Genomic DNA, 72,089 nt, shown 5'->3' with positions numbered 1-72,089 from the left:
GGATGATGTGCGCATGTGTAGTTTGTGCGACAAAGTGTGTGTGTGTGTGTGTGTGTGTGTGTGTGTGTGTGTACCTTGCAATTTGTTGGTATTTTTTTCCTGAAGTATCATCAGTACATTAAAATCAGTAAGTAAAACAACATATTCCTGCTGCCTTGGAATCCTGAAAAGGATAAAGTATTGACTAGAAAAATAAATGAAGGAATATTTCCAATCTGTGGATAAGAACTGCACTTAAAGGAAACACACACACACACACACACACATAATATACATATTATTGACTGATGGAGATGTTTTTTTTCTTTTTTCCTTTGGGAAGAATGTTCTTTTCTAAACTGTCTTGGTGGCTGAATAAGATACTTTTCTTCCCATACTGTGTCTCAGAATCATCTGCCAATCTGTAAGCTGGCATGCAATGTCATATTGTTTCTGCTCTTGAGATTAAGCCAGAAGCTGAGTAAATATACTGTACTGAAATTACAGAACAACAGTGGTCACACCTTTGTATACTTCACTTCCGGCAATAAACAAGAAAAGCATTGCTATTAAGAGACAAAGTTTATGCCAAAACGATTGAAAAATGAGTAACTTGTGGTTCTAAAAGACAGTTTCAATAACACTTGACCCTACTCAGTTTGGATTTGCCAAAGGTAGATCATGCCTGTTAAACCTGGTGGACGTCTTCAAGGCAGTCACCAATTCCCTGGATGAGGGGAAATCTGTGCATGCAGCCTACCTAGATTTAGCCATGGCATTTAACACTATCCTCCACTCAGATATCATTGACAAACTTACCCAGCTAGGTATCAACCCTTATATCATTAGAGGAAGTCATTAACTGGCTCTCTGATAGAACCCATATAATCAAAATAGGGGAGTCCACCTCCAGCAGCAGACCTGTAGCCAGTGGTGTTCCACAGATATCAGTCCCGGGACTTCTACTATTTAGAATCTATTTCTCCAAAGTACAAGCAAAAACTGAAGTCTGTGGCTGGCAAAGTTTGCTGATGACTGCAAACTGGGAGTGGTCATAGAATCTCCAAATTATGTCAACATCCTACAAGACGGTCTTACACAAACAAATGATTGGTGCCAAAGTCATGGCATTAAACTCAATGCAAAAAAAAAAATGTAACATTATCCCTTTCGGTAAGGGTGAAGTTACTGCTAACTACCAGATCAATAGCAACACCTTAAGTACACATTCAGTGGTGAGAGACCTGGGCACTCAGGTTGACAGTAACCTCACCTTTGACCACCATGTCTCCACAGTGGTAAAAAGGGCATTCTATATTGCTCATCTCATAAGAAGTTAGAACTTCCCTGTACTCTTCCCTCAAGAGGCCAATAATTGAGTACAATGTCCCTTTTGGTATACACTGTTCCAAGCTTGTGCAGCAACTGGAGAAAACACAAAGGTTCCTCACAAAGAAAATTCTAGGTCTTCAGCATCCAGCCTATGTGGATCACTTGAAATCACTGTCACTTTATTCTGTTTCATACAAGCAATCACTGCCTTGCATAAAAGGCAATCTCTGACCCTGCTTTATTGGAAATGCTGCATCTCTGTAAGTCAAATGGTACATGGGTTACTCACTCTAAAGACCTTAACCTGGTATGTGACATTAGTAAAACCTGCTTCAGGGACATATTTGTCTGCTAGAAGTTACCATATCATTGAAATAGACAATTCATGTCAAACAAAGCACCTCATTAGCCCTCTTCAAACACAATCTGGATGACTGGATGGGTAACCGTAAATTCACCCCGGGGGTTCCACCTGTGTCCCTCTTGGACAGGGACAATAGGTGCTGATGATGGAAATAAGGGTTGAACTTGGCTAGGCTTGTATGGACCCTAGAGCCAGTAGTCTAGTAACTTCCTATTATCCTATGAACAGAGTCTGAACATTTACATTGACAGAAGTCACTGCAGAGAAAGTGAACATTTTCCTGAAATACCACAGACATCAAACATGATTATTTTAGTAAGGGGGGGGGGTGGAACACCTCACAGGGGGTGGGTGGAGTTCTTTGGGTTACAAAGAACATTGTTGACAATGTAGTGCAAACATTTGGTATTTACATGTAAACTGTAAAATACCCAGGTGAGAATTTTATAACATGAACTAATGATCTAAAACTTGTGTAGGAGGCAGTTTTGTATACATCAATTACTTGGGACTAATTCTCACCTTCAGCCCATAATTAAAAACATATTACATGCATCACACTAAAGGCAAATTATGTTGACCAGTTCTAGGCTGTAAGCTACAATGTACACCAAGATCCAATGGACACAAACAGACCAAATCCCAAGCCAACCACAGAGAGACATACGTATATGAAGAGCAGAAGGAATAAAAAATATGCCCTTCCAACTAAAAGGAAGGGAAATATGCCCACCTCTACACATACATTTTTTGGGTAGAGATACCCTCCATTGTGAGTTACATTGTGACATCATTTAAGTTGCAGGGGTTGAGGTGTGTAACATATGCTTGATAACTGACAATGGGATATTAGTTTACTGAAATCTTATTGTGCCAAATTAACTGTTTGCGATGTTGTAACTCTAAATATTTTATGCTATATCATATTCCATTATTTGTCAACTCAATGCATCATATTACAATGAAAAAAATATATTTTTATTGAGTTTTAAGATAAATTATTCTTACAGGCCATCTGTAGAACAAGAATGAAGAATGGACATTAAGTATTAGGAGTACAGCATAAAAAGATGGTCCTTAAAGATATCATGGATATTATGTATAAAAAATGAATATGCAAATAATGGTTAGACAGCCAGCTACTGGGCTAGAATGTAGTCATAAATGGTCAATGCATGCAGTGGACAAACTTCACATATACTTCAGTTCACATATATGAACAAATCTTTATTTTTTCATATTTTTATACAACTAAATTTAATTATATCTAACTATGTTGGTTTGCTGTGATTTTTTTTTCTAGTGTTTATATCTCTAAAACAAGAGAAGACCTCCTAAGCATCATTCCAAAGGTTCTTCTTGCACAGACAGCCTGAAGCAGGGAACATCTGTCCAAGTTTAATTTGAACACACACATCCATCTGTCATCTAATAGCTAAGCTGTACAGAATCCTGCCAGTGGAGGTATACTGAAATGGAATGTATGGTCAATGCGTTTACCATTTTACTTACATTGAATGCAAAACAGATTTTATTAAACTGACACAGACAAATATGTTTGTCAGATCTAGCTACCATTATGTTCTGTGGTGTATCCTAAACCATTTTAAAGCAAGAGTTATTTTTAAATATTTCTGTGCCTAGTTATGACAGCAGTGAATTGAAATAAACTACTGAATACAGAGAAAATAATTTGGAGACTCCCAGTTTCATACATGCTATGGTCAGAAAATACACAATAGGCCAGATTCATGAATACCTACACTATGTGTACACAACTGTTCACAATCTGTATTCAATAACATCGCTCTACCACATCTTTTGTGCTATTTATTCATTCTTAAAAGTTATACTAAGTGTACATGTAGTCTACACTTTGTAGTAACCCTTATGAATTCCTCTTGATATTTAAGGCTGCAAGAAAATCAGTTGGAAAACTAAAAGTAGGAGTAAGAATGTGGGAGTCATGCTTGTGTTGCCTATTCACTCAGAATACACCTAGGCATTCATGAATTCAGCCCAATAATTTCATCCTTTAAAAATATTATAGACATTCCTAACATGCGTCATATGTTTATCTTAAATGCATTGTATTTCCTTAATTATTGTCTGCACACATGCTGTGTGAGATTTGTTTGTCTATAAGTGCAGGCTTCATAAGTAAGGGCCTTACTATAACAAGCTTGTTATAGCAAGGTTTTTACTTATAAATCTTTCTGTGTTTATTTTTATCATGATTTTGGAACATAGTCAGTGTGTTACATAATATTTGTCTACCTATTAGCTAGATACATACATACATACATACATACATACATACATAGGCAGATATACAAAGACAAATACATACATTATACCAGACTTTTCTTTGTTCTCTTTTTACTATTTCTGATACTAAGAATGTTGGCAAAAACATAATACCCTTATCCATGATTCATATTAGACACTCATCTATGCTATTCTTAAAAAAATTAGATCTCTCTCTAGTAATATTTAATCAAGTTAAATGGTGCCAAAATTATCAGTGCAGTTTTCACATGAACAATATAGCTGAATAATGTACCTTAATAAGCATCATTAATGTTCATCAGCTCACATGAATTGCCTCAGTCACACAGAAGCTTTGCCATGTATTCTCTTACTTTTAATCCTTATGGAGTGCACTAAACCTATTAGTAAACTGCATACAGTTAATTTGTGTATTCTAATAGAAACAGTCATGCAAATATACCCCAACTCTCCACATTAGTTAACAGCAAATCACAGTGCTACACTATTTCTGTCATATCCAACATCATTAAACATTATACATACAGATTATCAAATATATGAAATAAACTAATTTAACTACTTGCTTTGATTATTTTTAAAATGCCTGATATTCTTGTCCTTAATGAGTTAAAAGTAAAATGAAGTAAAAGCCCACTTTAAGCAAAGAATAGTGTCCAAGAAGGTTGGGCATCACAGGGAATTACTAGACTCCCACCCTCACCCTCGGAGTGCTATGATGCCTGTTACTGCAGACAGTGTCCCTATCCATAGAACATCTACAATCTCCCTGCAATACCTACTCTGGAGATCATTATTACAATCAGAAAATGAGCTAGCTGTTTAATCGTTTCACTTTTGTTGTATTGTTAGTGTATGCCTGTATTTTTTATATTTTTGATGTAGAATACTTCCTCTGCCAAATGTTTTAGTGTTGGTGTTAGCTACGCAATTGCTTTTGGAGGAAGTATTTTATATGCAAAAGATAAGTAATGTAAATATTTAATAAAGCCTGCACAAACACACGCATATATCAACACACAAACAAAGATATAGAAACAGAAGCAGAAGCAAATACAGGAACACAGTTATTCATCAAAGGGCTTGTGTAAGCCTGTAGCTCATCTTAAAAAGGTTGTGTTCCAGTGATATAGTATTTTGCATTTCAGAGACATGTTAGAAGCAATGAGGAAAGACCTCATTATTGGCTAAGTTGCATGTCGCTGGATCACAGTTAAATATTTTGTTGTGCAAAGCAGAGCTGATCTGCATGCCACAGTAGTTAACTGTTATAGCAGCATTGTGTAGGCATAGACATTCCTTATCCCTCTCAGTAATTATCCCACATGTAAGTACACATTCAAACACACACCACTGTCTCTGAGTTATATGTCATTTGCCTATATCCATACATCTCAACCTCTTAGAGCAAGACATCTGGACTGAGCCTAAAATAATGGTGGGACAAAGGCCCAAAAATAGGGACAGATTATAAATATTGCTCTTACAAGCTTAGAAAGTTGCTAGAATAATAGGAGTTGTGTTAACATGCATTTTCTGAAAGATAAGAAGTCTGCAACTCAAATGTATGGCGTTATTTAATGAATTCAGTCCTCAGGAATTTGTCAGAAAACCCCAAATTTTATGAGAAACAGATGAAAAACATGAATCAAAAATTTAGACATCCTGATAAAATCTGGACAGTTGAGAGTTATGCCTATATTTCTTTCATGACCCTAGGCTATCAAGGAAATATGCATTTCCATGTTGCAAGCCATATCCCTGGTGTCTAGTGACCCACAATCTATGTACTAGTTTTGCTGCTGTTGTGGCACGAATAGTGCAGACTATCATCATTATTGCAGAGGTGTGTCGAAGTATGACAGTCACCCCAACCACATTCATGCTTACACACACGTTCACCACACACACACAAACACACATGCACACACACATACATATAAACACACACACACACACACACACACACACACACACACACACACACACACACACACACACACACACACACACACACACACACACACACACACACACACACACAGCCCTCTACCCACCTGGTTGCACTCACACTCTTATCCATTCATCCATTCACATAGACAAAGCTACCTCATCCCCTCAGCAACTCTTCTACAGCCACCTTCCAGGGGGGTCTACATTAGAACATTGACTTTTTAAAACATGGAATGTTGTAATATCGACCCCTATTCAGCGAAAAAATTTGCTGTTCCGACACACATACACACAACACAAGCACACCAAACAAACAGCAATCCACACACACATACACCAAAAATCCTACATCTAACCCTACAGTAAACTGCGCATACACCACTAGCTATCCACTTCTCTTAACCTAAACCCTAACCCTAAGGTCCTTGATTATCACACACTCACCTCACCTGCACCCTAACCCTAACTCACCTACCCCGCCCTAACCCTCACGTCCATACAATCGCACACTTACCTGACTAGCACCCTAAACCTAACTCACCTACCCCGCGCCCTAACCCTCACATCCACACAATCACACACTTATCTGATCCCGACCCGTAACTTTCCATCACAGTGCTGAAAATAGCAAAGCCACAGGAATGCTAAGCTGCAGAACACTGAATTTCTTCCTAGGGAAGGAATTCTGTGTTCTGCAGCTTCACTATTTTCAGCTGAATAGGGGTAGATATTAGGACATTTGAAGTTGTGAAACTTCAATGTTCTAATATAGACCCCCTCCCAGGCACTCTCATGCCCCTCATAAACACTCAGACACCTCCTGACCATAACTTACCACTAAACTCCCTGTAGTTACCTCTTTGATGATGGATGAACATGGCCATTTGGCTGTGTTTACTACTACAACATGGTAGGGTCAACCATGGTGAACAACATGGCCAGACAATGTCATGAATCACTCAGTAGTTAGATGGCATATTGGGGGCAGTCCCAGAAGAGAGACAGCTCAAGATTAATTACCATTCACTTATCCCTGGACATCCTCATTAGCATACAGAATGGCTAAATTCAACAATTCTCCCCATAGTCTTTTACATATATACAGAAACTCTGATGCACAGCCACACCCACACAAATACACATACAATAACACTCATATGTACACACACACACACACACACACACACACACACACACACACACACACACACACACACACACACACACACACACAGAGCAATTTAGGCAGTTTATTAAATGCATGTTAGGACGGGTCTATATTACAACGTCGAACTCACAGGAGTTCGAACGTTGTAATATCGAACCATGAAGTTCGAAAACCAGTAATTACAAAAACACAGAACAGTTTCAACCCCCACACCCCCCAATGTGGGGGGCTATGCCCCCCACACTCCCTACTTAAATGTACCAACCCTGAAATTGCACCACAGTGGAGGAAATAGCAAAGCCCCGAAAACGGCCCACCGATTTTTTTCCCCTGTGAAAAAAATCGGTGTGCTGTGGCTTCACTATTTTTGTATTTCGGACATTTGGGTTCAATATTACAATGTTTGGACTCCTGTGAGTTCAAAGTTGTAATATAGACCAGTTAGGACATTACTATATACTGGTAAGGGGAAGATAAACATTTCTCTTATTGTTAACAAACTGCCAGAAACACTTAATTAAGCAATGCATGATAAAACACCTTTACTTTCCTACAGTTGTGTATGCATTCTTCAGCATTTCTAGATATTAACAAAAACATTCTAGCACATTCTTCCCTGTTAAAGCCAATTTGACTTCATCTGCTGCTACATCTTTAGCTACTGGATGGGATGATATCTGAACATGTTTACTAATTTAAATATTTGAAAAATACTCTTGATAAAGGATTTAAACTGGATAGACATACCCACACTATCTCAGACATCATAAATATCTCTCCATAAATCTTACACAAACAAATAAACAGTCTTTCTGTAACTAACTTCCTGAATTCACTTTCCTTATTTCTTAACTGTCCAGATATTCACAGACTGATATAATTTTGGCCCAATATTTGGAATCTGTTCCACATAAAATTTGTGTTGTTTTTTGGTAAACCACTGAGGACTGAAGTCTCTTAATGACAGACATTTCAGTTTCACACTTCACATATTTTGAAAAATGCCTGCCAATCCAAAACTTGTCATTCTATCAACTTTCTAAGCTTGTAAAAACAATATTTATATGTAGTCCCTATATTTTGGGCCTTTGTCCCTCCATTATTTTAGGCTTTGCCCAGAATTCTTGCATTAAGAGGTTGGGAGGAATATTTCTTTCCTATATTTTTATTTGGTTATTCAATATGAACTAACTTTATATTCCAAGCATCTTACATTAAAGTAAAACTCTCCCAGCTTATCATAGGACATAAGACATCTAGGAAAAAGCTGCTTTCTTTGCTCGGTACATCTGCCAAGCACTATTCAGTTACAAATACAAAAATCCAGTAACAGATTTGGAGATACACTTTTGTCCATTCCATGCTTCTTCGATTTCTTATACACTTCCTCCCAAAAGACGCAACTGCCAATCAGAAGCAAAACCAGAGTTGGGAATGGGTGCAGCCACTATGGGTACAACGTGTCATGGGGCGGGAGCAGTAGAAACCAGTTGGCGGTAATGCAATACTGGCATTCTATTGCATTTACAGTCAGGACTGAAAAAATATTCTTTGTGCTTGTGAGTATTTCAGATTTAATCTCATATTTTTTTTACTTTGCCTGTGAGTTTAATCCCTTTTCTTTAAATTTCAATTGTATGAAATACTAACCCTGACAAACTTTGCATATATATTTTTTTCTATAACTATTTTTTTTTTGTGGGGTTTAAGAATTGTAACTATGTCATCTTGTTTCTTCTGTGGAGCTTTTCTCTCCGGGCCTCCACTGAAAAAGGGCACTAGCCCAGTTGGACTTTTCTGGTCAGCAAATGTCAAATAAATAAATCGATCAATCAGTCATTAAATAAATAAATATTGGTTCAGAGTTCCTTGTGTGATATTCTGGATGAATGTAGAAAACCACTTGTTACTTTTGTTAACAGTTAGCTACTAATATTTTGAAAGAAGAGCTTTTTTAAGTCTCCTCAACTTTATGTCTGGCAATTGACTGAAAGGATTAAGTAGTTGTTATTGAGCTGTTTCTTGTGTACAGAGGTAAAAAGTTTGATTCTGTCAGGCTGCATTGCCTAAATGTTTGATTCTGAGTAACTTATTTAGCCAGACACAAATTCTGGGCTGAGTGGGTCTATGGAAATCACTGCTCTCACCTAGAAAATCATCAGGTAGCTACAATGGACACCCCGACAGTTAGCTACAGCTCTGTTGCCTTTCATAGCCTCGGTTTAGAGCACAGCACAATCTTATCTTTCAAAACAAATAGTGTGCTCCTATGGCATCACCTAATTATTCCAATTTTACTAGCTGTTTACGCCACTTTTTTATTAATTGTGTTTCCTATAACTTATAAACTATTACACTTTTTCTACCTTAGTGTCCCATTACCATTCATGATCATCAAACAAGCTCTTCTTCATCACCTTGCTCATATTGTCTTCTTTAATTCACTGTCCTTTTTCTGTTCCAGATTCTTATTCCACTTCACCATGTTATCAGCCCTGCTACTTGCTGACCTTTGTCCAGCATTTGCTGCTACCTTACCTTGATACACTATCATCCATAAGCACTGCAATCCTAGAAAATTGTGGGGTACATTGTTAAGTTCTATATTCACTAAAATCTCTGCCATAATATCTGTAATAATCCAACTATCTTAGTGGTGTTTTGAAGTAGGTGCTATACTTTGTGTAAATACTATCTTTTATATGCACAGGCTATTTCTTTATTGAGGTTAACATTTTTCTTATTTTATATGTTATTATACTATGCATCATCATTTGTGATATATTAACTGTTGTAGCTTTCGCCACAAGACTACATCACAAATGAACATTTGCATAACTGTACTAACTTGGTAAAAAGAATAAATGAATGAATGAATGAATGAATATATAAAAAAAACATCATCAATAAATATGTGGATAAATAAGCTACAATATGCAGCAAAAGGAAGTATTATGCACTGAAAAATGTGACTTATCTTGCAATATACAGTAGAAGACATCTGACTAGCAAAAAGTTAACATATAATTTCACCAGTGTAGTGGGGTTGGGGAGTGCAGTGGACTAATGTGCATTTTTGTTACTTTTTATGTCTGTACACATTCCTGAAAAAGCAGCTGCATAACAGTAGTCAGTCATCATTTGCTTTATCTTGTTCAGTCTGTCTCACTCTCATTCACACACAAACGAGTACACACACACACACACACACACACACACACACACACACACACACACACACACACACTTATGCAAATGCAATCACACAGACACACTCTGTATCATGACAGCTATAATTAACACTAAAATCCAAATAAATCAGAGTTGGTTCTATATTGAGCATAAGAGAGTAAAAGCAGCATAAATAAACAGTACATTCATATATATATATATATATATATATATATATATATATATATACTATTTGTTCTGACCAAGCATGTGCGTGAGTGTGAGTGTGTGTGTGTGTGTGTGTGTGTGTGTGTGTGTGTGTGTGTGTGTGTGTGTGTGTGTGTGTGTGTGTGTGTGTGTGTGTGTGTGTGCATGCTTGGGGACTTGGAATGAACAGTTAAGGGTAAAGTGAAGACTCTTCTTAACTAGGAAGTACATTCTGAGTATATTCCCTCCAGTACAGCTCTTTTGATTGTGCACCTTTAACTCCTAGTGGGCGTGGCTTGAGTCTTTAAAAAATAAAGTTATCACCTTACAATTCTAACAAATACTCATTGACATAGGTCAAATATCAATACACTTGTGTTTGCCATCATGTATGCTTCAAGATAAAATATTCTGATACCTCGTATAAGGGCATGGTTTTGGAATTATTAATGCAAATATGAACAAGCAATATTTGACGCCTAAAGGAGCAGTAGGAGGTAACTGCAGATGCACCTGGAGGCGTCACTTGGATGTAAATAATGTACTTACTAAATATGCAGAAATCATAGGAGACTAGAAGACAATAGGACCTCACTGTGTCTGTAGAGCTCATGAAATCATAGTTGAAAAATCTGCAAAAACTAGGAATTCAACCAGTATTTTCAGTTTAGTTCTACAGTATTAGCTTGTTGTATTCAGTCAACAACTGTTATGTGATGATACCTTGTTTTAGCATTCTTCATACACCGAGGACTTCTCATTGAAATACATGGCTAAACAGAGTTAATATTTGGCTAGCTTCTCAAAGAATCCTAAGAATTGTGGAATTGTAAAGTAAAATAATAATAATAATAATAACAATAATAATAATAATAATAATATTAATAATAATAATTTAGTTGCTCTAATAGCTTATACACTTAACTACCATTATAGGAACCAAAGCTCTGGACTAAAGGAGTTGTGATGTTTTTGAAAACTGGGCCAGAAATATCTTGATTGTATACTAAGCACAGGGGCCCTTCTTCAGGACTTGGTGTTACTTTCTCACTTGAGATAAACATTGACTAGAGTTCCAGCAATAAATGGTTGACCTGGCAAACTACTACAGGTAGACACCAGAGACTGACAGGTCTTGCTGAATGGCTAGAAGAGTAGAATTTTTGGAGGACAGTTTTTATCACAGAAAGGTGAAACTGCACCTGGCACTTCTAGCTAAATGCCCTGAAAGTCAAAAACAAGTTATTTAAAAGGTGATAAACTTTACTTGCTAATTAAGAACAATTCCATTGAACAAAGAATGAAAAAAGTTATATATGCTAAATGGCTTCTAAGTCCTCTTGTATCTTAACTACCCAGATGACATTACTGACAGCAGGAAAAAAATGGTGGAATTCCGTAAAGAGAAAGTGATTGGGGTACTGGAGATTGTGGACTCATCATGCTGATCCCCTTTCTAATGCTGGCAAAGTTGGATAGGGCAGTTTATTATAGTAATTTTAAAGAATCAAAAAGTCACCCAGGCTGGACAGTTTGTGGTGGTACCTAGAAAGCACTTTAGTTAACAACCCCCACTTCAAAAAGCACTGTAGAGGTGCCTTGTTAATTTGCACATTAAAAACACAAACCCAACCATGCCCATAAAGTAATAGTGGGAGGCAAACAGGTTCATCACCTAAAAGGTAGTAATATTTCTATGTAGTACAAGGAGTCTGCTTAAAAAGATGGAGAGAAGCAGACATATATGGATAAAGATAGGGTGGCATTACTGGTATAAGAAAATAAAGTCCAGTGAGAAAAGTTGAGTATCATTTGGAGGAGCTTGGGAGAAGATTGTTTATGAAAATGGTGATGATGTGTAACAGTAGCAATCTTCATAGAGGAAGGTATCAAAAGATGGTTACAGCTAAGTGAGAACAAAAAAATGTGAAGGGGCAACAGATCAGAAACATTAAGAATTTAGTAGTAGTTAAGGAAGAGAAAGGGCATGTTGTTCCATTGATTCAATATATCAGTCCCAAGATATCCAAAAGAGGTGGATGAGTGACTGAAGGATGGAACAAGTGAATGGGGCTGGTGTAATAATGAAATAACCAGTGGAGATCTTAATACTCCAGTGGCAGCTTAAAACATTCTAAAAAGCATGGTACAGAGCGAGCTGGAGTCAATTGAAACCTTGGATTCAGCCAACAGAGATAGAAAATTACCAAAAAGCAGACATCTGATGAGGCCCCATCCAAGGTGCATTGGGTCATATTGTGTCCAAGTGATGGAAGCATTGGCCAGCAGTGATCATAACACTGTGTGTGGTGTAAATTGGAGGACAGTAAGAGCACAAATGCAAAGATAATGGTGTACTTCTTTTAAGGAGTAGATTATAATGAACTAAAGGAAAAGATCAAAGATGAGATAGGCAACTGTAGACTTACGGAAGAAGTAAAAAGGTTATAAGAATAGGTCAGAGCTGCATTACACTGGCTACTGAAAAGTGTTCCTTTATTGAATTATCATTTCTGACATAGGCAAACCAACATTTACATAAAAGTGAACAAACCATATTAAAAAGTTCATATTTACAAAAATTATACATCACACATATTTGTCTATGCAATGCAACCTTAACATTCCACATCTTGTGCAATTTTTGTCGTCTCAAACTTCATTCCTCCTCCAAAACATATTTCTGCATGTATTGTTCCCACAATTTTCATTTCTTCTAATTTACTCCTACCCTTTTCTAAAAATCTTACTTCCTGTTATTTTATCGCTGTTATAAAAATCATTACTTCAAGTATGGTTGGTTTAGACTTTGATTTCCATTTTCTAGTAATTCATTTTATGGCATGCCACCACAAATAAACTTAAAAAGGCTTTATTCTGCCTAGGCAATCCAAATCCAGTATCCCAGCTCAAAAAATAATTTTCTTAGCTACACTCATTTGCTTGCCCAGTATTCCTCACAGAGTACTCTGGATTGATTTTTTAAAGTGCACTAACTCATTACACTTTGAAAACATATGCTCTCTGTTACCTCTTTCTTCCCCATCATACCTCCAACATTTATCATCTACATGAGGAAAATTATTTGGCGTATGCTTGGGGTATAAGTGTACCTATGCAAACTTCCAAGTAAAAATCCTAAATCTTCTAGACTTTGTTGCATATTTGAGAGCCAAATATGTCTTTCAATTGTTTCTTTCTGAACTGCTTATCTAATCTTTCTCCCAATCTTTTCTGACCTCCCGTGATTGATCCCATGGTCTACTAATTATCTTTTTTAAATGGTGCTTCTGTTCTAGATTCAACTAAAAATTAAACCAGTACAAGGCTTTCACTTAGGATTCACCTATCCTTTTCTCTTTGCCTATACTCTGATATCAATCCCTGACAGGGAAGACAGTCTGTAGCCTGTAGTCCAAATGTTTCCTGACCTATTGCAATTGCATTACCTTTCACTCTCTTGCTCTCTAATAATTTGTTCCCAGTACCTTGGTTCTTTAACCAGCTTCCTCCAGTAAATTCTAGCCCCCTCTCATCTGTTTTCTGTACCCCTAATTGCAGTCATCCCTATTGGCAGAATCTTTCCCATTTTCACGTTAGCTTAGTTCTTAGGAGACTTTCTGATTCTTTATGAATATAATATTTAGTTTTACTGTCAAGTGTTGTGATTTTCTTTAAGGCTCTGGACCCATAATCCCACTCTCTCCTTACTTCTTGAATTCCCTCCACTTCATCATCATAATCACCCTTTTCCACTTTGAACTGTAGTTTTCAGCTTGTGTTATGTATAATAGTCTTAACTGTGTAGCTCTAAGGTATCCATTCAAATCAGGTAATCCTAAACCACCTTGTTCAATTTGAAAGATAAACTTATGGCACTGAACTCTTACCCTCTTCCCTTCCCAGATAAGTTGATGAGAATATGACTGCCCTGTGTATAAAACTAAAGGGACTAACACATTTTTACTGATTGTATCTTGCTATCCATATTCATAGGCAAAAGCTTTCAGTTACCTAGTTTTTTTATTATGTTTTGTTTAATCTCTTCCCACATATCCTTAGCTGCTATAGCACAATCCTTTTTAACGCCTACTCCAAAATATTTCTTTTTATAATGTCCTAATATGGATATTGTTGAACCAATTTGTGTGTGGGTGCATAGTTTACAGCTATAGCCTTTGTTTTATTTTTATTAATTTTATATTCTGAAAAACATGGAGATGTCTCAATGTCCTTTTCTGGTTTTATCAGGTACAAAATATCATCTGCATATAAAGCCACCCTTTCTTGATTAGCAAGTATATCCTCAAATTTGTGACATCCTTATTTTCTTTGCCAATGGTTCAAAATATAATACAACTAACAAAGTGGAAAGAGGACACCCCTGCCTGGTTCTTCTGTTCAGACACATTTTATCAGAGGGGAACCTTCCCACTTTAATTTATGATTCTGATCCCGTATATATCCTTCTAATTAACTTTATTTTATTGCATCAGGGAATACAAATGCTTCCGTTGTACCACTCGTAAAATCCTAGCTTACTCTGTTGAATGATTTCTATGCATTAAGACCTACCAACAACAGTGGCATTTTCTCATATCCTGCTTTCCTCTGGATCATCATTGTTCTACTAATGTTGTCAAATGTTAGCCACCCCTCCACAAAATCACATTGATCCATACCTATTAATTTTGGCAACCACTTTACCATTCTATTAGCCATTATATTCATATACATTTTGTAGCCATTGTTTAAAAATGAAATGGGCTTAAATGAAGCCATCTTCATGCTTTCCTTCCTTTTAAAATACTGTTAAACAAAACCTTCCAGATCTTTATCAATTTCTTTCCTCCAAATTTTACCAGAATACCATATATTCTTAGAGACTTTTCTGCAGATTGGTTATACATCACCATTTTGTCTCATCTCTTTCTCTCAATTAATTGTGGAATCTCACCTACCTCTAAATTTGACATATTTAAGTCTTCTATAAATATTTCCATTTGTGGTTTTTCTATGATTTCCACATTTTCCTGCTTTATACACATTTTCATGAAATTCTAAAATATCTAAAAATGCCTCTACAGTATCTCTAGTTATTTATTATTTTTATTTGTTATAGGGTCCCTAAGTTTGGGAATGGTAAGTTTTTGTACTCCGGAGTTATTATCAGAAAACAGTTTATTTATTTATTATTATTTATTTATCATTTGTTGACCAGGAATGTCTGACTAGGACAGAGCCTATTTTCAGTGGAGGCCCAGAGAGAAATACTTGAGATGCATGTCTTTAGAATGTGTGAGGAAACCGGAGTACCTGGAGGAAACCCATGCGAATGCAGAGAGAACATGCAAACTCCACACAGAAGGCACCCCAGCCAAGAATCGAACTGGAGAACCACTTGTTGTGAGGTGACAACGTTAACTGCTGCACCACTGCACCACCCAGTGGTTGCATAACAGCAGTCTTTCTAAACTCATGCATATTATCCAGGTACTCCCTTATTTTCTCTTTAGCACTCTGCAGTTGTGCCTCTTCTTGTTCTATGAGATTGCCATTATTGCATAATACTTTAACCTTTGTCAGCCCCTGTCAAATTTCTTGTTACATCTTACTTCTTAAACATTTCTCTTTTTCTTTTATTTCTACCCTGTTATATACTCCAGTCCACATCCATTTCATCTCATTCATTAATTATAACTTCTGGATACTTCTATCTTCCATAATAACTCTAAATAGTTTCCACTTCTCATTCCTTAAATTCCTCTCTTTTTAATGGGTAGGTGGTGAAGTGCTAGTCTCTCATATTATCTTGCATTTTTATGTTTTTTATTATTGGTGCATGATTTGAATTACTCATTTGATATGTGTCAAAGCTCTCAATTAAATGTACATGTTCCTGTGAAATATAATTTCTATCTAGTCTAGCCTAGTTATTGTATCCTGGAAATAATAGCTAAATTCTGAGCTCCTAGTACTGAATTCATGTCTTCCATACCAAACATTGTCATAGTTGTTTTTGTTGTATTTTCCTTTCTAGGCCTCCAGATACATCCTTATTATTGCAACTCAAATTCCAGTCCCACCTACAGGTAATATTCTCTGCTGAAAGCTAATTATTTTTCCCAAAATGTTAATCAACATTATAACAGCACCTTCAGGTGGAATATAAACACATACCAGCATGATCCTCATCCCTTGCCAATAGCACTTCACTACCCCAAATCCACCGTTATATTGTTTCCTTTTCTATCACTGCTGGAGTTCCTGTAACTATTCATATAAGTATTCTTATTTTCCTTTGTCCCTCATATTCTGCTGAATAGCCATCTTTCAACAATCATTTCTTTATCAAATGTATACACCCACCTCCAAACATGTCACCTTGTAGCATTTCAATTTGCATTATGCATTTCTTAGCATTAAATATTCTTTCCTTTTTGGCTTTACCTGTGAGACCATTCACATTCAGAAATAATATGGAAAGTGTTGCCATTATAATAAGAAGTAATTATTTCCACCTATTATACATTTTAAACATTTATTTTCAGCTTTTTGTGATACATGCACCCACTACTTTGTCAGCTTGATCTTTTATACAGTTTTTCCTTACCATCTCCATTTGATCCTATGTCACATTTTATAAAGACTTGTTTTAATGAAAATCCTCAAAAAGAACACAGACACCAATAACATCCCCATAACCTAACTTAATATGAACACACAAAGCTATCTATATCTACAAATAATAAACTTAACCCTCCTAATAGGAGCACTTGCCCCAAACAGACAGCTGCAAACACAGGCCTTATCTAACAAAGCTGAGGTTATCCATGCTAAGACACTTTTTTCTGCCTGTGTTCCTACTTACAATAATTTGTGTCTGTTCTTCTTTATCTTTATTTCCCTCCCAGCTGTGAAAAACAACTTATACACTATCGGAAAACATTATTTTTTAGCCTTGAAGAAACCAGGGCTTCGGTTTGTTATTGCCCTATAATCATCTTTTCTCCTCGAACATGTAAAAAATGTATCCTTCAGCTGCAGGCTGATAAAGACATGCACACACTTATTGCTTAAGGAAAACTTTTTATTACATGCAATGTTCTCTTATTTGTTTCCTTTTAAAACTTATTATATTAAGCTAATGGTCTTACTCCAGACATTTTTCCATGAAAAAGTAAAAGAAAACATATTAGCTCTATCTATATTATGATTTGTGACTTTTGCATCCTAACCCCACCTCACCAACCCAGTCTTACAGCTTATTAACAAACATGCCTTAGTCTAGTCCTTTTGCATTGTAATGCCTATATTTCTTAATGCTAAAAGGAAGAAAGAAAGAAATAAAGGAAAGAAGAAAGGCATCTGTTTACTTTAGTATCTTTATCACATACAACAATAACTAAAATGCTTTACTATATAACATGCTACCGGCGGTGTAGACCCTGTCTCGAGATGATTGCCACGGGTGAAAGTGACACCCTGACCCCATGTGCAAAATGGGAAAGAGAGGGTGAGGATGGATGGATGCTATTTATATCATGAAATGCTTTACAGCAGTATTGTTAAAAACAGACATTGTTTCACTTATAGATACCTTTTTTTCCTTTATTTTCCCTTTGCCTTAGTACCCTTCCAAACATTAATGATATGAAGTAAGGTTAGTGCATTTCAGTTCCCCACAAGTTTAACAAAGTCAACAAAATTCCATTCTTTCAACTTTTTGTTGTACTGCCATATTTCATAAATGAAAGTGATGCTTTGAAATCTCACATTTATTCACTAATTTCCAAGTTGTTAGTGTAATTCCTGTTCATCTGATCTCCTATCTGCAGATTCTTGTTCAATTTCAAAGTGCTCCTGATTCTTTTAGCCAACTCCTTTGTTTTTTTCCCCTCTCTTTCAAGCATTTTCCTTAGGAACATTAGAAATGATTTCACTGGCAAAGTCTCTCCATGCAACTTACTATGAAAAGAATGAGAAGCAGAGGTTCTCTGCTTGAGTTCTCACTTTTTGTTGGACAAACTTTTGTATTTCCTCCTTAGCCTGTTCTGCAACAAAAAATTACTTTGATGTTCCAGGAAAAAAAAAATATTCTAAAGATAACATGGCACAACCGCTTGAATCTCAAACATGCTTCTTGACATTCCCTGATTGCTGGAATACATTTGTTTCTCTTCTGCCTGCTGTGCAGTGAATACTCATTTCCCACAAAAACTTGGTTGTCTCCAATTTTTATTACTTTGCCCTTCTGCCACTGTTTTGTCAGGATCAAATCTTTCGGCTAGTAGGATTGCATCCTGACAGGTCTTGGCTGCTTTTTCATGGCCACGTTTAGAGCATATATGAAGTGTGTCCTTTCAATTAACACAACCTATTGAGGAATACCAGTGTAGTTGCTTGGTTGTGCCTTCAAAAAATGAATATAGAGGGTGTGGCCAAGATGCCAGTCTGATAGCAGTAGAAATCCATAGCTCTGCTTAGATTTTAATATCCTGGCAGGAAATATACTTCATTTTTAAAAAAATCTAACTAAAAGTATACTAAAAGTTAGATTAATATAGACTCTTTATTATTTTCTAAAAATTAATACATTGTCAAGATAATTTTTTAATTATTCCTGTCAAGAAGTTTTCTACTGGAGATCTCAAGATGAGCATCTCGAAGAACCCACACCAGGAGAGTGCAGTAAAGAAAGAACTACATCTTGTAATAACAAACATCCAAGAACTGTCACTAAAAATATACAAATTCGAAAACAAAATTGATATGATCAAACAAGAATGCAGTAAACAACTGGAACTTCTAAAAGAAATAGTAAAAAAAATCTGAAAAGAGGAAATAGTAACTGACCTAGCTACTAGAGTAACAGAAAATGAACATCACAATGAATTTCTTCTGAAGCAAAACACCAGGCTGATTGAGAAACTGGAAGACCATAAAAGTAGCTCAAGGAGGAATAACATAAGAATATATGGGATTCCTGAGAAAGAAGAGGTTGCTAACATGATTCAGTTCCTCAATAAGTGGTTTTCATCAGCACTAAACATGACTGAATTGCTCTGTTTTGGAATTCAGAGGGTTCTTTTGTCCCTGGCAAATCCAGCTTCATCTCTGAGTTCATCTAACCCCAGGTCTATAACAGTTAGATTTCTTTCCTCGTAAGACAAGGACTTAGTGCTGAAATCAACTTGGACTAATTACCCTATCAAGATGGGTGAAAAACGTATTCATTTTGACAATGACTACATCTCTACAGTCATATCCAGAAGAAAGGATAGTGTTCCTATAATTAGGTCCTCGAAAAATTCCAATATTAAAGCTCAAATTCATTTTCCTTCAAGAATAAAAATCACCTTGCCAAAAGGAGTGAAGATCTTTGATCCCCTACAAGAAGCAGTAGAATTGATCCAAAAGAAAAATATACTGTCTGTCACAGAATAAATGGAATGGTCATTCTAGAGTTTGAAGAGACAGGCAACAAAAAATGGATGGTCTGTGAAGGAAGGACCAAACAAAACTAAGAAACTAAAGGACAAATGAATAAATTCCTTCTAATTTTAAATGCTTTGTTTTATGAATCATAATATATTTGATTCTGGAAAGTCTCTATGCTGTAAGGTAATGTGAATCATTTTTATCGTTAACTTTCTCTTTTCCTTTCTATATCTACTTCTTCTAATTACATATAGTACTAAGTATTTAAATAACATTCTCTCTCTCTCTCTCTTCTTTCTTCCTATTCTTTTTTGTTACCTATGTTCCCTTTCTCTCTTTTCCCCATTATAAGTCATTTACATACTTTCCCCTTTTAAATAACTACAAATGATGTATGTCTTCTGAAGCTTCAGTAATAGTATAATTTGACTTGATACCAAAGTGCATTTTTTCTAGTGGGTCAGTGGTGGGGTAACAAGGTGTTTCTGATTAGTGTTTCTAACTAGATCTTTTAAACTCTTATCTTAGATACATTTAAACATTAATACAGTACATTAAGGGTGTTTTATAGATAGTTAAGTATAAGTTTTATATATATATAACTTATACTTATAAATTTAAATGTCCAGTAATAATACAATAACGGGCGATGATTGTAAACATAAATGTTTGTTGAGTTTAAATGAACTTAATAGTTTGCAAGATATTTATACATGTAGCAACAATGGAGCAATGAATGATGATTGTAAATATATTACGGTTAATGAAGGTGGTGATTTTAAAATTTTTAATTTTTCTGAAATTGAAATTAACCAAGAAGTAGCCAATTAACTATCTAAAGGCTATACTTTTGTTCCATCAAGATCTTTTGACTTTACTTCAGTTATGATAGATATTAAATTATTTTTAAGGAAAATTAATTTCACTTTAATGTATCATGATAAAATTTATGAGTCTAGTAAATTTAATATTAGTAGTACTTTTAATCCACCTATGCACCCGAAACTTTTATTATATGAAAAAATGTGTGAATATCAATTGAAATGTTTAGATAAATTTGGTAGAGAAACTAATTGTTTATCAAATTTGAATTCTGAAGAACAAAAAATTTTAACAACATTAAAAACCGAAAAAATTAGAATCATGAAGCCAGATAAAGGTGGAGGGGCTGTTATTATGAGTAATGAATTGTATAATTATAAATTAAATTCAATTTTGGAAACTGATACTTATGAACAGATATCTATAAATGAATTGAATAAAGCATATAAAAAATATATGGTCAAATATATGATTTGTTTTTAGATAAGTGTATAGATATAAATTTATTTAATTATCTTAATATTATAACTCCCAGAATTCCTATATTTTTTGGAAATCCAAAAGTACATAAAAATATAAGAGACCCACCTATGCGACCATTAGTAGATGGGAGAGATTCTATTATGTCAGCTTGTGCTAAATATGTTGACTATGAGTTAAAAAAGATTATAGAAAAAGAAAAATACATATGTAAAGACTCATGGACATTTTTAGAACACATGAATGAAGTAGAATTTAATAAGAATGACATTCTAGTAACTATAGACGTATGTGATCTCTAAACAGTTATACCACAAATAATAGGACTTGAATGGGTTAATGAATTATTGGTTCAATATCATGTTAATCAAGAATTAATTAACCTTATAATAGAACTTTTGGAAATAGTTTTGAATAATAATTTTTTTAATGTTTGATAAAAATATTTTTTACAGAAAAGAGATATTGCAATGGGTTCTCCGTGTGGATATAAATGAAACTCTGAAGATGTATACAACTGAAATAACAAAAAGCTGGAAAATTGGAAGAAGCATTAAAAAGATATTCAGAAGAGGTGATAAAACTCAAAAATCAGAAGCTAAAATGAAGAAAAGGCTGCTTGAGTATGATACTGCTCAAGAAAAGTGTATCAAAAAATGGTAGTATTAGAGGACAGAACACACAGGGAAAACCTACGATGTTCTGCTGTACCAGATAAATCAGAAGGAGCAGACTATATTCATTTTTAAAAAATATATATATATTTTGTTTTCATTATAAACATACGCAAATGTAAATATTTTTATTTATTTATTTTACATCTGTTAACAGGGATAGTCCAACTGGACACAGGTCCATTTTCGATGGAGGCCCAGGGAGAAAAGCTCCAACATTAAGTAAAAGTAAAAACACAGTAGTAAGATACACAGCACATCAGTGATACAAATGCAAATAAAAAAAAACATATAATGAAAATATTGTTAAACTGAAACAGAAACAAAAACAATAAATGTTTAATACTACATTATATCAACATCATTTCATCAGCAGTGTTTGTGTCTAACACTGTAATATGAGTTACAGTGGGAGTATATAGTAAGACAGGCAGAAATTGAAGGACTTATGTGATGCAAGGGCACGACCAGTTATTTTGTATGTGTATTTTTAGTTATAACAAATACAATAAAACAATAACAAAACTATTTTCAATATTTACATTCATCCATGACAAACAATCATTTTATCCATGAGAAGTTATCAGTATTTGTTCAAAAGTTTTCCAATTTTTGCCATGCTATTTATTTATGAGTAATATTATGGGTTCTGTAACAAATGGTTTGCAGTTCTTTCTTACAAATAACTTTTGCTAAATTAATAAAATCTTTAAACATCAAATCCTGTTTACTTTTCCAGTTCAAAGTAATAACTTTTCTGGCAATTGCAAGAATTGACCAGAGTAACTGAATCTGAGATTTAGGTATTACATTAGGTATAGGAACATTGACCAGGATTAGTGAGTTAGAAATATGACAGTTATCAGACCATGAAGCATTTACAAAATATCTGAAGTTTTTCCAGTATTAAACAACATTTCTACATTCAATTAACATGTGAACCCAGTTGGCCTCTAGTAATTCATCACATTTCCAACATTTATGTTCACTGTTTTTGAGTATAAGATTTATTTTATGTGGAGTAGATAAACTCCTATTCATAATCATAAATGTCCATGTATATAATCTCCAATATAATGAGGAAGAGGTACCATACATAGAATTCAATAACATTTTTTGGATTCATCAGATATTTGTTCTCCATTAATCTTTACATAGTAATTCCAAAAATTTGAGACAAACTTTAGAGTGTCTTCTCTTAGTATCTTATATAAAGGTGAGATACTTAATTTTTGATTATCTGTCTTTTCAAGACACCTAATAAAAAATGAATCAAGCTAGGTATAGATTCAGTTATAGGTTGATTGATATGATAATCTAATTTGGTTTTCTATAAACTGCTGTAATGATTGCATAAACAACCAACTATCTTGACTATTATCAAAACTACATAAAAGAGAGTTTAGTGGTTTAATACTCCTATTTTCAATAAACTGATGCCAGAATATCAAGTTATTTTCCTTTAATTATTGCATCGCATTGATGTTGAAAGAATCTAGGCAATCAGGGGAATATGCTATAGGGAAGATAAGAATTAGAAATTGTTCAATGTTGTAATTACAATCAATTATATTTTTAAAGTTATTAACTATTTGATTAATGCCACAAATGATCAAACCTCTTATTAAATAAACAAAATTCATAAAAAAGCAATGAACTCTACTTATTCCATATCGTTCCTTAAATTGATTTTCTATAGTTCTGACATCAGTTATATGAATCTCATGTATCGTTTTACAGCCAGATGTATAGGTAAGTTTGATTCAATGTAATATTACATTAATTATAACTGATTTGGAATAAAGATCTAAGCTAGGGAATGCTATCCCATTACTGTTCCAGGCTCTAATGTATCATTTATATGAAATCCTAGGTTTTAAAGGAAACCATAAAAATGTAAGTAGCATGGAATCTAATTTTTTAAACAAGTTTTTGGGAGGGGTAGTATCAGTGACTGTATATAAAACAAAATTTTAGGTAAAATTATCATTTTAATTAAAGAGAGTCTATCTTCCATTGTAAATAACATTTTATTCCATCTGTTGATTAGTTCACTAATGGTGGTTATTAAATTATTGTAGTTTAGTTTAACAGACTCTTTCCATGTACTCTTTATAATGGTAACCAAATATTCTAATACAGCATTCTCCCAATTAAACAGGCTATTCTCTCTTAGATTTTTGTTGATCTTTTTGTTAATTATTAATCTTTTGGATTTACTATGATTAAATTTAAGCCCTGAAATTCTTTCAGACTTGCTTAAGGTATTTATAACATCATGCAAAGAACCATCAATATCACCCAATGTTAACAACATATCATCAGCAAATAATTGTATCTTAGTACAGTAGTCCTTATTAATTTGAAAATCTTTTACATTTTCCTTGTTTCTGATATATGTAGCAAAATGATCCATTGAAAGAGCAAACAATAATGGTGACAAAGGCCAACCTTGTCTAGTTCCCTTGAGGATTTCTAGTGGTGAGGACAGACATGATCCAATTTTCACATAAGCTTGTGTCCCGCTATAAATTTTCATTAATAAGTTGACAAAATCTGAGGAGAATTCAAAACCAATCAGAATTCTTTGTAGATAAGACCAACTAATAAAAATCAAAAGCCTTTTCTATGTCTAGGCTGGTAATAGTTTTTTTTTTTTGTATTTGCATGCTATCTCTATTAATGATAGTAATTTAATAATGTTATCTTGCACTTGTCTATGAAGAATGAATCCTGTCTGATCATTATGTATTAAATTAGGTAATATTTTCTTTATCCTATTAGCTAATATTGTCATGAAAATGTTATAATCAGTCTTTAGTAACAGAATTGGCCTATATGAATCACAAGATATGGGGTCCTTACATTGTTTTAATATGGGGGAGATAATTGAGCATTTCCACAATGGGGGTGTTATACATTTTGCTTAACCATAGTAAAGGCACTCATCATTTTCTTTATTATATATTCAGGAAAAATCTTATATAGTTCAGGAATTATTCCATCCAGTCCTGGAGCTTTATTATCTTTTAAATTTTGTTATTTGCTCTTTCACCTCAGTTAGTGTTATTTGTTTATTTAATATGTTATTTTGCTGCATTGACGCCTTAGTAGTTATATTTTCTTGAATAAAAGTATTTATTACATTATCTGTCTCCAAAAGTGGTGTGTTATTATTTATATCTATATAGTAGTTTTTGAACACTTCTAATATGCCCATTAAGTTAGATGTACTCTTAACTGAACCATCACTTTTATATTTAATCTCATTAATAAGATTTTAATTGTTTATTTTTTTGGACCCTACTGCTATTTTATGTAGATATTTGGGATTTACAGCATAAGATTGTAATTTCAAATTTTCCAGGTTTATGGATACCTTATGATTCAGAACATCTAAGTATTTTTGATTTAACATAGTAATTTCATTATGTGCTACTTTGTTTGGTTTTGCATCCATTTTTATGTTGCCTATGTTTTTTGTAAGTCTAAATGTTCTTTGTCCCACTATCTCCTTTTTTAGGGTACCAAGATTTTATTCTACCATATATAAACTTTAAAGGTGTCCCATAGTATAGTATCAGTCACTTCACCAGTATCATTTGTTTTCATAAACATGTCTATTTCTTTCATTATCCATTCCCTAAAGTCATTTAACTTTGTTATGTAAGCAAGAATTCTCTGTAGAAATCGTAAATAATCTGTATGTGTAGTTAATGTAAAGTTTATAGCATTATGGCCTGAAATTGGACAAGTCATTATACATACGACACTTATTTTAGAGTATATATTATTTGATACAAATACCTTATCAATGTTTGTTTGTGTACCAAACCAATATGAATAGTGAGTATAGAATAAGGAATAATGTTCCCTTAGACCATGTGTATCTTTAAGGTTCATCTGGTTTGTAAAGTCATTTAACTTCTTGGCTTGAGATGTTAGTTTTATTTTACCATTTTTAGAAGTATCATTGCCTGATAATAGGCAGCTAAAAGCATCTGTTGCTATAATTTCCCCTTTTGCATTTAAAGTAATCAGGTCCAGATATTTGAGAACATATTTAGTACTCAGTCCTGGTATCCAGTATGTATTAATCAAAGTATAATACTTCTTATTGATTTCTAAAATAACCATGCTTAGCATCCCATCTTTATCTGAAATTGTATCTATAATTCTTGGCATAGTATAAGTATTTTCCATAGAATAAGAGTGCCCCTTCTCTTAGTCTTAAAACATGAATCAGCCAGAACAGTATAGCCATTGAATGAGTATTTTTGTAGGTCTTTTTTAATAGATGGGTTTCCTGTAAAAAGATGATCTGGGCTTTATACATTTTGATATATTTAAGCAAACCAGCTCTTTTGACATTATTGTTTAAACCATTAATATTTAATGATAAACATTTATAAGCCATTGACTATAATGTGTATGTTATTACTAACTGAAAGACCTTTATTCCGTGTTGACTTGAAATCTACTGAAAACTTACTTATCATGGATGCATAACGTGTATTAAGCACTACCTTCAAAAAGCCAAAACTATTTCCAAACACGTACATGAAACATAAAGTTTCTGGTTTAGTTAAAAACTCAACTAAACCATCCATCACTACCTCTCCAATACCAAACAACAAAAATTATCCATCTCTGCTTAGGATATAATATAAAAACAAAAAAAGAAAACCATTATGAAAGCAACTAAAGAAATCTGAATCCATGAAATATACATTAGAATGAGAGTGTCCAATATATCTGAAGCTATATGTATATGTCACATATGATAACAGCACCTCTAATACGTAGGTATGCCAGAAATACACATCAGATCAAAGTATGTATAAACATAAGAAGTTGAAGGTTAAGAAGAGTGTTGTCATCTATCTAACATTTTTCATGTTAGGATGTGTTGAATAAATATGTATATATATATATATATATATATATATATATATATATATATATATATATATCTATGGGTTCCGTTCAGAAGCTCAAAATACTGAAATCTCGAATTTCAGTATTTCAAGCCCAAGAAGCCAAATCCATATAATAGCGAAGGTTTACAAGCGCAAAATTCAAAATCTCGAATATTGAAGGTTTTGAATTTTGCACTTCTAAAGTTCTGCTATGGTTATGTATTCAGGTAAGTGTGTGTGTGTGTGTGTGTGTGTGTGTGTGTGTGTGTGTGTGTGTGTTTGTATATGTGTGTGTGAGTGTGTGTGTGTGTATTAAGGGGTTTGGGTAGGGGCTGTGGTGTGTGTCAGTGTGTTTTGTTGCTGTGATGTGTGTGTGTGCGAAGAGAAAGTAGCTTGTGTGGTGGTGTTTTGTGTGTGGTTGTATGTAGTGCGACCTCGGAGTGATAATATTTAAGTAGGGGGTGTGGGGGGGCACAAACCCCACATGGGGGGTGCAGGGGGGCTTGCCCCCCTCTTTCATGTAGTAGAGTGATTGTGTGTGTTTGTGTGGTGGATGGTGTGTGTGTGTGTGTGTGTGTGTGTGTGTGTGTGTGTGTGTGTGTGTGTGTGTGTGTGTGTGTGTGTGTCCGGTATTTGAGGTTTTGAATTTCGCAGTTTTTAGTTTTCGTTGTTTTGTGGATTCCACTTCTTGGGCTCAAGATACTGAAATTCGAGATTTCAGTACTTTGAGCTTCTGAAGTGAATATATATATATATATATATATATATATATATATATATATATATATATATATATATATAAAACACTTATTACAATGTAACTATTATAGTTTGCAATTATACACATATTACTCATATGTATTAACAATATCTATGTTGACATCTTTCATCAGGAAGGGGGGAGAGAGCGACAAAAAAAGGGCTGCACAACCCTTTGTTTAGTTACTAAAGATTTAGTTATATAACAAAAGTCTGATGATAATATGCATAATGAGTTTTCTAATACAGCTCCTAGTTCACGTGATGTCATTTAGTTACTAATAGTGTCATTGAGTCTGCAGAATGTATGCATCATTAAGAGAACATAGACATTTTCAAAGGAGTTAAACACTTTTATCAAAACTAATTATTTGCCATTTAAAGTATCTAGTGAAGGATAACAGAATTTCAAGAGAAAAGAATTCTAAGTACAACCATTTAACAAGTTGAAAAGGTCAAATGATGTAATCACTGTTGTTTCCTCAAGCTGCAGCTTCATAAACTTGTTAAAAAGTATCTAAATAGGTTCATGCACAATGGAAGCATTTTCCGCGGGAAAGTCAGATCTTGAAAGTTTACAGAAAGCAAAAAAAAAACACTCAAGCTGCCTCGTCAGTGCATGTCATGAATCTGCACAATAAGAACAGCCACAAAGACCATGAGTTTCCTCACAAAACATCAACATCATGCAAAAATTAACTCTTTCATATAAATCAGCTATTTAGAAGTAGCAACAGATGCCTCAAATCAGAAATCCTATTATGACATTTCAATCATTTACCCACCCGTTAATCAGGCCAGAGAGAGACAAAAAAAGGAACCTAGTATATATATATATATATATATATATATATATATATATGGTTCCCATTCAGAAGCCTGAAACATCATAAGCCTGAAAATCAAAATCCTGAAACCAAAAGCCTGAAAATTCAGAATCCTGAAAACTCAAAATCCTGAAAGCCCAAAATCCTGAAAGACCAAAATCCTGAAACTCAAAATCCTGAAAACACAAACAATGCTAATATGTCACTATAAAGACACTAATATCTACCACCAAAGCATGACCTAACACCACAGGGCTAACAATAGCAAAGCCACAATGACATCAGTATGTCTATTTTGTGTTTTCAGGTGTTTGGGCTTTCAGGATTTTGAGTTTTCAGGATTCTGAATTTTCAGGCTTTTGGTTTCAGGATTTTGATTTTCAGGCTTATGATGTTTCAGGCTTCTGAATATATATATATATATATATATATATATATATATATATATACATATATATATATATATATATATATATATAAATATATATATATAACTCAAAAAAATGAACAAACTGGATACTCAACGACAAAGCGAAAAGCCACCAACTGGATATGAAACAAATTTATCATAAAACCAAAAATGAACTTCAAGATTTGCAATAACAAAATAAACAATCAAATGTGAGTGCTTTTGTTTAATTAACATTAAACATCATCAGACAATACTTTTAAAAAAAATCACTTCCTTTTATAACTTCCTGTAATTCAAAAAAGCCCGCCATGTGGCTCTTCAAATTTGTGCATGCCTAATAACACTAAATGGGGAAATAGAATCTAATGATTATCTATATATTAAATTATGTATGGACTCATAAATCATAAAATATATACTTAAATTATGAGTCAATAGCCAGAATGTATGTGGATTGACTATATGAATAATATATTATTTAAAAATGAATATTTACATAAATATATAAATTAAATTAATATAAATTCAATTAAATTGAATTCATGCTTGCCTCACAACAATAATTAAAATATCTATAATATAAATTATTCAAAAATTATTTATTAAATATATATATAATATAATAAATGGAAATAATTTAAATAAAAATCTATGCATATATTTATTAATAAATAATTTTAATTTAATCTTTGATTTTTTTTCTATTTAATGCCTTAAGCTTTAAAATTGGAGCTATTGAACTACGTTCATTAATTCCTGGCCACATGTCAGCCTGTACTTTGATTTGCCATTGTAATTCTTTTTGTCCTAAAAATAAACCTCAAGGACGTTTATCATCTACTTGTACATGATCAATTACTGTACAACATAACTGATGATCTATAAATTCATTAATATGTTTTGCTAAGGCATTATTTGTTTTATTTTTCTTTATGGAATATTCATGTTCATAGATTCTTTGTGATAACATTCTCTCTGTTTTTCCTATATAAAATATAGGACAAGAGTTGCACATCGCTAAATATACTGCTGCTTTAGATTTAGAATTACATCTACTTTTCAAATAATATTTTTTATTTCTTAAATGAAAAGCATGTCCTTCTTTAATTTTGAAACACCAATTGCAGGCTCCACATTTATTCATCCCTTTTATTATATTACTATTTTTTGTTGTTATATTAGATCCACTTTTTAGTATGTCTTTAAAGCTTCTACCTTTTCTGCAAACTATTTTTGGTATATCTCCTAAATATTTTTTACATTGTGGATCATCCATAAGTATTGTCCAATTATTAATAAATATTTCTTTTAATAAATAGTGTTCTTGCGAATAAGTGATAATTAAAACTTTTGCGAAATTATCCTTTTCAACTTTATTTATACCATCAATAATTTGGTCATTTATTATATCGAATGTATCATTATTAATAGTCTCTACTAATTTTTGTTTAAATAAAATAGGCTTAAAATGACCATTTAATCTTTTATTAGTTATTTCTAATATTAATGCATCGACCAATACTTGTGGATAACCCTTATTGATAAACATACTTCTTAGAAAATTACATTCTATTTCAAACTGTTCAAAATTAGTAATCATTCGAGCAGCTCTAACTAATTGTCCCTTCACTACAGATTTTTTCTGATGTTCAGGATGAGAACTATTATAGTGAAGAAAGCTGTTCGAATATGATTCGTTTCTGTAGATAGCTGCAATATATGTTTCATTTTCTAAATCTTTCATAAATTGTATATCTAAATAATTAATGCTATGTTCATTAATATTCCATATAAATTTAAAAAATTCTGTGGTTTGATTAATATATATTAAAAATTCGTTTAAAACTTCTAAGGTACCATTCCAAATGAGGCAAATATCATCTTGAAAACGATGGTAAGATTTGATAAATATAGAATACTGACTATTAAAAATGTATTTTTTCTCCCAATACATTGGATGAATTATATAAGACAGAAATAATTGATTTAGACATGTATAATTTTATATTCGTTGATAGTCCAACTATTCCAATAATCCAAGGGTTACCTAAAGTACATAAAAATCCAATAAACCCACCCATGAGACCAATAGTTTCCGGTCGGGGGTGGGTTACAGAACCCCTATCAATATTAATTGAAAAAACTTTGAAACATATAGTTAGTTCTAATATGTTCATTCTAAGAGATTCAAAACAATTTTTATTAGATCTATATGAAGGGACAGAAGCTATTACAGATATTGCCTCAATTATAATGGTAACTATGGATGTTTGTTCACTATTTACTAATATACTTAATGAAGCAGGAATAGAAAACATTAGGATGTATCTAAATAGATACTCTAACATTTTAGAGAATCATGTAGATTTCATTTGCTTGTTACTTAAATTAGTATTAAATAATAATGTTTTCTTGTTTGAACGAAAATTATATCTACAAAAGGATGGCGTGGCTATGGGCACATCTTGTGCCAATAGCTACGCCAACCTTGTGATGGCTTTATGGGAAGAAGAAAAGCTTTTCCATCTTGAAATGTATCAGAAATATGTCTGTTTTTACAGGCGCTTTGTAGACGATTTGTTTTTTCTGTGGACTGGCACATCTGACGAATTACATGAGTTCTTTAGAGAGATTAATGTTTATTTGTGATTTGCACAGTAGAGCTGAAATGGGAGTATCCTGATTTCTTTAATAATTGTACATGCTTACATAAGTACTCTATACCTTGTTGAAGATGTAAATTCAGTGTTTCTGAAACAATATATGACATGTGGCCTTTTACTAAACATGCACTTGTAGACAGTCTCCCAAATTTGTTAATTTAGATAAAGCTTTTGTAAGACAAATTGTTCAAAATGTTAAGTACATTTGATGTAAAAAACTAAAATGTGTCTCACTTCTTAGAAAATAAATCATGAATATCCAACTAAACTTAAGTGGCATCTTTAAAATAATCAGAACATCTTAAGATAACACAAGCCCAACACGTTATGATTGTCCATAAAAGGTCAAAGTTTCAGGCTGTTAGTTAAGTGTTCTTTCAAACTGATAGTATAAAAGGTCTGAAATGATGCTTCCCTATTTGCAAATAGGAAAATAAAATTGTTGTTGGTTATTACAGAAATAAAATGTTACCTGCCTTTCTTATAATGTCAGAGTATTATTTCTTAATATTATCATTTCCGTGACAATATCTTTCCAAAGTTTTCAAGAATTTGATCAGTGTGCTGGAAGATCTCCTGAATGAGGTTTTCCTGTGGACTGCAAAACAACAACTGTGGCACAATTATAAACAGGAGAAGTGGGAAATTTCTATGAACTACTGGATGTTAGTCTAGAGTAATGGCAAGGAACATCAAAGAAAGAATCCTGAGGGAAAGGCCCATTGTTTGTCTTGAGAGTAACAGTCCCCAGGACAGCAACACCCTCTGTTCTTAGTCTACTTGCAACAGGCACTCTGAGGAAGTACACAAATGTCCCCATCCTTAATGACAATCATTTACATCCATTCCATAGAAATTCCACATGTGAGAGGGGCAGTCACCTATTAAATCTAGAGACAATGTTCTCATTCTCATCAATACATACTATTAGTCCCACAAGGTTTTCAGTATCCACACTCATCCCACACCACCATGCCATTCATCCAGAAATAAGTCTTCTTATACTCACATGTCTAAGATTTGCCCTAAGCATCATAGACCTCCAAGGCATAAACATGGCACACAACTCATTTGCTAGTACAAAAACACTAAAGCAACTAAACACACAACTCCTTCCACCTCATATACTGGAAAAAAGGGTCACCTGTCTGACAATATTGAGGCCTTAAGCCTCACCAACCAGCCATTTTATATGGTACTGTTGTAGTCATAAGAGGCTCTGTAGTGAGGCACACTGACACACCACTGACCAAGTTTAACAAGGAAAAGATGGCAGTGAGCTGCCTTTTGTTTACTAGTGCATGACAGATTACTATGGCAATCTGGAACCCTCAACCCAGATATGCATATAGAATGATCATTTACCATGTGAGTGCAAAAAACTTCACTCATCCTTGTATTACATGAAGAAAAACATGGCAAAGATCTTTGAGTATGCAGCTAAGAATGGCACACGACTAATCTTGAGCAGCATTCTACCTTCACCTGCAATGACGCCATGATGTAAACAAAAGATAATTGACTTTTATACTTGGATGAGATTTTAGTATCATTCAAAGTGGGTCAAAAATGTCTCAGCTTGAAAGTTGGTGGGTGAGGGTCTAAACTTCTTTCAAGGGTGTGGCTAGCACCTCACCAGTTGACTGACAAATCATTTCTCTTTCAAGGGTGTGGCTAGCATCTCAGCAGTTGACTGACAAATCATTTCTCTTTCAAGGGTGTGGCTAGCACCTCAGCAGTTGACTGACAAATCATTTCTCTTTCAAGGGTGTGGCTAGCACCTCAGCAGTTGACTGACAAATCATTTCTCTTTCAAAGTTGTGGCTAGCACCTCAGCAGTTGACTGACAAATCATTTCTCTTTCAAGGGTGTGGCTAGCACCTCAGCAGTTGACTGACAAATCATTTCTCTTTCAAGGGTGTGGCTAGCACCTCAGCAGTTGACTGACAAATCATTTCTCTTTCAAGGGTGTGGCTAGCACCTCAGCAGTTGACTGACAAATCATTTCTCTTTCAAGGGTGTGGCTAGCACCTCACCAGTTGACTGACAAATCATTTCTCTTTCAAGGGTGTGGCTAGCACCTCAGCAGTTGACTGACAAATCATTTCTCTTTCAAGGGTGTGGCTAGCACCTCAGCAGTTGACTGACAAATCATTTCTCTTTCAAGGGTGTGGCTAGCACCTCAGCAGTTGACTGACAAATCATTTCTCTACTCTCATCATTTCTTCTGCATCAGATTTGCAGACCAAACCTGGATAAATTGAGTGGTTTTACTTAATGCTAGAAGCAGAAACAGAAATTCAATTTCCTAGAAACCTTTCTGTCTCTATTGACACATGCATCATTACTGAAACATGGTTACAATACCTTGATAACACGTCTTCTCTTCCAGTATTTAATGTTTACTACTGTTTTACACTCCCACTGAGTATGGTATGTGTAGGTGGTGGTGCATCTATTTTTCCTCTAAATTTCTTTCAAATCCATATGACTACAGCTGAATAAAGACTGGTCCTCCTCCATGTGATACTTACTACTGATAAGTCCCTAAAGTGTATCATAACTAACTACAAAGTCCCATCCATGACTCACACTAGCCATGAGATTTATCTGCAAGAACTTGGAGCCCTTACTATTGAATCTAACACTATAATGCTAGGGACTTTATTTGACCATCCATAAACTAGAAGACACACTACTGCAAGTATACAAGGACAAAGCTTTGTAGGTTTTGTCAGTGCCATTTCACTCAATCAGATCATGTTCACTATTCCCAGCAAAGTAAAATTGCACCAGCTTGTTCTACATCTTTGGTCACTCCCATCATTGTTCAATTCTGAGCACCACTCTGATGTTTTAACAGTTGTGATCCAACTCACCATGCTTACAAACCCTGCTGGCAGAGTGTAATTCCACAATCTAAACCATTCTGGATTTGCTAAGGGATGATCCTGCATGCTTAACCTAGTGAACTTCTTGAAAAAGGTAACTAAGGCCTTGGATGAGGATAACACTGTATATATTTCATTACTTTTTCTGGCCAGGGGCATTGACACTATTCCTAATTCTAACATTGCAAACAAACTTATGAAACAAAATGTAAATATGTATGTAGACAAAGCGAAAAGCCACCAACTGGATATGAAACAAATTTATCATAAAACCAAAAATGAACTTCAAGATTTGCAATAACAAAATAAACAATCAAATGTGAGTGCTTTTGTTTAATTAACATTAAATATCATCAGACAATACTTTTAAAAAAAATCACTACCTTTTATAACTTCCTGTAATTCAAAAAAGCCCGCCATGTGGCTCTTCAAATTTGTGCATGCCTAATAACACTAAATGGGGAAATAGAATCTAATGATTATCTATATATTAAATTATGTATGGACTCATAAATCATAAAATATATACTTAAATTATGAGTCAATAGCCAGAATGTATGTGGATTGACTATATGAATAATATATTATTTAAAAATGAATATTTACATAAATATATAAATTAAATTAATATAAATTCAATTAAATTGAATTCATGCTTGCCTCACAACAATAATTAAAATATCTATAATATAAATTATTCAAAAATTATTTATTAAATATATATATAATATAATAAATGGAAATAATTTAATTAAAAATCTATGCATATATTTATTAATAAATAATTTTAATTTAATCTTTGATTTTTTTTCTATTTAATGCCTTAAGCTTTAAAATTGGAGCTATTGAACTACGTTCATTAATTCCTGGCCACATGTCAGCCTGTACTTTGATTTGCCATTGTAATTCTTTTTGTTCTAAAAATAAACCCCAAGGACGTTTATCATCTACTTGTACATGATCAATTACTGTACAACAGAACTGATGATCTATAAATTCATTAATATGTTTTGCTAAGGCATTATTTGTTTTATTTTTCTTTATGGAATATTCATGTTCATAGATTCTTTGTGATAACATTCTCTCTGTTTTTCCTATATAAAATATAGGACAAGAGTTGCACATCGCTAAATATACTGCTGCTTTAGATTTAGAATTATATCTACTTTTCAAATAATATTTTTTATTTCTTAAATGAAAAGCATGTCCTTCTTTAATTTTGAAACACCAATTGCAGGCTCCACATTTATTCATCCCTTTTATTATATTACTATTTTTTGTTGTTATATTAGATCCACTTTTTAGTATGTCTTTAAAGCTTCTACCTTTTCTGCAAACTATTTTTGGTATATCTCCTAAATATTTTTTACATTGTGGATCATCCATAAGTATTGTCCAATTATTAATAAATATTTCTTTTAATAAATAGTGTTCTTGCGAATAAGTGATAATTAAAACTTTTGCGAAATTATCCTTTTCAACTTTATTTATACCATCAATAATTTGGTCATTTATTATATTGAATGTATCATTATTAATAGTCTCTACTAATTTTTGTTTAAATAAAATAGGCTTAAAATGACCATTTAATCTTTTATTAGTTATTTCTAATATTAATGCATCGACCAATACTTGTGGATAACCCTTATTGATAAACATACTTCTTAGAAAATTACATTCTATTTCAAACTGTTCAAAATTAGTAATTAGTAATCATTCGAGCAGCTCTAACTAATTGTCCCTTCACTACAGATTTTTTCTGATGTTCAGGATGAGAACTATTATAGTGAAGAAAGCTGTTCGAATATGATTCTTTTCTGTAGATAGCTGCAATATATGTTTCATTTTCTAAATCTTTCATAAATTGTATATCTAAATAATTAATGCTATGTTCATTAATATTCCATATAAATTTAAAAAATTCTGTGGTTTGATTAATATATATTAAACATTTGTTTAAAACTTCTAAGGTACCATTCCAAATGAGGCAAATATCATCTTGAAAACGATGGTAAGATTTGATTAATATAGAATACTGACTATTAAAAATGTATTTTTTCTCCCAATACATTGGATGAATTATATAAGACAGAAATAATTGATTTAGACATGTATAATTTTATATTCGTTGATAGTCCAACTATTCCAATAATCCAAGGGTTACCTAAAGTACATAAAAATCCAATAAACCCACCCATGAGACCAATAGTTTCGATTCGGGGTGGGTTACAGAACCCCTATCAATATTAATTGAAAAAACTTTGAAACATATAGTTAGTTCTAATATGTTCATTCTAAGAGATTCAAAACAATTTTTATTAGATCTATATGAAGGGACAGAAGCTATTACAGATATTGCCTCAATTATAATGGTAACTATGGATGTTTGTTCACTATTTACTAATATACTTAATGAAGCAGGAATAGAAAACATTAGGATGTATCTAAATAGATACTCTAACATTTTAGAGAATCATGTAGATTTCATTTGCTTGTTACTTAAATTAGTATTAAATAATAATGTTTACTTGTTTGAACGAAAATTATATCTACAAAAGGATGGCGTGGCTATGGGCACATCTTGTGCCAATAGCTACGCCAACCTTGTGATGGCTTTATGGGAAGAAGAAAAGCTTTTCCATCTTGAAATGTATCAGAAATCTGTCTGTTTTACAGGCTTTGTAGACGATTTGTTTTTTCTGTGGACTGGCACATCTGACGAATTACATGAGTTCTTTAGAGAGATTAATGTTTATTTGTGATTTGCACAGTAGAGCTGAAATGGGAGTATCCTGATTTCTTTAATAATTGTACATGCTTACATAAGTACTCTATACCTTGTTGAAGATGTAAATTCAGTGTTTCTGAAACAATATATGACATGTGGCCTTTTACTAAACATGCACTTGTAGACAGTCTCCCAAATTTGTTAATTTAGATAAAGCTTTTGTAAGACAAATTGTTCAAAATGTTAAGTACATTTGATGTAATAAACTAAAATGTGTCTCACTTCTTAGAAAATAAATCATGAATATCCAACTAAACTTAAGTGGCATCTTTAAAATAATCAGAACATCTTAAGATAACACAAGCCCAACACGTTATGATTGTCCATAAAAGGTCAAAGTTTCAGGCTGTTAGTTAAGTGTTCTTTCAAACTGATAGTATAAAAGGTCTGAAATGATGCTTCCCTATTTGCAAATAGGAAAATAAAATTGTTGTTGGTTATTACAGAAATAAAATGTTACCTGCCTTTCTTATAATGTCAGAGTATTATTTCTTAATATTATCATTTCCGTGACAATATCTTTCCAAAGTTTTCAAGAATTTGATCAGTGTGCTGGAAGATCTCCTGAATGAGGTTTTCCTGTGGACTGCAAAACAACAACTGTGGCACAATTATAAACAGGAGAAGTGGGAAATTTCTATGAACTACTGGATGTTAGTCTAGAGTAATGGCAAGGAACATCAAAGAAAGAATCCTGAGGGAAAGGCCCATTGTTTGTCTTGAGAGTAACAGTCCCCAGGACAGCAACACCCTCTGTTCTTAGTCTACTTGCAACAGGCACTCTGAGGAAGTACACAAATGTCCCCATCCTTAATGACAATCATTTACATCCATTCCATAGAAATTCCACATGTGAGAGGGCAGTCACCTATTAAATCTAGAGACAATGTTCTCATTCTCATCAATACATACTATTAGTCCCACAAGGTTTTCAGTATCCACACTCATCCCACACCACCATGCCATTCATCCAGAAATAAGTCTTCTTATACTCACATGTCTAAGATTTGCCCTAAGCATCATAGACCTCCAAGGCATAAACATGGCACACAACTCATTTGCTAGTACAAAACACTAAAGCAACTAAACACACAACTCCTTCCACCTCATATACTGGAAAAAGGGTCACCTGTCTGACAATATTGAGGCCTTAAGCCTCACCAACCAGCCATTTTATATGGTACTGTTGTAGTCATAAGAGGCTCTGTAGTGAGGCACACTGACACACCACTGACCAAGTTTAACAAGGAAAAGATGGCAGTGAGCTGCCTTTTGTTTACTAGTGCATGACAGATTACTATGGCAATCTGGAACCCTCAACCCAGATATGCATATAGAATGATCATTTACCATGTGAGTGCAAAAACTTCATCATCCTTGTATTACATGAAGAAAAACATGGCAAAGATCTTTGAGTATGCAGCTAAGAATGGCACACGACTAATCTTGAGCAGCATTCTACCTTCACCTGCAATGACGCCATGATGTAAACAAAAGATAATTGACTTTTATACTTGGATGAGATTTTAGTATCATTCAAAGTGGGACAAAAATGTCTCAGCTTGAAAGTTGGTGGGTGAGGGTCTAAACTTCTTTCAAGGGTGTGGCTAGCACCTCACCAGTTGACTGACAAATCATTTCTCTTTCAAGGGTGTGGCTAGCATCTCAGCAGTTGACTGACAAATCATTTTTCTTTCAAGGGTGTGGCTAGCACCTCAGCAGTTGACTGACAAATCATTTCTCTTTCAAGGGTGTGGCTAGCACCTCAGCAGTTGACTGACAAATCATTTCTCTATCAAAGTTGTGGCTAGCACCTCAGCAGTTGAACAAATCATTTCTCTTTCAAGCGTGTGGCTACCACCTGACCAGTTGACTGACAAATCATTTCTTCAAGGGTGTGGCAGCAGTTGACTGACAAATCATTTCTCTTTCAAGGGTGTGGCTAGCACCTCAGCAGTTGACTGACAAATCATTTCTCTTTCAAGGGTGTGGCTAGCACCTCAGCAGTTGACTGACAAATCATTTCTCTTTCAAGGGTGTGGCTAGCACCTCAGCAGTTGACTGACAAATCATTTCTCTTTCAAGGGTGTGGCTAGCACCTCAGCAGTTGACTGACAAATGATTTCTCTTTCAAGGGTGTGGCTAGCACCTCAGCAGTTGACTGACAAATCATTTCTCTACTCTCATCATTTCTTCCGCATCAGATTTGCAGACCAAACCTGGATAAATTGAGTGGTTTTACTTAATGCTAGAAGCAGAAACAGAAATTCAATTTCCTAGAAACCTTTCTGACTCTATTGACACATGCATCATCACTGAAACATGGTTACAATACCTTGATAACACGTCTTCTCTTCCAGTATTTAATGTTTACTACTGTTTTACACTCCCACTGAGTATGGTATGTGTAGGTGGTGGTGCATCTATTTTTCCTCTAAATTTCTTTCAAATCCATATGACTACAGCTGAATAAAGACTGGTCCTCCTCCATGTGATACTTACTACTGATAAGTCCCTAAAGTGTATCATAACTAACTACAAAGTCCCATCCATGACTCACACTAGCCATGAGATTTATCTGCAAGAACTTGGAGCCCTTACTATTGAACCTAACACTATAATGCTAGGGGACTTTATTTGACCATCCATAAACTAGAAGACACACTACTGCAAGTATACAAGGACAAAGCTTTGTAGGTTTTGTCAGTGCCATTCCACTCAATCAGATCATGTTCACTATTCCCAGCAAAGTAAAATTGCACCAGCTTGTTCTACATCTTTGGTCACTCCCATCATTGTTCAATTCTGAGCACCACTCTGATGTTTTAACAGTTGTGATCCAACTCACCATGCTTACAAACCCTGCTGGCAGAGTGTAATTCCACAATCTAAACCATTCTGGATTTGCTAAGGGATGATCCTGCATGCTTAACCTAGTGAACTTCTTGAAAAAGGTAACTAAGGCCTTGGATGAGGATAACACTGTATATATTTCATTACTTTTTCTGGCCAGGGGCATTGACACTATTCCTAATTCTAACATTGCAAACAAACTTATGAAACAAAATGTAAATTTGTATGTAACTCACTGTATATTTCACAGACTTACAAGTAAAAGTCATCAGTATTGGGCATTCTTCATCCTTTATGGTGGGTTGTGTGCTGGGATTGCATCTATTTCATGTCTATTTCTCTGAAACACTAGCTGATGTCGAGGGTGTCTGGCTGACAATTGTTTTGCAAATGACTGCAAAGTTGTCTCTCTCTGGATGACAGAGTTAGGAAATGACAACAAAGTTGGAGCTGCCATAAATTCTCCAGAAAAGCATCAAGTCCTTCAAGATGGTCCCTCACATATAAACACATAGTACCAAGACAGTGGCCTAAGGCTAAATGCAAAAAGTGCAGTATTGTATCATTTGTTAAATACAGACATCCTAGTGCTTATGACACAGTAGACAACCACCTCAAAAGTTATACAATTATTAGAGATCTTGGCAACTTTACTGGAAATGAGATCTTGAACCAGCACATCACAGTATTCATTAGAAAACTCTTCTACTTAGCCCTGGTAATTACAAAGGTTATATCTTCTAGATCCATGGATAATATCCCCCTCTACCCCACTCTTATTAGGCCCATAATTGAATATAATACTTCCTCTGGCATATACATAAACAAGCACTTGATCAAAACTGAAAGACTCCAGTATTTCCGCACTAAGAAAATGAAATGATTAAGCATCATGCCCTATGCAAAATATCTTAAAGGCCTGTTGGTCCCATATAGATTTCTGAGGGGCCAGTCCAGCCTAACTTACAAGGCCTCCAGTGACCTTGTCATTCAACAGAATCACAAAATATGTTACACATCACATACACAGATACACACAAACACACACACACCCTAAATACCTAAACTTGTACTATGATATAAACAGAGCATGCTGGTGGGATAAATTTCTCCCTCTGAGAGTTACCTCTTCTGAAATAGACTTCCCATCCACATTAAATTAGTTTCTCAACTATCTTTAAATGTTATTTGAATGAATGGCTAGATAACAACAAATACAACCCTATGATGACCAATCACCCATGCTGTTGAGACTTCCAGCAAAGGAATGAAGCACACAAGTATGGATATACCCTCAGTAATTAAACCAGTTGCAGCAAAGAAGAACCTGTTTGAAACTCGAGATGCATTAACTAATGTGCCCAAAGCTTCACCTTGCAAGGTAAGGGCTTTTAACACCTAAAGGCAAAAAGCACAAAATGTAATGCAAAAACATGAGTGAACACTGTAGATTTATCCAAAAAGGACAGAATGTCTTGTAATCTAAATGCAATAAGTGAGTAAAGCTATTATATTGAAGAAGAAAGAACCCCATGGAGTGGTTGGAATAATAGTTAAGAATCTTTACCTCACAGATGCAAAGTACCAGGTTTAATAGATACAAAGTACAGAGTTTGATTATAACTATTGGTTATTGACTAGGCTTGTAGTGGTCTGTAAACTGATAACCTAATATTTACATATAACAAAGGAATGATGTTATTTCATTCTACATGTAGTTTGTTTTCTAAATACATTATATTAGTATAATTTCATTGATGGCATAATCTGAAGAAAAGAGTAAGCAATTGAGTCCTTTGAATTACGTCCAAATGTGGAATAGTTATGGACATGTTAAGCATTAATTGCAACTCAGAAACTGCTGAACTGCACATTTGCTTGTGATTTCACCAGCCCTCATGGATAAAAGACCCAATCAGCTGATTTTTCGGAGTCTGAAATGAAATGATCAGTTTGCTGCTCCCTTCATGTGTGATAAGCAAGAGCCTTACAATTTTACAGCGCAATTGCAACCCCTAAAACAACTTCAGAACAGAAATTAAGGCCATACTTGTTTTTTTGTGTATTCATTTAATATCACACTAGATGGATGGGTCTTCTCTGGAAAACTGAGCCATGTATAATTTCAGAAATTCCAATGACATTCACTAGTAATAAGGGCTGAGTAATAGAAGTACACTAGTGAATGCAGTGTCTTACATTCAACATTAATGAGTTTAGAAAACATTGCTGGTAATTTTATAATATGTATTTTGAGTGATGTAGAACAGAATATATGGCAGGATGTTGCGGTTATTCATTTTGAAACTTTTGGTAGCAATGTGGCATGATGTCTCATTGGTGAATGTTCAGACTCACAGCTCTGGGATTCAATCCCAGTCTTCCCTTACTGTCCACATGAAGTTTGTTTCTTCTTATACCCACACGTTTTTTAAGTCTGTGCTCCACTTTTCTTTCATATTCTAAACACATGTCTGATCTAGCTGAAAAACAAGTATTACTGCTCATTTACCTGTTTTTAACTTTTTAAAGTTGTTTTTCCACCTGCACTTTTAAAGATTGTCCTGTTTGTTGTATTTACCTGTTGAGGCTACACACTCAAGTGCACTAGCCTGTGTTACATACTTATTGCATTTTTCTGCTGTTTTCTTACAAAAAAAGAAAAAAAAAAATTATCCTTGTTTCCCACCTTTCCTGACCTAGAGTAGTCCAAATACAGGCTTTGCTGTATTCTGGACTTTTGGAAAGTTCCTGTGTTGCCCATTTCCTTTCTTGGATAAAAGGAGGCTTCTTTGTTCACCAGTGGGAGTGGGGAGCTCAGAGCAGCCTATCTATCCCTGGAGGAGTGTTCCCAGCACAAGAATCTGGTAGTCTATTGGCTGTTTTGGGCCAATTTCTAGCTCTTTCAAGTCCCCCTGTATAAAACCCGCTTTGGCACAGTTTTTGTGCTTGTTACTACTCAGCCAAGCTCCTCGTGGTCCTGCAGAGTGGTGCTAGCAGCAGAGAGGCAAAAAGAGTGACTGCTTACGTGATAAAGTGTTTTTTTCCTGCTACTACCTGTGCGACTGTCCGATCTAGCTGAAAAACAAGTATTTCTGCTCATTTACCTGTTTTGAACTGTTTAAAGCTGTTTTTCCACCTGCACTTTTACAGATTGTCCTGTTTGTTGCATTTACCTGTTGAGGCTACACACTCAAGTGCGCTAGCCTGTGTTACATACTTATTGCATTTTTCTGCTGTTTGCTTAGAAAAAAAGAAAAAAAACAAAAAAAATATCCTTGTTTCCCATTTTTCCTGACCTAGAGTAGTCCAAATACAGGCTTTGCTGTATTCTGGACTTTTGGAAAGTTCCTGTGTTGCCCATTTCCTTTCTTGGATAAAAGGAGGCTTCTTTGTTCACCAGTGGGAGTGGGGAGCTTAGAGCAGCCTATCTATCCCTGGAGGAGTGTTCCCAGCACACAAATCTGGTAGTCTATTGGCCGTTTTGGGTAAATTTCTAGCTCTTTCAAGTCCCCCTGTATAAAACCCGCATCGGGCAGCGCCGCTTAATTGGGTTTAGACCATTCTCGGCTCCACAAAGTCTGCTCTTCACTTTTTCCCTTAGAACTGCTCTAGCTCTCAAAATAAACACCCTATTCCTAATCTAAATCCTGGGACTTGCTCACTAAAGCAATTATATAAGTCAGCACTAAAAAATTGAAAGCACTACATCCCCGCAAACTCCCCTTGAGTACCTTGTTCCCCATTGGCCCTTTTTTTCAAAAACTATACTCTTCTAGCATGTCCAAAGATCAGTTGTCAATCTCCCCTGCAGTCCAGCTGGTGAATCTGGGAATCTTGAGGCAATGTTACAACTGCCTCATGTACACAGACAACCCTCTCCTCCTTCCAACAAGTTCCAACATATGTGAGAGATGCAACCATATAGCCAAACTGGAGGCTAAGCTCTGTCAACTCAGTACTGGCATAACCAGTCAGTAGGAGAAGGTAACCACACACACTACAATTCCAGTCTCACATAGACCTACCACAACAGCAAACCAAACACATAAACACACAAAAACATACTCGGAGGCTCTAAATAAAAATCTGCCAAAGCAGCAGAGACCTCCAAAGCAGACATCCAAGCAACTGCTACCCCAAAACAAAACACGTGCAACACATAGTTCACAAAGCCAGTGTGCCGAACAGTCACAGCCCTTAAGGCTAAACAACACACCTGATACACTTGTAATAGGTAATTCTATCATCAGGCACACTGACGTCCTGCTCACCAGGCTGAACAAGGAGAAGGTCATGGTGAGCTGCCTGTCAGGTGCTAGGATCCGTCACATAACACAAGCACTCAGGTCACTCCAAGGCAAGTACAAATATGACTCAGTCATTGTCCATACTGGTGTGAATGACCTGAGACGTACCTCCCTAGACTACATGAAAAGAGACATAGAGGAGCTCTCTGAGCATGTAGCCCAGGCCGGTATGACCCTGACCTTGAGCAGCATCCTACCCTCACCAAGAATGATGCCACTATATGAATACAAGATGATCAATTTCAACAATTGGCTTAAGTATTGGTATCATTCAAAGGGGATCCAATGCCTGTCAGCCTGGGATGACATGCTCGACAAGCCACGTTGCTTCTCTAGGGACGGCTTGCACCTCTCACCCCTGGGCTTTCGGATATTGGCAAATGCTCTTGCCACCCCCATAGTGCCTTTTTTAGGCAAAGCTCAAAAGACAAACCCACCTCCATAGGTATCACAAGGGAAAAGAAGCTAAGGGTAATGCTACTCAATGCCAGAAGTCTAAACCTCAAGATGCACACACTCAAAACTCTCCTCAGCATGGAGAACATAGATATCTGTGCAGTAACAGAAACCTGGTTCAAGGCTCCCGAGAGCACCCCAGCACTACCAGGTTATACCTCATACTATACTTTTCGGCCCCAAATCTTGGACAAAACCACAAAAGGAGGGGGAGTATCAATATTCATCAAAGATACCCACACCTTCCATGTGCAACTAACAGTGGGTAAAACTGCCTTCCAGTTTATAGCCTGCTACAGATCACCCTCCCAAACCCAGGAACCCCACTCGACCTTCCTGAGAACACTGGAAAATATGAAGGTCTCCCCAAACACCATTATATTGGGCGACTTCAACTACCCAAACATAGACTGGGAGCATTACTCTAGCTCCAACACCCTAGCCCAAAGGTTCCTAGAATTTATAAACTCAAATGCTATGGAACAACTTGTCACCACTCCCACAATAGGGGAAAACATACTGGACCTGATCATCACCAACATGGGGACTCTATGCTCCAGACCAGAAGTCTATCCCTCACTGGTAAGATCAGATCATAAATTAATTTCACTAGATATCCACATCCCGACCCCACCCCCTGCCCAGAAAACCACAGTGAAAAGCTTCTCTAAAGCAAACTTCACACTCCTCAAAACCGATGTGGAATCCTTCAAATCCCCCGGGCCTGTGGAAAATACGGCCCAGACTGCAGAATACTTTATAAACCCATTCTATGAACACCTTCAGGAATGCATGGATCATGCAATCCCAAATAAAACCAAGACCCAATCCCCCAAAGGCAGGCGTCCTGTCTGGTGGACCCCAGCCATAAACAAACTATACAATAGAAGGAGGAAGCTACTGCATGATAGAGCAAAATCCCTAAAAGGGAAGGCATCTCTGATCAGTATTAGCAAAAAACTACGGGCACTCATAAAATCATCTCTAAGGCCAGCTTCGAAAGAAAAATTGCACAAGACACTAAAAATAATCACAAGGCTTTCTTTAGTTATGTTAGGAACCTGGGTGGAAACTCCCAGATATGCTCAGAGTTAGTCCAAAATGACAAAAAATACACTGAACCCACAGACATTGCCAACATCCTGGCTGACAGGTTCAACACAAACTTCTCCTCCCCCTCCCCCCAAAAGAGCATTTATCTATCCCAGCAGAGTGCTGCCCCCCGACATCTCAGATGCTCAGGTGAGAGCCGCCCTCTCCAAAGCAAAAAACCCAGCATCAATGGGACCAGATGGTGTCCTGGGCTGCGTCCTACATGAACTCCAAGAAGAGCTGAACCCCAACATAAAGCTACTGTTCAATCTCAGCCTTACTACAGGATATGTACCCAAAAAATAGTGTACAGCAACAGTGGTCCCTCTCCACAAAGGTGGTGCCTCAACGGATCCTGGAAACTATCGCCCCATAAGCCTGACTAGCTTGGTCTGCAAAGCTATGGAGAGGATCATCATGGAACTCATAAATAAAGATATTGGGGACCTACAGACACTGGATCCTACCCAGTTCGGCTTTGTTAAGGGCAGATCCTGACTTTTAAACCTGGGTGATTTCTTTGAAACAGTCACCAAGGCCATTGACGAGGGGAAGGTGGTCCACACAGCCTACCTGGACCTCGCAAAAGCCTTCGATACAATACCTCACTCGGGCATCATAGATAAGCTATCCAGCTTAAATATAAACCCCTATGTCACTAGATGGGTTGCAAACTGGCTTAAGGACAGAACCCACATGGTCAGAATTGCTGGAGCCATGTCAGACTCCAAACCAGTTACAAGTGGCATCCCACAAGGCTCAGTCCTGTCCTGGGACCTCTCTTGTTCGGCATATATTTCTCAGAGGTACAGGCCAACACGGGAGAACTGTGGCTGACCAAGTTCGCAGATAACTGCAAACTGGGTGCCATAATCGACTCTCCAGCTGACACAAGCATCCTCCAAAAGGGTCTCATAGAAACAGATAACTGGTGCCAGAGCCATGGCCTCAAGCTAAATGCCAAAAAATGTATAGTCATCCCCTTTGGCAAAAACAAAGTGCCCACAAATTACCACATAGGTGGTAATCCATTAAGTACGGAAGAAGTAATTAGGGACCTGGGGACCCAAGTTGATAGCAGTCTCTCATTTGACAACCACGTGGCCAAAGTGGTTAGAAAAACCTTCTATATAGCCCACCTAATCATGAAGGGATTCACATCTAGATCAAGGGAGGTCATTGTGCCTCTTTACTCATCCCTCATCAGGCCCATAATTGAATACAATGCCCCTTTCGGGATGTACCTTACCCGACACCTGCAGCATCTGGAAAGACCCCAAAAGTACCTCACCAAGAGGATCAAAGGGCTCAAACAGATGCCATATGCTGCCCTGTTAAAGAAACTCCAGCTCTACTTGGTTGCATACTGCCTGCTTAGAGGCGATCTGTGCCTGACGTATAAAGCCATGTCCAACCCGGAATTAATGGACATGCTGCACCTCAGAAAATCCAAATCCCATCGAGCTACGCGCTCAAGGGACTTGAACCTCAGCACTGAAATAAATAGGACATGCTGGAGGGACAGATTCATAACCCAGAGGCTCCCTTCACTCTGGAATAGAATCCCAGTCCAAGTTAGGCAGAGTCCCTCACTGACTCTCTTCAAGAGAAATCTTGACGAGTGGATGGGAGATCGTAGGTTTACCCCGGGTATCACTTCTGTGTCACTGCTAAACAGAGGCACAGTAAACTAACCTCGAAAAAAGGCATAGTAAAACATTTAAAATGGGTGGCGAAAGCCAAACACAATCTGGCTAGGCTTACAAATGCCCATAGGGCAGATAGTCTAGTATGAACCTATGAACCTATGAACCTATTAAAGAGGAAACATGCAGTGAGTAATACTTGGCTAGGCTTCAAATGATACTTCCAAATCAACTGCCTATGTACTGTAAAGACATGATACACATAAGAATAAATAAATTATGTAATTGGAAACATGGTAGAAAACATTTAATTATCTTATGAGGTACGTTAGGTGAAAGTGAATAGTTCATGTCTTACAACTGACTGACAGACTGATGATGTCCGGAGCAATGAAGCAATAAAAGTAAAAATTAAATAATAGTAAGGAACGACAAAAGGTCATTAAACAAATAACTAGTCCTCACCAGCCTTTATTTGAATATACTGATTTCACAATTGAACAACCACAGAAAAAGAAAAAAAATATATATCAAAAATTTACTTCATTTCCTGTCTGCCGCAGTGCATATAAAATGCAGAGAAAATTAAATAACTGCAGATCTAACGATTTAAATAGCATATACTCAGTACCAGCTTAAACTGCGGTGGTGGTGCTGTGGTAGCGTTGTCGCCTCACAGTGAGATGTTGTCCTGTTCGATTCTCAGCTAATGCGTCTTCTGTGTGGAGACATGTGTGAATGGGCGTCCCTTTGTTGAAGGTTGTTTGTCAGGGCTGGCAACTCGGTACGTAAAAATCTACTGCCAATCATTAGCAGACCGGAGTTCCGCTGTGGTGACCCCTAACTGGGAAAAGCCGAAAGATACAACAACATATTCAGCACCAGCTTAACAGTCAAGCTATCCAAACTGTTCTATGAATGATGTAACAAATACTCTGAATGAAAATTTCTAATAAAAGCATTAAAACCAGCGACAGATGCTTTCATGTGTCTGGCACGATGGCATTTCATTTAATGTATCTATTGTTGATAAAGTTATCTGATTAGGTATATGCTAATAGAAGTAGTAGACAAAGGCAAGTAAAACAGTAACAAGATGTCAGTTGATTGTCAGCTCCATGGTATAAGGGATAAAGTCCCCAACTGCTATTCATGCAAATGAATTTTGTTTAGTGGCTCAGGCATTGGAGGAGGTGATGATCAGACAGAGATGCATAATGTGATGATGTCTGCTCACATCTCTCAGGGAGAGGTTTGAGCATGCCTTCCTGTGGTATAATAGATTCCCCAGTCGAGATCACAGCACACATATAGATGCTTACTATAAGTGGGTAGCCTCTGAACTTTGTTACTTTCTGATGTGGAGAAAATCCCCTGCACTAGCCCACTGCATACATTTCCCTTGGATTGCATGATCATGTGCATGATGAAAGCATAGGACCATAAAGAAAAAAAAAAGTTACCCATGCAGATGAAAACAACAACCTTGATAACCTCGGTCATTAACCACAGAGGAGTGAATGGGTCAAATGTGAATCAAGTCAGTGGTTTCAAATGCTGGAGTGATACAAAATCCAAACAATGAGCAAAGAAGATATACTCTGTTGCAGTTTCTATTAACTTTCTACACATATAGAAGATCTGGGGGGCGTTGCTGCCTAACTTTCTGAACAGGAGTATTGGTAAAATTCTGTGCCCTCTTAAAACATAAAGTTATAAAATCATACTAAAAACAAAACTTCATACCTCTAAAACCATCCATGTTGCTTAAAAAGCATACAAGTAACCTTCTTTAATATTCAGTTGCCCTCAAATTGGCATCACTCATTAAACTCCAAGATTGAAACATTTTTTTTTAGCTAAAATGAGTCCAGTAAATGTTATTTTTTGTAAGAGTTTGTAAACAGCTTATGTCAACAAACATTAAGATTAGGCACATATTTTCATAGGTGATTAATAATCTAATGGCACAAGAACCTTTAGAAGCCTAGCCAATAATACCCAGGATATGACAATATTATATCTTAATTCCCCAGATTTGGGATGAGGTAGTATCAGGTAGTGGGTTTCTGAGTGCTGGAGGCGTGAGTCATTTTACAGACTGCCTCTGTCCATAAGGGACAAGGGCATTACTTCACAAGTGAATTTATGGTTCACCATCCATTTATCCAAATTCTTTTTGAAGACAGAGAGAGATGCGCTTTGTTTTACAAAGATAAAAAGTTTATTCCATAGACAAGGTAGCCTATGGATTATGAATCTGTGTCTTTCCAGTAAGTTCCATTACAGTCACATATAAGGTTCAAGTCCATGGAATGCATTATCCTTGTATATTTTTTATTGCAAATATGTACCATTTTCATCAGTGCTTCAGGGGATTAATGCTTGACCTACAAGGCTTACTCAGGATCAGAGAATGCCTCATAGGTCAGGCATAAGCACCCTCTCAAGAAACAACATGAGACGGAATAAAGTGATAGGGCCTTTAGTTGTTCTGCATAAGCCATGTGTCTTACATTTTGTATTTTTTTCAGCGAGAAACCTCTGGGGCCACTCCAATTGATGCAAGTGTCTGGTCAGATACATGCAGAGAAGAGCACTGTACTCAGTTATGGGTCTGATGAGGACTGAGTACAATGACACTATGACTTCCTTTGGTCTTGATGCCATGCCTTTATTTAAAAGTTGAGCCACACAGATGTACTTCCTCACCACTGTAGCTACCTGGTGGTCAAAGTCTAGGTTACTATCTATCTGCGTTCCTAGGTCCTTCGCCACTGGGTCTACTTTTAGGGATGTGCAATGAATATTATAATTTGCAGGAATATCTGATCTACTTAAGGGTACAACCATGCATTTTCCAGCATCTACCCTCAGACCATGAGCCAGAGAGAGACCCCCAACACTGGCCACCACTTCAGAGAAGTATGCACCAAACAGGAGGGGTCCAAACAGTGGGCCCTGTGGGTCACTGCCAGTAACAGAGTTCCTATCAGAAGTGCACTGTCCCATCTGGACAACATGTGTTCTATCAGTTAGCCAGTTGGTTATCCTTCTGGTGACATAGGGATCCATGTTTAACTCAGTAAGAGTATCTATAATCCCCAAAGTGGGGGACCATGTTGAAAGCTCTGGCCAGGTTCAGATAAGTGGTGCACACTGCTTCACCCCCACCCATGGTCCTGGCAACCCTCTTGAAGAAGTCAACCAGACATTTTTTTTTTTTTGGGGGGGGGGGTCTGTTTTTTACCACTTCTCTATTTGTGAGCTTTCTTATGAGGTCTGATAATTTCCTAAATATTGCATGTTTTTTGAGATATTTACAAAATCATGAAAATGACAACTTTGTGTAATTACGTGTATGAACATGGCTTCACTGCAACTGGTGAATATAAATTTACTGGAGTCTTCATTTTCTTATCTGATTTCTAGGAGTTTACTTTTCCAGCTTTACTGTATTTTCAATTGTGGTCAGTGTAGGAACTGTGTTTATACTTTCTGTGTGTTTGGTCTTTATCTGCCATCAAATGACTGAAGTAATTACATTTCAGTTAGGAGGTAAACAAACAAACACACACACACACACACACACACACACACACACACACACACACACACACACACACACACACAGACACACACACACACACACACACACACACACACACACACACACACACACACACACACACACACACACACACACACACACACACACACACACACACACACACACACACCATGGCTGTAACATTGTTGATTTTCTTATTACAGAGAGGAGTGTGTCTTGATTATTTGCAATAATAAAATAAAACTACTCCAGGTGATTGTAGTTCAATCATCCATAACTGAAGTATATGAATAGACTTTTAATAGAGATGTAGTGACTGGGATATAAACTTTAAGACAATAACTTCAAGTGGTTTGTATATAATATGGTTTTGCTGTAACTAATATAAGCTTAACAGACAATAGCTAAAACTAAATATATCAGTTTGACTGGTTGTGTGAAAACACATTGATGTGTTACCCTGTTTTAGGAATTACATGTTAATACCACTGTTATATTATATTGCTTTGCAGCAATTATCTGTAATACAAAGAAGTGAAAATAGCAATTATCAGAGGAAATACATTTAATTTAATAGAATATAAGTTGGAAATGTCACTGTGTCAACCAGGCCACAGATGCAGGACACAGTTCCAGTCTTTACTGCTGGGGAACAAGGTCCTTCTAGCAGTACCAGGTATTGGGGCTGGTACAAAGTGACTTAATTAATTTACTGAAGGACAGAGTTCAGCTACTGGAGTGAGGGTGAATAATCCCATGTCTTACAATGGTTCCCAAGAGGAGCACAGGGGTTTGCAACTAGTGGCACAAATTGAACATTTCTGACCCTGACATCCCTTTATACATATTTGAAGACATATACATGATGAACTTACCATGAGTTCAGTACGGACACAGGGACAAAAGTTTGGGCACATCTCAAGACATGATGCAATTCAGTAGTCTCTCTCACATCAACAAGGGAACAAATAGTCATTATGGATCCTTTTGTCACTTGAGAACATAGAGAAAAAAAAACACTAAAATCAATGACATATGATAAAAATGTTTTTAAACTCTTTACGGGCTTACAATTTATCTAGACACAGGCAGACATTATACTCCCCCCCACCCCACAGATACGCACACCTTGCATTTTTCATTTATTATTCAACAAGATGCTGAAAAACATACATTTTCAAAATCTAAGAATAGGTCAAATTACTATTTTCCCTATGTACAAGACCTGGAATCATTGTCATATGCCACACTTTCAGTCTGTTTGGCATTACTTTCAAAAGGCAGACCCTAAAATATAAATGCTGGTTATGCTCATCTGAAATCCAGTCAGAACTTTGATTGATGTAGTAATTCAGAATGAGATACTTACTGAAAGCTAGAAATTGCAAAAACTGAAAAAATTAAAACACATAATGTAAATGTAAACGGCATGTGCACCAAGAAAGATCACCCAACATCCATTTATCATAATATAAAATAAAATTAGACCACATATATGTCTACAGAATATTAAAGCTATCACTCATATAGACAGCAAAATCAGTGGCATTTTCAGATTCACTGTTTAAAAATCTTGCAACAATACTAAAAATTAATTTACTTCTAAATCAGTATGGTTGCAAGCAATAAAATATTTAAAATAAAAAGAGGAATGCAATACATATACATCAGCTATGGATCTAAACATTTATTATAGATTCACCATAGGCAAACTATAACATGTTTTATTAATATGTCAGAGTAACACTGCATAAGTAGATTTATGCAGCAAGTCATAGTCCATATCCTCAAAAGTACTTGTGCAATCTAAGTGCGTTAAATGAAGAGGCTATAAAAGGAACTGATAAGAACAGCTAAATAATATATGCAAATACCACTGATGACAAATTACTTGGGTGCACAAGAAAGATAAATGGCTTCTTCATATAGCACATATATGGAAGATTAGAGGATTCAAACTTAGATCACTTTTTCACAAATAAAGACAGCCGTAAAAATGCTGCATCGTTTCCATAACGAAAGCTATAATAAAATGTCAATATCAGATTAAATGTTATTTAAAGGGTAAAGACCTCTGTGTTTCTCATATTGGTATACTGAAATAAAGAATACTACAGAATAGCAGTTATTTATTTATGTTATATATCAGTCCATATTCACTTTGGGAAAGGCAATTGTATTTTTGTCTAAGAAGAAAATACTAACCAGATGAATTCATTTTTGCCTATGGTACACCAAAGATTGTACCCACTAAAGGCTGCAGGTCAGGTTTCCCAGGTTAGTATGTCATCCTGTATGGATTTCTAATTTATAATAATGAATATTAACTTTATACGATGAACTACTTGCTTTGTCAGACCATCCAGTACTCAGACCTGATCAGTGATCTTCTCTTGCATCAGCAGACATTTTTTTGTTAAATCCTGGTGTTCATCTTACAACGTAAAAGATATAATAATAGTAATAGTAATAATAATAACAATAACTTGACTGCAGGTTTTTTACTTGTGTGAAGTATGTTGCATTGATTATCTCTTCAATAATCTAAAAAAGGTAGCATAAATGATGAAACATTAAAATCTAAACCAGAGCCGGATTATTGTCAAATGGGGCCCTTGGATGGATAATCAACCAGCCTACATCTCATTTTTGACTCCCCAGTTTATTCTCTGTTATCGTCACATCTATCATCACTCAATACCTGTTTGACCTACTCACATAGTGGACAAATTCGGCAATATACATGGTAATAAATTAGGTCCCTGCTAACCATACCAGTATCCTGTTACTGGGCAGTCTCTACCCAGTTACCATAGATATTATTCAAACCTGTCAGACTAGATACTACTTTTCTTTGCATTTACAATTACCACAGATATGTGGAGTTCATTTAAAACTTTTACTTCAAATTTTACAGAAAAAACACTGATAGCTATTTTCTAAATAAAACTAAACACTCACATTGAAAACAGACCTAGCACGAGAAGCAGTAAACTTTTTTCCCTTGAAACTCACATTTAGTGAAAAATGCATCTAGCAACCCAATAACTACAAAGGACATGCTGGAATTCATACTCAAATAATAATAAATACAATTAAGTACTAATTAGTGTTTATATCAATGGTGAAGGAAAAGTAAAATGTGTAATACATTTGTTACTAGCTTGAGACACTCAACTGGACAGAAGTGCCCCTTTTCAGAAGCAGCCCAGAAGTTCTATCTAGTGAAGTAACTTGACAGAGTCACACAGAAGACAAATTAAGGCTAAGGGGATCAAACAGTGTGCTATAGGAAGCAGCTCATAGGCTTACTCCTTAAGTATTGTCTGGTTAAGTGAGTTTGTCAAGAATTTTGCATAAATAAGAAGCAAATCAGAGCTGTTCTGCAAAACTGGAGCCATATAGGATGATAGGAAGTTACTAGGCTATTGGCCCTGAGGCTCTTACAAGCCTAGCCAAGAATTTAGCCCATGTTTCAACAAGTCAGCACCCTATGCCACTGTCCAGCAGGGACACAGGTGGAATCCCAGGGGTGTATTTTTTGTTCCCCATCCAGTTATCCAGGTTGCGCTTAAAAAGGGTTAATGAGGTACTCGGCTTTACATGGAGAGGGAGTCTATTCCACAAAAGTGGGAGTCCCTGGGACATATATCTGTCCCGCCAACAAGTCCTATTGATGTCACAGACCAGACTGTGGTCACGCGTGTGGGTTACTCGAGTGAAGCTTGACTTGCAGATATGCAGCAGTCCCATCAGGGCTGGGCCTGAGATTGCTTTGTATGCCAGACAGAGGTCACCTCCGAGGAGTCTGTAGGAGACTGAGTAGCGGGACAGGGCTTTTAGCCTATCTGTGTAAAGTATATGTTTGAGGCCCTGGATTCTGCGGGTGAGGAACCTCTGTGGTCTCTCCAGCTGCTGCATGTGCTTTTTGAGGTACATGACGATGTGTCTTATAAGGAAAGAATTCATGGATGTTATGACCACCTTGTCCCTGGATTTGATACCCTTACTAATGAGGTGGGCCATGTAGAAAGCTTTCCATACAATGGTGGCAATATGGTAGTCAAAAGTCATATAAGAGCAGAATACAAATAATCACTTAAAAAGTTAAGAGTAACAGGTTTTGCATCAACATGTATTTATTGATTTACCCCTTGTAAGCAAGGTTATTCTACCTAGGCTAGTGGTCTCTTTAAAGAGAAGATCCAAGGTTCTATTTACACTACTTGAGGATATTTGACCAAGGCATGAAATAATGTTTCCCATTCTTTTCAACAGGTGCTTTGGGATCTTTTACAACTACCTAAGCTACCACCAACTGAAGCAGACAGGATCTTGGTTAAGCATCTCAGCTACAGGAAACACTCAGCAGTGCAGCATCCCCCTTATGTTGCACTGCACTGTCAGCATTCTATCTGCCTGGTGTGGGATTAGAACACACATTATTCTGCACCAAAACCGTGTGTGCTATTTCTTGCATCACTAACATGGACTGCAAAATATTAAACTATGAAACTATGTGACTGACAACAACAGACTGTAGCCCTCAATAATTTACAAAAGAAAACAGAGTTAAAGGAGACCTGGCAGTTACTTTGGAGGGTTACAGCTCTTGCCCGCCAATAGCTAAGGTTCAGTGTCTGACTCTGAGCAAAGTTATTTAACAAGACAGTGCCTATATCTAGGGCATTTCACTCTCACACAGATACACACCTGAAGCCTCTCACTCTTGCTTACAATCCATCTCTGCAAATCCACTCAGTAGCAGCATACAGCTGCTGCATTTTCAGATGTAGTTTTTCTTTCTGAGACTGCTGCGTGGCCAGCTTACAAGGTTGCTACTATTCAAATCTCCCACCACTGCATCTTTAAATTTCTAGAAGAACCTTAGTAATGCTGTTATTTAATTTTGACTGCTACTCACATTCCTGAAAGTAGTTGCATCAGCAACCTGATGCTGATTTTTTTAAAGATACTTCATCTTATGAGGGTCTATATTAGAACAGCGAAGTTTCAAAGCGTCAAATGTTCTAATATCGACAACTATTCAGTGAAAGCTGAAAACATCGAACATACAGAACAGCGAATTTTTTCCTAGGGGAAAAAAGTTGCTGTTCCAAAACACATACACACAACACAAGCACACCAAACAAACAGCAATCCACACACATACACCTAAAATCTTACAACTAACCCTACACTAAACCATACACACACCACTAACTATCCACCTACCTAAACCCAAACCCTAACCCTAAGGTCCGTCACTATCGCACACTCACCTCACTCGCGTCCTAACCCTAACTCACCTACCCTGCCCTAACCCTCATGGCCACACAATTGCACACTTACCTGACCCGCGCCCTAACCCTAACTCACCTAACCTGCCCTAACCCTCACGTCCACACAATCGCACACATACCTAACCCGCGCCCTAACCCTAACTCACCTAACCTGCCCTAACCCTCACGTCCACACAATCAAATACATACCTAACCCGCACTCACTCGCACACTTACCTGAACCTGACCCGTAACTTTCCACCACTGCACTTAAAATACCGAAGTAACAGAAACGGACAACCAAATTCTTTCCCTAGGAAAGTTTAGTTTTCTATTGCTTCGATATTTTCAGCTTTCGCTGAATAGGGGTCGATATTAGAATATTCGAAGTTTTGAAACTTCGATGTTCTAATATAGACCCTCTTATGAGACTTCTGGGGCTTAGCTGAGCTTATATGGATGTGTGTGTGTGTGTGTGTGTGTGTGTGTGTGTGTGTGTGTGTGTGTGTGTGTTTGGTTGTGTGTATGCATATATTTATAGATATATATATATATATATATATATATATATATATTTATATATATATATATATATATATATATATATATATATATATATATATATATATATATGTGTGTGTGTGTGTGTGTGTGTGTGTCTGTATTGAACGAAAGTTCAATAGTCCGAATCCACAATCACCGAACACACATCAACGAAAATACTTTTACTGAAAAAGGACTTTTGTTAAAGCGTGTTAAAAAAACATTAAAAAACAATTAAAAAGTGTTTATGCAGCACACCCCCCTACTTTAATATTCTCACTCTGAGATCGCACTACAGTGGGCAAAAGGGAATTTTCCCTTATCCGCACTGTAGTACGACCTCCACAACAGGCATACTTACGTGAAAGTGCTTCTTCAGTGAAAAGCACTTTTGCATAAGTATGCCCGGCAGTTTCACAGTCGGTGAAAAGACTGCTCGAGCATTAGTCCTAGACCCATATATATATATATATATATATATATATATATATATATATATATCTATAGGCACACACACACACACACACACACACACACATACACACACACACACACACACACTTTTTATTTTTAAAGCAATGCCAGCCAAATCAGTGAGCAGGCCCTGTGCAGCTGCTTAAGTTGCCTAGTGCTCTGATCTAAACAGACCCACCTGTCTTCCCAGTACCAACCTTCTTGAGTGGTTTCACACAGAGCAAGTCACCTATAGCACCACAGCAGCCAGCATATGACTGACATACAAAAGAGGAATAACAAGAGAGAAGTAAAAAATTTACTGTAGAAATGTTATAATGGGATGTAACCCTCCTCCTCCATTCATTACCTGTATCAACAGCTCAAAAATAAAGCCAAAAAGGTTAATCTGCTCTTTTAAATGTCATGTAGATGGATAAGATGATTAGAATAAAAGAATTACATTGAAGCTGTGAAATGGAAGTGTATGAATATTCTACTTAGTCACCAAAAAGATCATCTATAGTGAATGACATAATTACTTATTTCTATACCTTTCTCTACACTGTGGAAGTACTATAACTGCAAAAGGTGTTTCAGTAGAATGTGTTTGAAATGCATTAGTCTTGTTTTGCTTTATGTGCTCTGGTAACTGTCTTAGTTTATTTGATGCAAAGAACAAATAATGCAATGAGAACAACACTGAAAGCAGGAATTCAGTAGTGTGTGATATGCTTAAATTGAATACATCTAATATCTTACATAAAGCATAAAAAACATTGCTTTCTAGCATGAATCATATGAGAAATAAATTGAAAACTCAGTATCATCAGAACTGTACAGGGATGGGGGGCGTGGCCAAGGATGAACACAGGATAGCAGCAGATTTCTTCAGCTCCACCAATTTCATTAAACTGACAGGAATTAATTACTTAAAAAATTAATTTTTGAAGTAATTTTCTTTCTAAATACGTTTGTTTTATATAGTTCTTGAACTATATCTAAAAAAGAAAGGAAATCTTAACAATATTCCTGTCAGAAATCACTGTGGAAATTTTCCTGTCAGTTTATCAGTCTGAAATGAGTTCCAGTAAGACAAATTCTCAAGACTCCAGCATCAAGAAAGAACTTCAGTCTCTGATAATTATAATCCAGCAACTTACTGATAAAATGGATACTAAAATAGACACCTTCATAGAAAAACTACAAAACAAATAGACCTGTTACATACAGACCTGCAACAACAGAAGAACCAGATGACAGGCATAGAAGAAGCTGTGAATGACATGGAAAATAGAATCCAAGAAGAGGAAATCAACATTGAGTTTCTGCTGAAACAAAATACACATTTACAAACAAAGCTGGATGACCTGGAAAATAGATCTAGGCAATAACATTAGGATTTTTGGACTGCCAGAAAATATTGAAGGTAACAATATTACTTCTTTTTAACAACTTGGCTCCCTAAAACTTTAGACTTACCAGAAGCATTCTCTTTTGGTATCGAAGAGCACATAGATCTATAGCTAATACTAACTCTAACAAAAATATCCTAGATCAGTTATAGTTAGATTTCTATCATCTTTTGATAAAGAGATGGTTCTTAAATCTGCTTGGGCTAAAGCTCCTGTTAAGATTAATGAGACAACTGTGCGTTTTGACAATGACTATTCTTCCATGGTAATAGCTAAAAGAAAAGTTTTTCTGCCACTAATAAGGAGCTTAAAAAGCACAGTTTAAAACATACCTTCTGTTTCCTGCCAAGCTTAAAATCTTCCTTCCTGATGGTCCTAAGGTTTTCGATGATTTAGACTCTGCTTTACTGTTTGTCAAAGAAAAAAGGATTTTGGATAAAATAGAAGAAATGGAATGGGCTAGTTCTTCATTAAAGAGATTGGCAACTGAAGCTTCGTGGAAGACTTCAGAGAAGAAGAAGAGACTAAAAAACAAATGATTTGTTATATGTTTTTTTCTCTCTCATCATTTTAGTTCATTATTAATCTTTTTGAATATAGTTCATGCATTTCCAGAAAGCCACACATATTTTGGAAAATATTTAATCAAAGTTATTCTCTATGTGCAAAGAAATGTTTTGTTTCATAACCAGTCAAAATACTTGAATATTAAATGGCAAGCTGTGATTCAATTTGTTTCTCTTTCTGAAAAGAAGTAAGGTTAGTAATTTGATACATTTTTTTTATCTTTACCTTTTTTTTCCTTCTCCTTTTATTATTTTCTTTGTTTAAACAATGACATTCTATTTAGATTATGTAGTGGGTAAAGGGTGGGGGAAGGCAGGGAGAGAACAGTAATGCAAATATCATTAATAGAATAATAACATATTTATTCCTTGTAAAAGTTTTTATAAGTTCTTCAAATGCTATTTCTAATTATACTTTCTTGATTATACTGCTTATGCCTGTTTGTAAATAATCTGTTATGCTTTAACTAATAATAATCAGAACTAAATAAGAGTAAATAATATGTTTTATTTTAACTCTATTAATATAAACAGTAAGTAACATTCCATTGTATATACTTCTTACAGCTTTCTCTTACATTTTTTTATTTCTGCCTCACTCCCTTTTATTTTCTCCTCTCTTTTTCTTTTCTTTATTAATATATAGAAATGCTTTTGATTGTGTGGGCACAGTGAATAATAGGATTTGTATGAAAATTGAGTTGGGAGAAGAATGTTGAGTTTTATTGCTTGTTGGTAATTTTGGGCTTAATTTCACTTACATAGAGGCTGTAATGATCTGTGGAATACACTGTGAAGGTTTTGTCACGTTTAGATGCATTTACACTGCTAAATGAATGTTTGTCACTAGTTTTTAATTAGTTTCCCGCCAAAATGTTAAGAGAGACAATCTGAGATGTGGGCTGTCTCATGCACAGTGTTCATGAGTTACTTCAGAAGCTTCAGCTCACAGAATTCTCACAGAGAAACTGAAAGCAGTTAGTATAACCTTTGACATAGTTATCACACTGACACACCACAGATTCAGGAAAATACTCTATTCATAAAATATGTCAGTTATAATGTTTTGTTTCATAACCAGTCAAAATATCTGAAGATTTAATGGCAAGCTGTGATTCAATTTGTTTCTCTTTCTGAAAAGAAGTAAGAGGCTGTAATGGTCTGTGGAATACATTGTGAAGGTTTTGTCATGTTTACATGCATTTACACTACTAAATGAATGTTTGTCACTAGTTTTTAATAAGTTTCCCACCAAAATGTTAAGAGAGACAATCTGAGATGTGGGCTGTCTCATGCACAGTGTCCATGAACTACTTCAAAAGCTTCAACTCACAGAATTCTCACAGAGAAACTGAAAGCAGTTAGTATAACCTTTGACATAGTTATCACACTGACACACCACAGATTCAGGAAAAATACTCTATTCATAAAATATGCCAGTTATAATGAGTCTAAATGATGTAGTTTCTTGTAGTAAGTAAATGTCTTATTTTAGAAGGCATAGAAAATGAAACATTTATTTAAATGTTTTTGAAAATCTACTTAACAGCAGCATAATAATCTGTGTTAAAATTTGTGTTCCAAACATATACTTTACTATAACTCATTTAATTCATCTGATTGACAAGCATAAATAATCTTATAACTCTATTCTGGAAGAAATGTCATGTGATATATTTTAAAGCAGTAGGTTAGCATGATTGTAAAATCTGGTTACTAAAATGTGTTTGCTGTGCATTATTTTGTATAAAGCAGACAGATTTATTCTAGGGACAGCAAGTAGGATAGTGCTCAACAAAGACACAACTCAGTGAGATCAGATATATATATGTGTGTGTGTGTGTGTGTGTGTGTGTGTGTGTGTGTGTGTGTGTGTGTGTGTGTGTGTGTGTGTGTGTGTGTGTATGTGTATGTGTGTGTGTAAGTGTGATGGCTTTTTTTTTTATATAATAATGCAAGTGTTTCTGAGAATCTGCATAACTATCCATATGATTTATAATAATTTCTATGAATACAATATTTTACTCTATTGACAAAATGAATATTTGCCACAAGTTTTAATAAGTTTCCCCAAAATGTTAAGGAGACAATCTGGGATGTGGGCTGTCTCATGCACAGTGTCCATGAACTACTTCAAAAGCTTCAACTCACAGAATTCTCACAGAGAAACTGAAAGCAGTTAGTATAACCTCTGACCTAGTTATCATACTGACACACCACAGATTCAGGAAAAATACTCTATTCATAAAATGTCAGTTATAATGAGTTTAAATTATGTAGTTTCTTGTAGTAAGTAAATGTCTTATTTTAGAAGGCATAGAAAATGAAACATTTATTTAAATGTTTTTGAAAATCTACTTAACAGCAGCATAATAATCTGTGTTAAAAACTTATGTTCCAAACATATACTTTATTATAATTCATTTAATTCATCTGATTGACAAGCATAAACAATTTTATAATTCTATTCTGGAAGAAATGTCATGTGATATATTTTAAAGCAGTAGGTTGGCATGATTGTAAAATCTGGTTACTAAAATGTGTTTGCTGTGCATTATTTTCTATAAAGCAGACAGATTTATTCTAGGGACAGCAAGTAGGATAGTGCTCAACAAGGACATAACTCAGTGAGATCATATATATATATATATATATATATATATATATATATATATATATGTGTGTGTGTGTGTGTGTGTGTGTGTGTATGTGTGTGTGTATGTATGTGTGTGTGTGTCTGTGTGTATGTGTGTGATGGCTTTTTTTAATAATGCAAGTGTTTCTGAGAATTTGCATAACTATGCAATATGATTTATAATAATTTTATGAATACAATATTTTACTCTATTGACAATAATGAGTTTAAGTAAATGCTCATATACAAACAATTCAAGATTTTTTTTTTGGAAGCTGTTAATAGTATTCACATGACAGAAAATAGATGCATCTTAATATATGTAATGTCTGAATCATATTAGCCAAAGTTTTTGATTTAAATGAATGTTAGAACCTAATTTTCTCTCCTCTTCATTTCTAACATCAAGATTATTTGAATGCTATTTGAATACAAGTGTTATATATTACATAGATCTCTATAGTAGTATGAACAGTTTAAAAAAAAAAAAAAAAAGTTTATTTTAGTTTATATGATGCTGTTTTACCAAATGTGTAGTTTTGTCTTGATAGATAATTGAATTGAAAACTGTTAACCTCAGTTAAATATAACTAGTATTAAATTGATAAGGTGGTAGCTGAGGTACTGCTGCTTAGGGTAGGGGGTTAACTTGAGTAGTAAATACTACTCTAAGTTGGAGTTTTCAACTCCAGACTGGATGCAAGGTTTAATCCTTACATTATTTTCACTTGTTCATTGTTATATGTATATAGTTTTGACATCCACAATATATTTTGTACACTCATTGTCACTACAAACAAAATTGAATCCTATACAAAATCCCATAAGAGATTTAATAAATACAGCTATATTTAAAGGTACACCTAAAGAGGAGATGTAACATTATTTATCTTGTTATTTGTTATTTCGATCATAAGATTCTTGAGTTTTAAAAATGCCAAATGACATCTTTAAAAGGAATTTCTTTAAACATTAATGGATTGAATAATCCGTGTAAAAGGGCAAGCCTAATAAGATACATTAATTTACACAAGGCCAATCTAGTCTTCCTGCAAGAAACCCATCTCTTGAAAAAAGATATTGATAAACTAGCCACTAATAAGTATACAGTATTGGTTAGTTCAGAGCACACTTAGAAAAAGAGGAGTGGCTATTTTATGGAATAAAAGTATGCCCATTCCTAAAACCATTAAGTCTTTTCAGGATGACAAAGGAATGTTTTGTATGGTTACAATACAAATTAATGGGAAGACTTACACTTTAATTAATGTATATTGGATACCTGGAATTGGTATTAATACAGTGAAACATCATATTGATAAGATCATATCATTCTCTATAGGGATATTATTTTAGCTGGTGATTTTAATTGTATACTACATGAAAGTGATACTACCACTATAAGGAAAAGAAGAATTACATCTAATGCAAAACATTTAAATGATTTTGCTAATTCTTATCATTTGAATGATATTAATAATCAGATAGATTCAAAATCATTACCATACACCTTTTTTCTAACAGACACAAAACTTATTCAAAAATAGATAGGGTCTTTATTTCTAACCAGATGGTAACAGATTTAATTAATTCCAAAATCATTTCATGTCCTATATCTGATCATAACTCAATTGTTTTTGAATTCATGATAAAAAATACTCATAATGTTCAGATCAAAAGGATACCAGCATACTTAACTCAGCTAAAAGACTATAAAGAATATATACTTTCAGAAGTACAACATTTTCTAGACATAAATAATACTCCTGAAGTCTCCATTGTCTATGTTTGGGATGCCTTAAAATCATATCTATATGGACAAAGTATCAGATGGTATAATAATAAAAGGAAAACTTGGGATAAGGAATTGTTAGATATTCAAAGTAAATTAGACTCTTATAAACATAATAATAAAAAAAATATTATGGACAAGAAAGTTATTGAAGAAATAAACAAACTAAATGAGAAATACAAAGAAATTTTAACTCATAAAGTTAAAATAACTTTAGAGAAATACAAGTTTTTGTCTGATTCAATAAGCCCCAAATACTTACATAGACTTAAAAATAAAACAAAAAGATTGAATAAACAAAACCATATCAAAGAAATCTTTTCTCTAAGGAAAAAGAAGAATGTTTCTAGTATACCAGAAATACTGGATGAATTTAGAAATCACTTTCACAAGATTAACCATAACAACATTAACATGGAACCTAAAGATAAAATAAAGGAGTTTATAACCACAAACATGAATAAAAAGCTTAATAAACAACAGATTAAACTATTGGACAAGAGTATTTCATATACAGAAGTTATTACACAAATAAATAAGCTTAAATCAAACAAAGCACCGGGTAATGATGGTATTATACCAGAGATATATAAAATCCTTTCTAAAACTACATATTCATTAATACATAAGGTTTTATTTTGGCCCAAACTGAGTTAATAACCCCCATCTTGGCAATATACATTTATTTCACCAATTTTAAAACCTAATAAAGATCCAACTAGATGTTCTTCATATCGACCCATCTCATTACTTAATGTTGATTATAAAATGTTTATGAGTATTTTGCTGATAGATTGAAGACAATCATCCCCGGCATTATAGATATAGATCAGACGGGCTTCATTGTAAATAGAAATACTTTTGATAATATAAGAAGAACTTTAACATTAATTGATTTTGCAAATAGGAAAAAGAAAGATTTAACACTTATTAGTCTTGATATAGGTTCAGCATTTGATTCAGTAAGTTGGGACTATCTGTTTACCTTACTGAAATGCACGAACTTCTCTGATGCATTTGTAAATTAATTGAGCATTTATACAAAGGAACGCTGGCTTATATTAAGGTAGGAACATATGTTTCACAAAAAATACCCATTCTTAAAGGTACAAAGCAAGGATGTCCACTTTCTCCACTATTATTCACTTTAGTAATGGAGCCTTGGGCTAATTTGATTAGAAACAGTACTGACATAGAGGGTTTTGAAATAGACGAAAATACAACATCAAAAATTCAACTTTTTGCAGATGATGTTCTAATTACATCAGCAGGATCTAATTCTTCTATGCAGTCTTTATTTGATAAAATGATGAATTTTAAAAGTATTTCTGGTTTAATATTCAATGAAGAAAAAACTAAAATACTATCTATATATACACGAAAAAATATTCTCATTAGTGATTTTACTAAATATGTACCCAATTCAGGTCAGATAACTTATTTAGGTATACTACTAGCTAAAGATATTAAATCTATTATATATAATAACTATAATACCTGTTTTCTTAATATACAAAATCTTTTTAATACCTGGAATAATATGTTTTTTACTATGGAGGAGAGACTTACAATTATTAAAATGATAATATTCCCCAAGATTTTATACTTAATACAATCAATAATACTTTCACCTACAAAAATAATTATCAAGAAACTGAATACACTAATGTTAAATTTCTTATGGGCACCTAATAGACCTAGGATTGCATTAAAGAAACATACTAATAGCTGGTCTCAAGGGGGTATTTCTTTTCCAGACTTTAATTTATATATTATCTCTTCTATTATAAAAGTTATTACTTTATTAATAGATCAGTCATATATCGCAAAATGGAAAGATTATTGGGAGCTAATTAGTATGCACTTCATGAAAATCTCCTTAACACATAAAAATATGATTGTAAATAACTCCATGTTGTGGTTGCTAAAGGAATTTTGTACTTCACCTATTACACCTAAACATATGGTTTGTTACCCATTAAATATTATTATTAGCTACCGTAACTTTATATTCATGCACCCTAAGTATAGGGAATGGAATTTTATTGTATTCCCTATAATGTATACTCAGGGTATGCTTATGTCATCTACTTCTGAAGGAGCTCATTTAGCTATAGATAATGATCTAAAGTACTGGTATCAGCTGATATCTGATAATAAAGTTAAAAATCTAGATTTCTTAAAACAAGAATTTGATCTAAGAGAAACTTGCTGGTTAGAGGTTCAGATCTTTAGACAACATCTCATTGATAGAATAGATCTAATGTCTATAACAATTAAAGAATCTATTCCAAAACTGATTGATTACTTGATATTAAATTTACAGCATAAAGTTTCTGATAAAGGTAAACTTTCATATATACATAAAATTATCAGACAAGAAACTTTTACAGTGTAGATTCATACTGGAATTATTTCACCTCTATTAATGGGGACCCACCAACTCAACAAGATAAACAATATATATTGGAATCTGCTTATAGAACTACATCTTCCATTGTCTGGAGACTTTATACATGGAAATTTTACATAGATCTTTTATACACCTTTGATGATGAATAAAATAAATAATAAAGATAATCTATGTAAGAGATGTAATGTAGAAATTAATGCTGACTGGGCTCATATGTTTTATGACTGTATGAAGTTGAAAGAATACTGGAAGTCAATTAATGAATTTTTGCAGGCTCTTTTACAGATAATTTCATTATTTCTAAGTCTCTTATATTATTCAACACACCTGTACCTCAATGTGTTAAAAGATTAAGCTTCCCTTATTATGGTCTATCCTAGCAGTGGCCAGGAAAATAATAACTAGAAATTGGATTTCAGATACACCTCCTTCGTTCAATGAATTTAAAAATGTTATGAATATAATGTGCCATATGGAAATAAGCACAATTAGAATGAGAACAACTAGAAAAACATCATATTATATTGTATGGGATAATTTACAAAATTTGTTAAAAAAAATTCTAATTTCAATAGCACGGTATTTTAGTTTAATTAATTGATCTGATTGTAGTGGATGTCTTTGTAAATACTTTAGTTGTTTTGTTGAATATTATAATAATACCTATTTTTAATTACTTGTATAAAATTGTTATGATATTTCTCTTATATGTTAAAACAATAAACCTGTTTTGAAAAAAAAAAGAACTGTACAGGGATGTATTAAAGGGAGGATGGATAGGTTCCTGACCCAGAGACTCCCCATACTCTGGAATAGACTGCCCATATATGTCAAGCAGAGCACCTCCTTGTCCCTCTTCAAAAGAAACCTTGACAATTGGATGGGAGATAGGAAATTAACCCTGGGGATCACATCAGTCGCCCTGCTAGACAGGAGTCCTGGGAAGTAAAAATTGTAGGAGGAAATATCTAGGGAATTGTTGTGGCTAGGCTTGTATAGGTCCTAGGGCCGATAGCCTCGTACAAACCTATGAACCTATTATTGTCGGAATTAGAATATTTATATGTATTTCTATAAATATATTTATGCATTCATCCACAACTTTTTTTTCTAATTTTTACAGATTTGGTTGGGAGCCACACCAACAGTGACCCTCATCTAAGGCCAATGATCACATCACTGGATGGCTAGCATTGCCACAGTTATTCTCCCACAACAAACATATATATATGCAAGCACACCTCTGGACAGTTTAGGATGTCCAGTCCACCTACTGCATGGCTTTGGAATATGGGAGCAAACTGAATCACCTGGAGCAAACCAGTGCAAACACAGTGAAGATATACAGACTCCGCACAGAAGGCACCCCAGCCAAAAATTGAACCAGAAAACTTCTTGTTGTGAGGTGACAACACTATCCACCCAGCCACTGAAATTATATCATATCATATCTATCTCCATCTAGCCATGCATAGTAAAATACTAAGAGGATTCCACTGAATGAACATCTAACAGCTAACAGACTTTTAAGAAAACAAGCAGGCACTTACAAATAATGATAAATTTATTTCCTGGTTGGACTTAAGCTAGGTGATAGATGTTTAATGAGACATAGCTTAGGTTGTCTTACAAAGCTTTGAAGCTGTATCTGGTAAGGGTTAAGGAAGCTAATACATCACAACTTACACTTGTACAGAGAATTGGGGGACTGTTCCCTTTAAGATGAGATAGTTGAATGTTGGCAGTGGTAAAAGGCTGAGTACCTGTGGCTTTTCAAAGCCAGGGAACATTAACTATGATAGAAGTCATTTGCATTTAGAAACTAGATGAGTCTGGAGATGTTTCATAGAAGGGGAGACAGACCAAGCCAAGAGCAGTCATGTCTCAGACAGTGGCCTACCTGCGGCCCATGATCACCACTGAAAGTCGTGGTAACGGAAAGCTGGGATTATCTGAACCATAGTAGTGCTCAGAATGAGTTCTTGGTTTATTCAGCTAGTTTACTGGAAAGTTAGACTGTCAGTTCATGAAAACTAAGCAATTGAAAGAAGCATGTCACAGACACAGTTGCCTAACAGTACTCTAAAGTATTATTTCAAATGTCAGTACCTTTTTATTAAGTATTGGGCTTGAGGCCATGGCTTTGACACCAGACATCTGTCTCAGTGAGGCCCTTTTGTAGGATGTCCACATCATTAGGAGATTTGATTATGGCTCCTAGTTTGCAGTCATCTGTGAACTTTGTTAGCCAAAGACCTTCTGTGTTAGCTTGTACTTCAGAGAAGTAGATACCAAACAGGAGAGGACCTAGTACTGAACCCTGTGGTACTCCATTTGTCACTGGTCTGAAGTTGGATTTAGAGTCTGCTACTTTCACAGTGTGGGTTCGGTCAGTGAGCTAGTTGGCAACCCATCTTGTGACATAGGGATTTATACCTAGTTTAATGAGTTTGTCTATAATTCCAGAGTGGGGGATGGTGTTGAAAGCCTTGGCGAGATCTAGATAGGCTGAGTGTACCACCTTACCCTCATCTACAGCTTTGGTGACCGCTTCAAAGAAGTCTATCAGGTTTAGGAGACATGATCTGCCTTTTACAAACCCGAACTGGGTAGGGTCCAGAGTTTGGAGATTACCAATGTTATTGTTTATAAGTTCCATGATGATACGCTCCATAGCCTTGCAGATCAGGCTCGTCAGGCTAATGGAGCGGGAGTTCCTGGGGTCTGTGGGGGCTCCCCCTTTGTGGAGTGGGATAACCATTGCTGTGCGCCATTCAATGGGCACAAAGCCTGAGGTTAGGCTATGATTGAACATGGTACTTTAGGTGGAATGCCATTTCATTCTGTAGTTCATGTAGAACGCAGCCTGGGATGTTGTCAGGTCCCACGAATGCTGTGTTCTTGGCTTTGGAGTGTGTGTATTTTACCTGTGCAACCATGATTACAGGCACTTTGCATTCTTCCGGTATAGAGATGGGCCCTTTAGTGGATGAGGAAGGGGTAAAGTTAGCACTGAACCTATCTGCCAGGATGTTGGCAATATCAGTTGTTTCTGTATATTTAGTGTCATTATGCTGTAACTCAGAGGAGATCTGAGTGTTGCCATTGAGATTCCTGACATAGGTATAAAATGCTTTGTGGTTGTCTTTAGAATCAGTGGTGATTTTGTTTTCGTAACTAGCTTTGGAGGATTTTATGAGGTATCTCAGCTTCTTATTCAGGCTGACCATGGAGTTCCTCTAATCATGGGATTTTACTCTTTTTTGCAACATTTTCTTTCTTCTTTGTTTATAGCAGGGGACCACCAGATTGGCTTCCTTTTTTTGGAGGATAGCATCTTGGTTCTGTTAGGGATTGCACAATCCATGCACTCGTGCAAGTGCTTATAAAGTGCAATTGTATAGGATTCAGCAGTTGTATCTCTATTGTGCATCAGCATGGGTGTCGTGAAGTTTTCGACTTCTGTCTTAAGAAGCGTGAAGTTGGCTTTGGAGAAATATTTTACGGTGGTTTCCCTAATTGGGGGGTGGGGCTGGGATGTGGATGTCTAGGGTTATTTGCTTGTGGTTGGATCTGACCAACGAGGAATTGACCTCTGGTGTGGAACACTGGTTGCCCATGCTGATAATGAACAGGTCTAGGATATTGCTGTCCCTGGTGGGGGTGTGGATAAGTTGATCCAAGGCACTGGAATTTATGAATTCCAGAAAATGTTGAGCACAAGAGTTGGTACATGAGTAGTTTTCCCAGTTAATGATGGGGTAGTTGAAATCACCCATTATTAGGGTGTTAGGTTGTACCCTAATATTTTCCAGTGTACCAAGAAATGAGGAGTCAGAATCCTGGGGCATGGTGGGGGATCTGTAGCAAGCTACAATCTGCATTGCGGTCTTGCCCAGAGTTAATTGCACTTGGATAATCTCAGATGCATGTGTCTCTTATTTTATGGGCTGGTTAATCCTCTGGTTTCCATTTGACAGATTCTGCAAGCTGTATGACTCCACAAGTCATGTGAAGATGAGTCACATTGTTGAGGCAGTCATCCAGCTGTAGCACATCACAAGCCACACGAAGAATTGCTCCACATTGCTGAGATAGGTATCCAGTTGTATAACTCCAAAAGCCATATGAAGAATCACTCTGCATTGCTGAGGCAGACATCCAGTTGTAGGACTCCATAAGCCACATGAAGAATTGCTCCACATTGCTGAGATAGGTATCTACTTGTATGACTCCATAACCCATATGCAGAATCACTCTGCATTGCTGAGGAGACATCCAGTTGTAAGACTCCATAAGCAACATGAAGAATTGCCTCACATTTCTGAGTCAGGTATCCAGCCGTTGCTGCACATCAATCATCACCAGCCACAACAACTGAACCTGGAAGCCCAGAACAGATCTCTTCAGGCAACTTTCAAAGTGAATCATGAACAGGGGGGCACAAATGAACACTACAGGTCACCTTGTCAACAATGGAACCATCATTGTGCTGCTCAGCGGCATCCAAAGCATTCACTACAGGCCCAGTGCAGAAGCTTCAGCAGTTGCAGACTGAGGTGAACATAGGCTTACCTTCTCCTGCACAACTTGACCAACAGAAGGATGTCATAATGGGAAAAATGATTAAAGTCACATGGTGTCTACACAATCACAGTTGCTCAATGTACTAGCACAATTTTCAAACAAATCCCACTACAAGGAGATTCACTCCTTCATTATGCAACATCCCCATATAAATTCTATGCTCCTTTGACACTGCAAAACTAATCATGCATTTCAAGGTAAACACAGAAGTTGGCCCCATGAGTCCAGGTGCACTTTTGTTTAGCATAGGAGTTATATAATGCAGCACAACACCACACTGCTAAGAATGCATACTTAACTATGCTACTGATACATATAATTCGAAATGATCTGCTGAAGGATGGTATTCTGAATATACTGAGGGCATTAAGAAGGGTGCTATTGGCCAGTATCAAAGATCAAAGAAATATTAACTACATGAACATCAGAAATACCTTGACTTGGGAATGATTTTGATTCTTGTCATATTTTTCACCAAATATTTGTAGAAATTAAAAAGAAAAAGATGGAAGTCACATGCCTTGTGGTTACAGTGATGTGCACTGCTACCATCAGCATATTTGGGTCATGCAATACCCTTTGGCAGTGGTTCGGAAATATAGCCAGTAAGTAGTCTTATTACCATAACCACCTCACCAATTGGCCATTTTTAGTGGGATGCAAAAGAAGTTGTAATAGTTTGCACAACACCTCTCAACACCATACAACTGTGGAATACAAGAAGATAAGGAAACATTCTATATATCTGCATTTTACAGAACTAAAGACAGAGTTGTAAAGTCTAGGAAGGATACCCTGTGTTAAACTTCATCAGCAAAAGCAGCATATACCATGGTGGATATCAATCGTACTGAGGCAGGCATTGTGATGTGCATATAAATAGAAAAGTTCACCACTATCCTGGCAGTGCACCATCCCCCTGTACTTTTGCAGGGCATCCATGTTCGATGGAAACACTGTCAAAGACATGCAGCACGATGAACAGCATCCACTGCAGTACAGTATGTATTTGTGAGAATTCAGTGAATGGCAACCTCTGGCTAATAAACAGATGTATACAGAAAGGAGTATGGGGACATGTAGTCATGACCACAAAAATCAGGGTGAGGGGCTGTGTAAAACATCAACAATGGCTAATTAGCAAGTTCGTGAGGCATGGTCAGTGCCCATAAGTATAGCCACCCCATAGCAGGCCATATACACACACACTCTTGCTGGTGTGATTTGCTTACAGGTGTACATGGACTGACTTAACTGCCTGAATGTGTCAAGAGCTGGAAAATTTTACTTTCCAGGAGCATGAAGATCCCCCATAAAATAGTATGTGCCTCCTTGT

Source organism: Protopterus annectens, chromosome 17.part0 (assembly GCF_019279795.1).
Source record: "Protopterus annectens isolate FY-2018-M chromosome 17.part0, PAN1.0, whole genome shotgun sequence".
Lineage (NCBI taxonomy): Eukaryota > Metazoa > Chordata > Ceratodontiformes > Protopteridae > Protopterus > Protopterus annectens.
Note: the sequence above shows the minus strand (reverse complement) of the source record.